This window comes from Mustela erminea, chromosome 4 (genome assembly GCF_009829155.1).
Source record: "Mustela erminea isolate mMusErm1 chromosome 4, mMusErm1.Pri, whole genome shotgun sequence".
Taxonomy (NCBI): Eukaryota; Metazoa; Chordata; class Mammalia; order Carnivora; family Mustelidae; genus Mustela; species Mustela erminea.
In genome coordinates, this window is record NC_045617.1 from 95756767 (window position 1) to 95828855 (window position 72089).

General features: G+C 38.2%; 2 pseudogenes; one reads left to right on the plus strand and one right to left on the minus strand.

The window, feature by feature from the left end:
• Positions 1-13494: 13494 nt before the first annotated feature.
• LOC116589360 lies at positions 13495-33150 on the minus strand (annotated as a pseudogene).
• A 9301-nt stretch (positions 33151-42451) lies between these two features.
• LOC116589361 lies at positions 42452-54822 on the plus strand (annotated as a pseudogene).
• The last annotated feature ends 17267 nt before the right edge of the window (positions 54823-72089 follow it).

Here is a 72089-nt window from a genome sequence, read left to right on the forward strand (position 1 = left end):
GAAGACATACAGATGGCCAACAGACACAGGAAAAGATGTTCAAGATCACTAATCATCAGGGAAGTGCAACTCAAAGCCACAATGAATACCACCTCATGCCTGTCAGAATAGCTAAAATCAACAACATAAGAAACAGTGTTGAAAAAGGAATACTTGTGCATCACTGGTTGGAATGAAAATTGGTCCAGCCACAGTGAAAGACAGTTTGGAGGTTCCTCAAAAAATGAAAAATAAAAATACCATATAATTCAGTAATTCTATTACTGGGTATTTACCCAAAGATAATAAAACGCTAATTGAAAAAGACATATTTACAATAGCCAAATGATGGAAGCAGCCCAAGTGTCCATCCATAAATGAGTGGATGAAGATGTGGTATATATAGATGATGGAATACTAATCAGTCACAAAAAAGAATGAGATCTTGCCATTTGCAACAACATGGATGGAGCTAGAGAGTATAATGCTAAGTGAAATAAGTCAGAGAAAAACAAATACTGCATGATCTCACTCATATGTGGAATTTAAGAAACAAAACAATAGAACAAAGAAAAAAGAGATAAACTAAGAAATAGACTCTTAGTTATAGAGAACAAACTGATGGTTACCAGAAGGGAGGTGGGTCAGGGATGGGTGAAATAGATGAGAGGGATTAAAGGGTATATTTATCTTGATGGACACGATGAATGTATAGAATTGTTGAGTCACTATACTGTATACTGGGAAATAATACACTCTATGTTAACTATACTGGAATTAAAATTTATAAATTTGTTTTTCAGGCTTCATAGCTTTCAAAATGTTACCAGAAAAAATCCTTTCATTTGATCTCCACAGCAGCCTTGGGAAGCAAGTGGGACAGACATTACTTATACCTTCAGATGAGAACTTAGGGTTGGAAACATTGGGAGACTCACCCAAATGAACATGACCTGCCAAAGTCTGCTGACTCAGTCCAGTATGGTCTTTGTACAGTCTAAGTTCTCCAGATCATGAAAACCCTAGCTTCATATGATTGACGTCTCTTTGAAAAGGCTTATAGTTTTCAAAATCCAAGCTGGAATTTATTTATATAGAATGACCTCACATTATTCTCAAGCCTATGCTTTGTGTTCATTTGAGCAGTATGATTGTTCCTTCTTTATTTTTTCACTCAGCTATATACAGTGATAGGCTAGGTAGATGATGAAGATCATTTATGCCATTCCTAAGAGTCTATTTTTGTAGGGATTGGAGAGGAAGAGACAGAAAGAAAAAAAAAGTGTCACCTTCAACATTTTGTTAAATATTATATATGCGGAGTTGGGGTTCCTTCTGAAAGAAAATGTAGGTAATAGAATCACTAGTCTTACTAATCTTTGAAATAAAGAACAGAGAGCAAGAGGGCAGATTTAAGAGACTAAGTGAGTAATTCAATTTTAGGTAATTGGGAACCATGGAACATTCAGAAGGTGTGTCGAATAGAAAAATGAAGAGAAACATACTTCACTAGATTAGACTGTGGTAAGAAACAGACCCCAACTCTGTTCTTTTTTTAAATAACAAAAGTCTGTGTCTTTCTTAGAATATGTATCAACTGCAGCTGTTTCATTTCTTATCTTCATTCTCTGATCACAGCTGAGATAGCAGCATTACCCAGAGTCAACCTTGCAAGGATTCTTCAAGTTTTTACCAGATGCATCTGATGACACACCAGTTTATATCCTATAAGCTGAAGCAACTCACACGGCCAACGTCAGCATCAGTGGGGTAGAGAAGTATACTCCCATAGAGGGAGCATTGTGAGTCTTATAGAAAACAAGCCAGGAAATATGGTCCTCTTTCAGGAAAATGAATTAAATAATTTAAGACAATAACACAATTTACCACAAGTACAGAAGTGTCATGGTCTGTAAAAGGGATAAATTTGTGAATCATTAGTGCACAGGTTTGCAGTTGACACCATGGGAATAAATCGGTGTTTTAGATTTGTGAGAAGAGAAATGTCAAGAATAAAACTGTTATCTATATACACCTCCATATATATCATTGCGCCATTGATCATAATGTTGCCTCATCCAGAATGCCCCATTTGTCACTCTCATATCCAATCCTGCTTATAATAGTGTGGTAGACATTTGTATGATTTTTTTTAACCTCCTCTTAGCAATGCCCTGACTTGTTTATTGGAGTGTTAGCTCTACCTACTGTACAGATTTGTTAGGTGGTCAGACCAGCTGTTTTCTTTTTTCTGCTGTAGAAGCTGAGGTAGCCCCCAAAGAGTCCTTTGACTCTATCTTTCCTTTTTACTGTCCTATATTGTCAAGGGGAAACTCAGTCAGTTGGGTACTTCTGAATGAGTATTTGACTCCTGAGTAAATGCCCCAAGGACAAGTGAGAGAGGTGTTCATTCAATCCAGCAATGGATAGGTCCTTACAGTGCCAACTTCCTAACCTTCTGCAACAGCTTGGATTGCTTCTCATTTTAAAGCTGGTACTTCTACTTTTCCAGCAGATCTATGAGCTCTTCTTCTTCTTTTTTCTTTTTTTTCCAGTTTTTTAAATTAAAAAAAAAATTTTTATAAGCATATAATGCATTTTTATCCCCAGGGGTACAGGTCTGTGAATCGCCAGGTTTACGTACTTCACAGCACTCACCATAGCACATTCCCTTCCCAATGTCCATAACCCCACCACCCTCTCTCGACACCCTCCCCCTAGCAACCCTCAGTTTGTTTTGTGAGAATAAGAATTCTTAATTCTTGTCTCCCTCCCCATCCCATCTTGTTTCATTTATTCTTTTCCTACCCCTCAAACCCCCCATGTTGCCTCTCAACTTCCTCATAGCAGGGAGATCATATGATAGTTGTCTTTCTCTGATTGACTTATTTTGCTAAGCATAATACCCTCTAGTTCCATCCACATCATCACAAATGTCAAGATTTCATTTCTTCTGATGGCTGCATAGTATTACATTGTATATATATACCACTTCTGCTTTATCCATTCATCTGGTGATGGACATCTAGGTTCTTTCCATAGTTTGGCTATTGTGAACATCGCTGCTAGAAACATCCGGGTGCATGTGCCCCTTCTGATCACTACGTTTGTATCTTTTAGGGTAAATTCCCAGTAGTACAATTGCTGGGTCATAGGGTAGTTCTATTTTCAACTTTTTGAGGAATCTCCATGCTGTTTCACCAGCTTGCATTCCCACCAACAGTGTAGGAGGGTTCCCCTTTCTCTGCATCCTCGCCAGCATCTGTCATTTCCTGACTTGTTAATTTTAGCCATTCTGACTGGTGTGAGGTGGTATCTCATTGTGGTTTTGATTTGTATTTCCCTGATGCCGAGTGATGTGGAGCACTTTTTCATGTGTCTATTGGCCATCTGGATGTCTTCTTTGCAGAAATGTCTGGCCATGTCCTCTGCCCATTTCATGATTGGATTATTTGTTTTTTGGGTGTTGAGTTTGCTAAGCTCTTTATAGATTTTAGACACTAGCCCTTTATCTGATATGTCGTTTGCAAATATCTTCTCCCATTCTGTCAGTTGCCTTTGGTTTTGTTAACTGTTTCCTTTGCTGTGCAAAAGCTTTTGATCTTGATGAAATCCCAATAGTTCATTTATGCCTTTGCTTCCCTTGCCTTTGCCAATGTTCCTAGAAGAAGTTGCTATGGCTGAGATCAAAGAGGTTGCTGCCCATGTTCTCCTCAAGGATTTTGATGGATGTCTTTCTCACATTGAGGTCCTTCATCCATTTTGAGTCTATTTTTGTGTGTAGTGTAAGGAAATGGTCCAGTTTTATTTTTCTGCATGTGGCTGTACAATTTTCCCAACACCATTTATTGAAGAGGCTGTCTTTTTTCCATTGGGCATTCTTTCCTGCTTTGTCGAAGATTAGTTGACCATAGAGTTGAGGGTCTATTTCTGGGCTTCTGTTCCATTGATATATGTGTCTGTTTTTGTGCCAGACCATACTGTCTTGATGATGACAGCTTTGTAATAGAGCCCGAAGTCTAGAATTGTGATGTCATCAACTTTGGCTTTCTTTTTCAATATTTCTCTGGCTATTCGAGGTCTTTTCTGGCTCCATATAAATTTTAGGATTATTTGTTCCATTTATTTGAAATAAAATAATGGCATTTTGATAGGGATTGCATTAAACATGTAGATTGCTTTAGTTAGCATAGACATTTTCACAATATTTGTTCTTCCAATCCATGAGCAAGGAACATTTTTCCATTTCTTTGTGTCTTCCTCAAATTTCCCTCATGAGTACTTTATAGTTTTCTGAGTATAGATTCTTTGCCTCTTTGGTTAGGTTTATCCCTAGTATCTTATGGTTTTGGGTGCAATTGTAAATGGGATTGACTTCTTAATTTCTCTTTCTTCTGTCTTGTTGTTATTGTATGCAACTGATTTCTGTGCATTTATTTTATATCCTAACACTTTACTGAATTCCTGTATAAGTTCTAGCAGTTTTGGAGTGGAGTCTTTTGGGTTTTCCCACATATAGTATCATATCATCTGCAAAGAGTGATAGTTTGACTTCTTTGCCAATTTGGATGCCTTTAATTTCCTTTTGTTGTCTGATTGCTGAGGCTAGGACTTTTAGTACTGGGTTGAATAGCAGTGGTGATAATGGACATCCCTGCCGTGTTCCTGACCTTAGCGGAAAAGCTTTCAGTTTTTCTCCATTGAGAATGATATTTGCGGTGGGTTTTTCATAAATGGCTTTGATACTATTGAGGTATGTGCCCTCTATCCCTACACTTTGAAGAGTTTTGATCAGGAAGGGATGCTGTACTTTACAAATGCTTTTTCAGCAGCTATTGAGAGTATCATATGGTTCTTGTTCTTTCTTTTATTAATGTATTGTATCACATTGATTGATTTGCAGATGTTGAACGTTGAACCAACCTTGCAGCCCAGGAATAAATCTCACTTGGTCGTGGTGAATAATCCTTTGAATGTACTGTTGGATCCTATTGGCTTAGATTTTGGTGAGAATTTTGGCATCTGTGTTCATCAAGGATATTGGTCTGTAATTCTCTTTTTTGATGGGATCCTTGTCTGGTTTTGGGATCAAGGTGATGCTGGCCTCATAAAATAAGTTTGGAAGTTTTTCTTCCATTTCTATTTTTTGGAACAGCTTCAGGAGAATAGGAATTAATTCTTCTTTAAATGTTTGGTAGAATTCCCCTGGGAAACCGTCGGGCATTGGGCTTTTGTTTGTTTGGGATTTTTGATGACTCTTTCATTCTCCTTACTGGTTATGGGTCTGTTCAGGTTTTCTATTACTTCCTGCTTCAGTTGTGGTAGTTTATATGTCCCTAGGTGCCACTTCCAGCCAGCGACAAGAGAAGAATTAGGCACAAACAAATCAGCTGCAAGAGATTGGGAGCTGGCGACAACAGTCGAAAAGGACTGCTGCCACAAGCAACTCCACAGTCTCACTTTTATTGGATAGAAACAATAGCCAACAGAAGGACTGATGAAGGTCAAATGTTAATCCTGTCTTGAAGACAAGCGAGGAGGATAGAGTTTATAGTTAAACAAGCACATTCAAAGGACTCATCTAACAACGGGCACTTCTGGGAAGAGAAAGGAGAGATAATGGAAAAGGGAAGCAGGTGGTTTTTGTTCCACCCTGAGCTGACCGGGTGTTTCCAGGTGCTCGGCTTCCCTGAAGCAGGCGGCTTTCCACCCTGGGAGGGACAGGTGTTCCCGGCTGCCTGGCTTCTGTGAAGGGGCGGCCTTCCACCCTGAGTGAGCCAGGCATCCCCAGCTACCCAGCTTCACGGTCGTATATCGTCCTTCTTCCCAAAGACCTGTTGCCAGTATATGTATTTCTTAAGGCCATATCTAAGTGTGCTTGGCAACTAGCAAAATCCCCCAGGGGTTACAGTTTAAGTAACAAATTGTTCTGAGGGGAAGCAGCACCTAGGAAAGCATCCATTTCTTCCAGATCGTCAGATTTGTTGGCATAGAGTTGCTCATAGTATGTTCTTATAATTGTTTGTATTCCATTGGTGTTGGTTGTGATCTCTCCTCTTTCATTCATGATTTTATTTATTTGGGTCTTTTTTCTGGTGTTTTTTATAAGTCTGGCCAAGGGTTTATCAATCTTGTTAATTCTTTCAAAGAACCAGCTCCTACTTTTGTTGATTTGTTCCATTGTTTTTTTGGTTTCTATTTCAATGATTTCTGCTCTGATCTTTATGATTTCTCCTCTCCTGCTGGGTTTAGGCTTTCTTTCTTGTTCTTTCTCTAGCTCCTTTAGGTGTAGGGTTAGGTTGTGTATTTGAGACCTTTCTGGTTTCTTGAGAAAACCTTGTACTACTATATATTTTCCTCTCAGGACTGTCTTTGCTGTGTCCCACAGATTTCGAACCATTGTGTTTTCATTATCATTTCTTTCCATGAATTTTTTTCAATTCTTCTTCAATTTCCTGGTTGACCCATTCATTCTTTAGAAGGATGCTGTTTAGTCTCCATTTATTTGGGTTCTTTCCAAATTTCCTCTTGTGATTGAGTACTAGCTTCAGAGCATTGTGGTCTGAAAATATGCAGGGAATGATCCCAATCTTTTGATGCCAGTTGAGACCTGATTTATGATCCAGGATGTGATCTATTTTGGAGAATGTTCCATGTGCACTAGAGAAAAATGTGTATTCTGTTGCTTTGGGATGGAATGTTCTGAATATAACTGTGATGTCCATCTAGTCCAGTGCATCATTTAAGGCCTTTATTTCCTTATTGATCTTTTGATTGGATGATCTGTCTATTTCAGTGAGGGGGGTGTTAAAGTCCCCTACTATTATCTCCTTTCTGCCAAAAATGTATTTTTTCAAGTCAGCTTAACTCTTTTTTTTTTTTTTTCCAGCTTAACTCTTTTAGTCCAAATATATTTAGGTTAATTTTATCTCAAGTAAAAATCATTTCTATTATTATCTATATAAGGTTTTACTTATTTATTTGTCAGAGCGAGTGTACACAAGCGGGGGAGCAGCAGGCAGAGGGAGAAGCAGCTTCCCCACTGAGCAAGGAGCAGGATGTGGGGATGTGGAACTCAGGCTCTGGAGCTTGGGATCATGGCCTGAGGCAGAGACAGACGCTTAAAGGACCAGGTCAACCAGGTGTCCCTAAAAGTTATTTTTAAAACACTCCCAACCTCCTCATTAACTGCCTGTAACACACTTAACAGATTTCCTTCAAATTGATGTCTCCCTGGTGGGAAGTAATAAGTTGAAGCCCTGTTGAATTTGCTTCACAGGTTTTCCTGATCCAAGGAGAACCTAGTTGTGTGAGGAGGCTGAGGATTCTTTTCCCCCTCACAGTGTCCTGAGAGTGAATCCAAAGTGATATCCAAGTGTTCACAATATGAATAAATCTCTGAGAATGTCTGGGTCTTTGCTCTTTGGTCTTACCTCTGCTTTGTGGAAAAAATGTGACCATCTAAAACTGCCTTATGTGAATGAATCATAGCAAGGACTTCCAGAAGCCATGTGGCCACTCAAGGGACCATAAGGTAAATATCACACAACTTGCCATTAGGTAAGTGTTGACCTCTCTGAAGACCTTTCTCCACAACCTTCAAGGTCTTTGAGATTCATTACATTTGACTTGCTGTTCTTATTCTTGTTAATACCTAATGTGCTTTTTTGCCTATGAAAAAGGAGAAGGACGAGTGTTTCTGTTGAAAAAAAGGTGGATTCACTGCAGAAAAGTTTGAGGAAATATTTTGCTAGCAAGAAAGACAATTGGGAGTAAAAGAAAAATTCACCCTTGCCCCCAAATACCTTAATATTTGGTATTTTCCAGTCTTGTTTTACATCTTTACTCTATTTTAATGTGTATCTTATTCTATTTTTTATGTGTATATATATATACATTTTCTTGGTATAAGCTATATATAAAATCTGAGTATTATAAAATAAGGTATACGGATACAATTCAGGTGGAACCAGGAGTATGAACAGCTCTAAAATTTTTTTTTTTTTTTTTTTAGAAATGCAGAATCTCAGACCCCAGTCCAGATCTACTGAATCAGAATTTGCATTCTGACAAGATCTCTGGGTGTTCTCATTAAAGTTTGAGAATCATTGATATATACATGCTATATTTAGTTCTGTATCCTACTATGTCACTTACAAAATCTAGAAAGTTTTCATTTCCTCTCTGTTCCCCATTCATTAACAATCTTTAACAAGGCCTACTATTCTAAAGTTTCCTAATGAAACACTGATTATTGGAATTCAAATTGTTTCTGAAATGTGGTTCTTTTACTGTCTCAGAATGGGAGACAATACTTATTTAAAAATGCCTTGAGGGAAGAAGGGCAGGAAGTCAGGAAAGAAAGCACAGTTGCCACACTTCTGCAGGCTGAGTCAGGACAGCCAGCCTTAAGCACTCTCTGCTAATGAGTAGAGAGAGGGTGGGGAGAAAGGCGGAGCTTGAATGTGAATAAACTGCTTCAGGGGAGAAAACAAAGGCTGCGAATCTTGGACACCCTGACAGGCTTATAGCTCTAGATAGTACTTAGCTCTTTAATTAGGGAGGGTAAATCTTTATAAACTTGCTAGATGAAGATAAGAGAAGACAACAGTACAGTCTACTATGCAAAGAGCAATGAAATCACAATCAGTTCTTATTCACTGTGCTGCCAATATTAGCCACAAAATGGTAGACTTGGTCACCTTCAAGGCGTGGAATTAACTTTAAATTCAAATTCAGATTCTAAGTGTAAAATAGGATGAATACTTTTTGGGGGAACTGCAACCTTCACAAACTTGGATGGACAGAAGTTCTGGTTTGGTATTGGAAGGGAGTCAGGCAACATCACTTGGCACTTGACAGGGAAGCAAGGCAGGCAGGGTGGTGAGAAAGCTTGACAGAGACCAAGATGACCTTAAGGCTATCCTCAGCTTGACTAAACTGGGCAAGTAAGTCTCTTTCTGACTGCTTCTCCCCCTCCCTTTTCTTGGAGGGGTTTATTTAAAAACATGCAATTGCAAATTCATTCTTTGCCTTATTGACATGTAAATCTTTCAACTTCTTGACTGTTCCTCATCAAAGGAATGTCTTTCTCCAGGATCTGGGAGCTGTCTCTTGGAAATGTAATCAAGAAAGACAGGATCCCTAACTTCCAGTCTCTGGGAGATGGTAAGAGCCTATCTTAGTAAGTATCAATTAACCAACACAATGGATTAATTAAATTGACCAGCCTCCTCCAAAATGTCCTCTAGTACTTTTCCACTATCCTGTCCTAGTGCTGAAAAAAACCTACATTTTATTTCAAGGGCACTAAGTTTAGTCTCCTATTCAAGTCTCCTATTCAGTCTCCTATTGCAATAATTGCTTAAATTTATTTATAAAAGTCTTGAATAAATTCTTCCTTGTCTGTTCAATTCTGTTGGGTATAATTTTTCTTTTACAGTAGTGAAAAAAGGAAGGGTTCATGTCTGTTCTGATGTGAAGCTGATAGCATGGGAAGCTGGTGGTGGGCTAGCAAGAAAAGCTTTTTATGTGATCTACCGAGGCATGGGTATTACCCAATGATCACTGAGGGTGTTGGGTGCATAAGCCTAATCTTAAGGCTGGTATGTTGGACATTGTGCCCCCGACCCCAAACCCTGAGTGTTAAAGCTGATTCTATAACCACTGGATTATCCTTAGTCATATGTCCATCTTCTAAATTAATTCTTGTGACTTTGAGGTTATTTTGGAGTTTTTTTTGGTTTTGTTTTTCAGATTTTTATTTTATTTATTATTTTAGAGAGAGAGGGAGAAATGAGCAGGGAGAGGGGCAGAGGGAGAGAATCTCCAGCAGATTCCCTGCAGAGTGCAGAGCTCAAGACCCTTAGATCATGACCTGAGCTGAAAGCAAGAGTCTGTTGCTCAGCCGACTAAGCCGCTCAAGAACCCCAATTTTGAGGTAATTTTGAAAGCTGACTAGGTCAGTGGATATATGGTATAATTAAATTCCCAAATTCAACTTACATGGGAGAAGGTTTGGAGGGTACAATGGGCACAAAATAATTTTTCCTAAACCAAGAGAATTTTCAGGGAGGACTACAGAGTCAACTTTGGTAAAGATTGATTGTCTCAGACAGCTGGTCTCCATGTCTCAGAGAAAAGCCTCAGCAATGCCTGTGGACTTCCCATGCCAGCCTCAATATTAATCCTGTTCCCTAGGTTTATTAGGTTCAGGCTACTCAGTTCTTCTTTTTTCTTTTCTTTCTTCTTCTTTTTTTTTTTTAATTAAAGTATAATTAGCTTACAATATGACATCAGGTTATATAGTCTTTCTATCCCCATATAACTGAGTGGGAAAATGTGCAAATGTTTAAGTGAAATAAGTCTATGATCAAAATGTTGGGGTGGAAGAAAGGAGATTCTGTGACCTGTATTAAATGGCATGTCAAGGACTAGGTAATGGTCAGGGTTTGTCCCAGGAGCAAAACATAAGCCATGTGTCATCTTTGGAAATCATAAAACGGTGATAAAGCTGGACTAAAAGTCTGCTTTTATCAACATCAAGTGCTTACTGATAAATTACTCCTTTCTGAAAAAAATCTCTTGTTGACCTAAATTTTTATTTTTTGGTTGATTTAAATTCTTAAAACTTCCTGATTACCGTTCGAATTTTAGTAATAGAGATGTAAGCTTGAAAGTAACACGTTAAAATTTTTATTTTCCTTTTTTTTTTAAATGAGGAAGATAATTTATTTTTATTTTTTGAATTTTGGGTTTGGGGGTGGTAGAGGTAGAGGGACAGTGAGAAAGAGAAACCCAAGCAGGCTTCAAACCCAGCGTGGAGTCCAAAAGGGGACTTGACAGACTTCACAACACTGAGATCATGACCTGAGCCCGAGCGAAGAGTTGGATGCTCAACCAGCTGAGCCAGCCAGGCGCCCCTCTGGGGAAGATCATTTAAAAATTTCTTCCCTGTTTTCCCTCTAATCTCTCTCTCACACACATGCGGTATCAACTGCATCTGTTCATTTTGAGAGTAAATTCCTAAGGGTTCAGAATCTCCTGAACTCACTCAGAGTGCACTTTGTGTTTCCAACCTGTGTATATTTTTGCATTTCAAGATTCAGTATAAACATTAATACAGCCATTATATAGGGCCTTATTAGTTACTTGACAGTTTTTTACATAAATGATTATTATATCATACTAACCAAAGGATTAGTTATTTGTTTTACTTTATGATTATTGCCGAACATTCTTGTCTCATACAGGTTTTAAAGATTATCTTCCTTTTAGGGCCAGATTCACAATGTATATAGGATTACATACAGCAATTGATTAGGAAAATGACATTCAGTTTCTTCAATTCTGACATTGTATGTGACATTATATGTAAAATTTAAAATAAGGAAACATTACATTGAATGTTAATTGAATGTAAATTAAATTTAAATAAAACTTAAAATAAGGAAACTATTTTCTGTTGGACAAGTACAGATTTAGTTCAGACATAAACTGGATTCAGATAACATAGTCAACATTAAATTAACTTTTTATTCATATTTTAAAACTAAAGAGTGAATCAAGAAAATAAAACTACATGGGTGGTATAATTTAGTAGTTGTTTCTGTTGCAGACACTTCAATTTTATTAAAATTTACTTATTAGTTACTTGACAGTTTTTTACATAAATGATTATTATATCAGACTAACCAAAGGATTAGTTATTTGTTTTACTTTATGATTATTGCCGAACATTCTTGTCTCATACAGGTTTTAAAGATTATCTTCCTTTTAGGGCCAGATTCACCATGTATGCCACTGCCAATATGTGGTCATGAAGTCTCAAACATGGGGGACTAAACGGGTGGGAATTAAAATTCAAGATTTCCTGCTCTCTAATCACAACTGTTTCTGTTTCCCTCATGAGAGAAAGCAGTCCACCAATTCATGTTGACTTTGGATAGCAAATTCACTGATATGTTACTGAACACCAGTTAGGTACTGAGGGCAACTCAGAAGGTGCAGCTACCTGCATTTGAATGTAATCAAACAATAAATTAAAATTAGCAGGTCCCATTTCTCTGTCACTGATGGTTTTGCCTATTAGATCAACAAAGTCAGGGAAGCTGAGTATCTTCCATCTGACTCATTGTAAAAAGGTTCTGTGGAAAATGCTGCTTTGGGAATGAGCAGGAAGGACTTTACATTCCTCTCAGGTTGACTAAACTTTACAGGAGCTTCTTCCTGTCTCCAGGCCCCGACTTCATTTTCTTAGGGCATTTAGTTGAGAAAACTTCACTTGTAAATTATTTCTCTGCCCCTCTGACTTGTAAATCTTAACCAACCAACCAACTAAACAAAAACAAAAACAAACAACAAACTCTGAGCAGTTTTATAACCCAAGAAGTTCTTTCTAAAGGACACCTGGACCCATCGCTTTGCAATGGGGTCATCAAAGAAGTCAGCTACCTTATCACCTTGTCTCTGTTGGAAGGGGAGGAGCCCAGCTTAGGTGGAGGCTAAATAGCAAACATCAGTGGCCTAATCCTAGAGAAAAAAATGTGCCAATTAAGGAGTAACTCAGTGTAGGGGTCACAGGCCTTTGAGTAGCCTCCCCACTAACATGTTTTCTAACTCACCACAACATTTAAAAACTCTTCCCATCACCCCGTGTTCCAGTGGATTTGAGTTCAGACGAAGTTCTGGTGTCTTTCCTCTATGACAATAACCTCAAAGTCTTGCTGGGTGGATTAACTTTATCTAGTGCCAGTTTTGCTTTGACAGGGATCAGATAAGAGCAGAAGAGAAACACTTACGTTGATGATGGGGAGATACTTCATAAAGGCTAAAGATGCTTTGTGTCTCAGGGGAACTGACAATGATTTTGTTACTCTGCAGCCCATGTGCCTTGCATAGGCCCTCGCTAGGACTTCAGGGCAGTGGGCACTGGCAAGTGGGGTCTGAAAATCCCAGTTAAGTCAGGAACAGGAGCACTCACTTGCCGACCTCAGCAAACTGGCAGGACTCATAAGCAATTCTCGTTGTTAACCACCCTTTTTGGTGAGTCATGGAATGAAAACAATGTCTTCTATATCTTATAAACGTTTAGTGGGATCCTCACTTAAAATCTGAATTGTCTTCTTTGCAGTTTTGAAGATGTTCATGGGCATATTGGGACAAAGCATTCTCTAGTCATCCTGCCTGAACCAACTAAAACTACAGACTGGTGATACTTAGATGCCTTGGAGGAAAAGGACAGTTTTGGTTGGAAAGAAAGACCTTAGAGAAGGAAGTGAAGGTTCTAGTTGTCACACGTTCTGTCTTAGAGAATGACTGCAAAGAGGCTCTACTGCGTTGATTAGTCCAGGAACCCAGTCTGACCTAACACGAGAACTCTTGGCAATGATGTGGCTGACTGTTTAAATAAAGCTGAAGTGCTTGGCAGAATATCATGTTTGGTGAAATGTAGCAAAGGGGAGTTGGTGTGAAGGAGCCCATTAAGAACAGGGGCTGCTGCTTGCAATGCAGAGCCTAGGCCCAGGGTAGGGCACGTAGCTTGTGAGGCATTGGTCGAGTGGTGAAGCCAATGTCTGGTGTTAGGTCCAGGACCAGGTGGGAGACCCGGGGGGTGGCTGGAAGGTGAACTTCTGCATGAGGTTGGTGAAGAACAGGAAAATCTCCATCTTGGCCAGTGACTCACCGGCACACATCCTGCACCCTGGAGAGAGACGCAGTGCAGGGTTATGAAACATAGGAACACAAAAAGCAAACACAATCTGGTCAGAGATAAAACTGTCCTGGTGTAATTTATCCTACTTTAAAATGTGTGGATTAGTGCTGTAGCCTCTTCTGGGCCTCATGGGCTCTGTCAAAGCCCTGGAAAAACAAAATCAAGTACATATGTACCCAAGTACATATGTCCCTCGTAACTGCCCCCCCCATGAGGGAATGAAGCAGCTAAACAAACATTAACATTTCAGCGTGAAAAATGTAAGGGTAAAGCCTAGTGTGTCATGAGAACAGATAGTGAAGGTACCCAGTGTAATTTGAAGGGTCAGGGAGGCCTCCTGTTTGTATGAGAGCTTTATATCTCAGCTCTTGTGCCCAGGGTGAGAAGAAGTCAGCCAGCAAGGATGTGGTGGGATATGGAAGGGTCATGATGTATATCAGGGCTAAAATTATTTGGCTCTGACATGAGCCTAGAACATGATTTATGGAGCCTAAGACCTGAGGCCAGAGTCTACGTAGACCCAAGTCTATGTAGACTTGGGTCTACGTAGCCTCTGAAGACACATGAAGCATTTTAAGACAAGAGACTTGGTTTGTATTACTTTCTTTTTTCTTTAAAGATCTTATTGATTTATTTGACTGACAGAGATCACATGTAGGCACAGAGAGAGGGGAAAGCAGGCTCCCCACAGAGCAGAGAGCCCGATGCGGGGCTCGATCCCAGGACCCTGAGATCATGACTTGAGCCTAAGGCAGAGGCTTTAACCCACTGAGACACCCAGGTGCCCCAGTTCATATTACTTTTGAAACATGACTTATTGGGGAAAATATCAAGATATCTGAAAAGTGGAGTCAATAAAATTAAGGAAGAAAGTTTTCTAGGTAAATTTTTATTGAAACAAGAGGGTCCAGTTAGATTTCCTTTGTTGTTGATTTATGTAATTTGGAAGATAACTCTTAAGGGTACTGAGTCTCAAAAGACTTCAACGTTCTGAAAAATATCGGAATGTAGATTTTTTACATCTCAAGGAAAGTAGCACTTTGGTTTAAATGGGACTTCCAGGAAATAGATGAACACGATAAAGGATAGTGGGGGGCAGTTTTTCACGATGTCTACTACCAAGGCAGGATTTTTAGAGTTTAAAGGCAATGTATACTACATCTCTCTGTTGGAAAATGTTTATTAAATAAAAGCTAACAATTCAGTCCATCAATGTATGTGCAATGTCAACGAGATACAGGTATTTAATTTAGCTTGGCTCTGAGACTATTGCTCAGAGAGGGTTCGCTGCCCAGTCAGTGAGCCCAACAAAGAACTAGGTGAATATTATACAGTGTCACAGGTTATGATAGGGTGTTGAGGGAGCCCATGGAAAGAACACTAATCTAGCTTTTGGGATCAGATCTTCCCACTTGCCAAGAACAACATGTATGATTGAATTGTGTCATCTAATGGATGATAAATAATGCAACTTAGGATGTGAATTATCTACTCTATATTTAGGTTTATTCAGTTAAGGTAAGAGTCTAGCGGCTCAACAAAACAAAGCATGCCTTATTTTAGTTAACTTTTTTTTTTAAAGAGATTTCTTTCTTTATTTTATTTTATTTTTTATTTTTTTTAGCATTTTTTTTTCATTTATTTATTTTCACCATAAAAGTATCATTATTTTTTCACCACACCCAGTGCTCCATGCAATCTGTGCCCTCTATAATACCCACCACCTGGTACCCCAACCTCCCACCCCCCCACCACTTCAAACCCCTCAGATTGTTTTTCAGAGTCCATAGTCTCTCATGATTCACCTCCCCTTCCAATTTACCCCAACCCCCTTCTCTCTAACTCCTCATGTCCTCCATGCTTTTTGTTATGCTCCACAAATAAGTGAAACCATATGAAAATTGACTCTCTCTGCTTGACTGATTTCACTCAGCATAATCTGAGTATAAGCATAATCAGTCCCGTCCATGTTGCTACAAAAATTGGGTATTCGTCCTTTCTGATGGAGGCATAATACTCCACAGTTTATATGGACCACATCTTCCTTATCCATTCGTCTGTTGAAGGACATCTTGGTTCTTTCCACAGTTTGGCAACTGTGGCCATTGCTGCTATAAACATTGGGGTACAGATGGCCTTCTTTTCACTACATCTGTATCTTTGGGGTAAATACCCAGGAATGCAATGGCAGGATCATAGGGAATTTCTATTTTTAATTTCTTGAGGAATCTCCACACTGTTCTCCACAGAGGCTGCACCAACCTGCATTCCCACCAACAGTGTAAGAGGGTTCCCCTTTCTCCACATCCTCTCCAACACTTTTAAGGATATATAGGTGAAAACATAGCAAATGATCTTGTTGATCTTAAAAAGAAATGTTGTGTGCAAAATTAGTTGAGTGATTGTGATCAAAGATCAAATAAGCCCACCAGAGAGCAAGATGTCTATCTTAATGCAGTAAGTAAGGATGAATGTGAGGACTTTGCACTCAACATTGCTTTTATGATATTTTCTTATTGTGATGGCTTTGTGGTTGTTACATTTTAAATATGTTCCCATTTGTTTGTCTATGATAAAACAGAGTATCGCTATTCCTAGATTTTCTAAATCAGGAAACACACACACACACACACACACACACACACACACACACACACATATACACACACAGTATATCTGGAGATATTTGGAATTCCTGAGGTATACTTTGCCAAACTTGTTTGAAGATAGGCCACTCTGAAAAAATCTGGACTATTTGCTGCTTGTCTCAGAGTCCAAAGAAGTCTCTAAGCCCAGGTATGTGAGAAACCAGGAAGGACCTGGAGGCACAGTTGGTCAGAAAAAAACAGTAATTGTTGTGCATGGAGACAAGGGGGTGTCAAGGGGAACATTGTTTCTTCTCTCTAAACATCAGTAAATCCAAGATTTGATAGATGAGTCTAGGGGGAAAAAAATGACATTATGTATAATAGATTAATTACCCCATCTCTTCATTTGTAAAATGAGGGTTTGGAATTAGATGTAGCTGAAGTGTCCTCCAGAGATCATTGTTTATGTTTCCATGGCTTTCTTTTTTCAAAATCTAATGCAAGGACACTTAAGAAAAATCGAATTCTTAACACTGTGAATTACATGTGGATTATTTTTCATTTCCTTTAACTCCAGTTCCAGATGTGATATTATGTTTTTATTTAAAGTAGAAGTCATTAATACATGTACTGTTTTCTCATATATAATCCTCTGTGTATTTGTGTGTAAAAATTAGAAGAATGCATTGTACTTTGTATCTCTCTGTATCCCTTAGTTATCAGTATGTAAGAAAGGTCTATCCTTTGGCTGACCTATCCCTGAATGAGTATACGGAGTGAATGCTAACCTATTGTTTGTGTAAGTGGAAAGGCACAAGGTGACAAACTGTTTATAGTGTAGTTTTGCTAAGATTCTTTTCTAGGAATGGAGTATTGATTTCAGGTTCTTCAGAAATCAGAAAATAGAGTAAATTCAATTAGTTCCCTGGATTCCAAAATATACTCTAGTGGAAAGCTCTTCTCTCTTCCCTAATCCTAAGCCCCCTCCCTCCCTCCTCTACCCAAGAAGCCTAAGAGTAACACTGGCATTTATACATATTAAAGCAAAGCTTTTCAGGAGTGCCTGGTTGGCTCAGTCAGGCCACCAACTCTTGGTCCTCAGGGTCCTGAGTTCAAGCCCCGCAGTGGGCTTCACAGTTGGCATGGAGTCAAATAAATCAATCAATAAATAAATCAAGCAAAGCTTCTCTGTTTGGAGTGAAGTGGGCTATCCACTGTCCCCATGCTTAACTTTCTCCTCAAATTCTCAAGGCTCTACCTTAGCCTCAGCTACAAGGAATCTTCAGGGACTCCCTAAGAAAATGCCATTCTAATGCCTAATGCCTTAGGTCCTACACCCAATTTAAAGCCTGGGGAGGAAAGGCCCGTTCTACTCTCCCATATTTCTGATGTTTAGTGCCACATGGAAAAAAAAAATTACAAAACCCAAGTACAGTCATCAGACAAGGCCAAATCTCTCCAGATTTCTTGAGCCACCTGTCTCAAAGGTGAGACCTTACCTGCTGAAAAAGGCATGAAAGCGTCTTTCTTAACAAACTTTCCAGTGGAAGTCAGGAAATGCTCGGGATGAATGTGTCTGGCTTTTCCCATTGTGTTTGGTCCCAAAGTACAGAGGTCAGCAAAGCGATGACCTCGGTGCCCTAGAAACAGAAGTGCTATTAATGACAAAGATTATATTCCTTCTTTAACAAGTGACTCTTGAAAAATGTGTGAAGGTCCCGTTGGTAATTTTTCAGAAGCGGTGTGTTCTGGAAGAATCTGGAAGGAGGGGAAGACGAGGGGCTTGGGATTGGTGTAGAACATTCACTTACTCAACCACTTTTTTATTCGGTACCTCCTAAAAAACACAAGCTTTGGACTCAGAACCGGAAACATTCTTTACTTAGTCCTGTGTTTGCTATGAGATAATGGCACATGATTTAACTCTTGATATAATCCCAGTTTCTACATTTATATGAAGGGAATTAAATAACCCTCATGGGGTGACTTGTGAGCCTCAGACGCAGCAGTATGTAGGACAGACCCTGGTGCAGGCTCAGTGAGGTTTTGCTCTTTTACCTCCAGGGACTGTGACAGGGGATAAGCTAGACTGAACAAGCCCATCAAAACAAATTCTCAAAAATCAGTTGCCCCGGCCCTTCCACAGCTCACCATGTACTCTGAGACAACCAAGATGATCAAGGAAAGGAATTGTAACTGTGATACAGGAAAGAGCACTCTGAAAACTCAAACTAGAATAGTGGGAAGAAAAGCCTGCCCCTGCATTAAGGACAGTGTTCACACTTCACCGTAGTTAATCACAGCTTCCTCTAGAAAGCTTCACAGTACTGTCATTGCGGTTAGCTGTTTCAGTGCATGAATCTGTATAGCTGTTGATTTTATTCTACAACTTCCTTTGTTACTCTCTTTCTTTGTTTCTTTTTTTTAAGATTTTATTTATTTATTGGATAGAGACAGCAAGAGAGAGAACACAAGCAGGGGGAGAGAGAGAGGGAGAAGGAGAAGCAGGCTTCCCTCTGAGCAGGGAGCCCGATTCAGGGCTCTATACTAGGACCCTGGGATCATGACCTGAGGGGAAGGCAGACTCTTAAGGACTAACACCCTGACCCAGACACCTTGTTTCTTTCTTTTTTATTTATATTTACCTGGGCATTGTGGATTTTTCCTCCTCAGAACAACTGTGCTAGATTATTTCCACTGGAGTTCGGTGAAAGCGGGGGAGCTAGCCGCCAGTAGCATGGTGGGCATGTGAGACCCCCTGTACTTGCAAAACTCTGGTAACAGTGCTCTCCCTAGCTTGCAGCGAGATAGAGAACTAGAACCCAAATCCTGCCATTATTATAGATTCCTTGGGTGGGGGGGGGTCTCCTTTTCTTCTTTTTGATATTGGTTATATTTGTTTTCATCAGCTACTAATCTGATTAATTCAATCCAACAGTGTGTTTAATGCATGCTAGGAAGAGAATCTCCAAAGATGAATGTTGCCCCCTGTTTGTAGGGTACGCACAGGGTAGCAAGTGATGGTGTGGGGAGTGCGGCCACGTAACCAGTGGTCCCTGCGGATTCACGCAGAGATGGGCCCAGAAGCAGTGACCCAGCAAAGCTTTAAGGAAAAGAATCAGCGCTATGGGCATGCTCTGATCCTAGGCCAATTTCTGCCTTCGGTGTACTTTTAGCAAAGATCTACGCATACTTCAGTTTGCCAGGGGAAGCACAGGAATGCCTTTAGAGGTCTCAAGATTGAGAAGCAGAGGGCCTGAGTGTATTTCTGTGTGAGGAGGGACACGGGGCTGGGGGTGATGCTGTTGGGGGCCCTGCGTGGGGAAAACCAGCTTGAAGAGGCAGCGAGTCTTCTCCGCGATCTGGGCCCCTTACCCACCCACCTTGCTTGAACTCTCTGAACCTCAATTTCCTCAGATACTGCATGGAAATAATAATCCCTTGTAATACGTTGTGCAGAGTAATTACCACCTATTCTGTGCACATACACTCTGACACACTCAGTTACCTTTTTTTGCACGGTAGGGAGGGAGAAAAGGAGGAAAAAGGGAAGGGGGGAGAGAGAAGCAGGGGAGGCTGGGAAGCAAGGCAGGCTGAGATCGCCTGCAGCGGCTTATTTCAGTGCTTCTGTGATTTTGAGCAGCTGACATCCTTTCCCTCTCCCCTCATTTCCCCTTTTAAACCCTTACCTTAGGAATATAGTAATTTTTAAACATCACATCTGTGGTTGTTGCATGAGGTAAGCTTGTGGGCAGGATATTAGCAAATCTCTGTACTTCGTGAATGACGGCATCTGTGTATGGCATTTGAGTTCGATGTGCAATTCGAGGCTGGGCTGACCCCACAACTTTGGTGCTCTCATCACAGACCTTTTCTGGACAAAATGCACTGATTAGAGGTGGGGGGAGAGATATTGGAACAATCTTCTCAGTTGTCCTTCCATGTGAAAACCAAACCTTAATGCTCTCTGATTTTCTGACCCATTTCTTTCTGCACTGTTTGCACTCCTGGATCTCTATTCTTGAGGCCCCGTTGGGGACCTGCATGGAGTGACACCTGCAAAGAGCTGACACCTGTTGACCGTCTCAGGAACCTTGGAGAGCAAAATCTACTTTCTTATGTCCAAAGGAAACTAAAGGCACACTGTCCTAAGGGTATAAATTAAAGGTATCCAGGGTGGCAGAATTCTGCTTTTTCCATCCCAAGAGATTTCTGAGTCTTTCCTTCAGGCAATGGCCTGAATCTTAAGAGACTTACTCTGGACTTCAGGATATCACAACATGAGCAGTAGTGCCCAGCGTAGCGTGGAGACTGTGGTCTCTGTACCAGCCGCAAACAGGTTACTAACGAGTGCCACCAAATTTTCATCACTGAAATAGGCAGTAGATGTATCTTTCTCCTGAAAGGGGAAAAGGAATCATGAGTGATGAAAAAATTTTATACTTGACAATCATAGCAGATAACCTAACATGAATTGAAAAAGCAAAAATCTTGCCATTCTTTCCTCAATAGAGTGAATTTTTTTTTTTTTTTTAAATTATGAGGATGTTGTGCAGAGTTTTCAAATAGAGCACAGCCTGGATGCTAATGATGATAAATAATTCTAACAATGGGAAAGGCTATTTGCCATTTTGGAAATTAGTTTTTGACTGAGTGATTCGAATGTGCCCAACATTGTTTCTTTAAAAAAATGGCATTAAATAATCTTTCTTGCGTTTCAAGATTTTTCAAGATTTCAATAAAAGGAATGCTGTACGAATTCTAAAAGCTAACATTCAAGGTCTTCTATATATCTTGGTTTTTTTGTTTGTTTGTTTGTTGTTTGTTTTTTAGAGAGTGATGTGAAAAGCAGTGAAAAATATTCAAGAACAGAAAATGTACTAAATAGCATTCTTGGTAAGGCACAAATCTACCATTATTAACTTAATTGAATCTAATGATTTTTCTTCTTTGCAAGAACTATCTTTCCTCCAGATGCTATTAATTAAACTAAATAATAAACAATATGATAAGGTATCACCATTACCTCCTGCTGGCTGACCAAAAGGCATCAGTGAAACTTCTTGGATCATTTTTGTCAATGTCATGCTGATGATCTAGGAAGGTCATCCTTATAAAAGCAAATAATTCATCTCTCTTCCTGAGTACTGTCTTAGGACTTTTTAGGAGGAACCCCCAAACTGGAAACATATTGAAAAGCTGAAAGAATAAAAAATTAACAAAGTAAGTTAAATACACACATGTTATGCACGCAGTAGTGGGAATGACACCATTATTTCTGGAAGGATTATAGAATAGCACCCCATTTAGACTTCAGTTTTATCTTGACTAGCTGTCAGACTGACCTGGGCAGCATGATTTCCTCACTTAGTGGAGTTAGGTAACTTACAATGAATATTGGTATGGTTTATAGTAAGTTCTATGTACCCAGAGTATTTTGCATATTATGCCGGTAGTAACACATCTACTCAAAGGTTAGGGCAGCCGTGAAAACAATATTGGCTTTTTGGTTAAGGCTATAAATGTAAGTGTTTTTCCTGCAAACTCCTAGGTGATTCCAGATCAAATCATTTTAGTGCCATGTAGCACTGTCACCTTACCACTGATGTTTCTTTGTAGGATTGGAATAATCATTTTTGTTATTTAGATCTAGCTTACTGTGTCGAGGGTCCCTAGAGAAGCACTATATAATCTAATAATCCCTAACCCTTAGAAAGTTCAGGAAGAACTTCACTGTTGGCTAAATTTGGTGTGTTTCTTGGTATATTCATGTATGTGAGAGATAAGCTCTTTATATATTTCATCAGATTCTCAAAGTGGCCCCTAACCACCCAAGTGACCTAATAAATACCGAAGAAAAAAGGCCACACCTAAAGTTAGACATAGTTGGGTGCCTGGATGGCTCAGTCAGTTAAGCGTCAGACTCTTGGTTTTAGCTCAGGTTATGATCTCTGGGTCCTGGGTTCAAGCCCTGCTTCAGGCTCCCTGCTCAGCAAGGAGTCGGCTTGAGATTCTCTCCCCCTCCCACCCCCCGCCCCGACTTGCATACTTGCTCGCACTGTCTATATTTCAAATGAGTAAATAAATAAAATTGTTTTAAAAATTCTGTTTAAGGATTGAGCTATTTATGTACTTATTTTTAATTTACTTAAATTCAATTAATTAACACATAACGTATTGTATGTTTTAAAGGTAGAGGTCAGTGATCCATCATCAGTCTTAAATAACACCCAGTGCTCACATACCCTCCTTAATGCCCATCACCCGTTACCCTAACCCTTAACCCCTGTCTCCTCAAGCAACCCTCTATACCCTAAGATTAAAAATCTCTTATGGGGGGCGCCTGGGTGGCTCAGTGGGTTAAGCCGCTGCCTTCGGCTCAGGTCATGATCTCGGGGTCCTGGGATCGAGTCCCACATCGGGCTCTCTGCTCAGCAGGAGCCTGCTTCCTCATCTCTCTCTCTCTCTCTCTCTCTGCCTGCCTCTCTGCCTACTCGTGATCTCTCTCTGTCAAATAAATAAATAAAATCTTTAAAAAAAAAAAATCTCTTATGGTTTGTTTCCCTCTCTGGTTTCATCTTATTTTTCTCTCCCTTCCCCTATGCTCCTCTGTTTTGTTTCTTAAATTCCACATGAGTGAAATCATATGATAATTATCTTTCTCTAATTAACTTAAAAAAATAGACATAGTTGCCTGTGCCAGGGTTCCCCCACACCTATATTTAGAGTACACCTGTACTTGTAGTAACAGAACCTAAATTATTCCAAAGTGAAATAATATTGTCTGTTGTCAGTTGTGCTATTGAAAATGGGAACTGGGGCCCCTGGGTGGCTCAGTTCGTTAAGAATCTGCCTTCAGCTCAGGTTGTGATCCCAGAATCCTGGGATTGAACCCTGCAGTGGGGAGGGAGCCTGTTTCTCTCTCTTCCTCTGCTGCTCCCCCTGGTTGTGCTCTCTCGCTTTCTCTGTCAAATAAATAATATAATCTTAAAAAGGAAAGAAGGAAAGAAAGAAAGAGAGAGAATGGGAACTATTTGACAAGGCACTTAGTCCTTACATTCTAGAAGACAGCCACTTTATTGCTAGTTTTCCTTTGTTTAAATACCCTCTTCTAAGTGAATTCTACTGAGTGTTCCTTATTCATTCATGGCTTATCCCACAGGTGATGCATAACCAGTGGTATGGGTAAAAGATGAATGGCCAAAATTGTGAAAATTTGCTGAAGTCACAAACTGAACTATTTATTGGTGTGACACAATATTTATTGGTGACACAATAACATTAGCAACAGAAGCATTCACTACTGTTTTGACCTCAAAGGGCTTTCCTACAAAAGAATTCATTAATCAGATTAGGAATACTCACATAAACAGTATTAAACCAGTTCTGGAATGATGGGGAAAAACTGTCAACTAAAGGTTTCATAAAGGAGCAAGATTATTGGTGACCATGCCTTTTAAGGAAAGGTGAGACTAGATGAACCTTGAAAAGTGTCCAGAATTTGGTTTAAAGTTTGCCAGAAGGCAAACTAAAAGTATTGATGTCGAGGAAAATCTACATTTGGCTCAGTTAAAGAAATTAAAATGTGACAGGTGAGGGCCATTTCAGTGTGTGTAGCAAGTGTTAATGCATAACATCTGAGAAAATATCAACCTAGAAGTCTACCATCAAGTTCATAAATTTAAAAGAAGATATCTAGATGATTAAAATGATTCTACTTGAAATAATCTCATCTAGAGTCTCTTGTTTTAGCCTCTTCTGTTACTGGGACTTGTCTTCTTCAGCATCATTGAAAATTATTTAGATCATTAAACATACATTAGTGGATGTACATTTATTTTTGGCAACCAGAATGCTAAGATTTACTTTCAACATGAGCACCTACCTTAATGTGGAGGCTGAAAGCTTGGGGGAATTTCTGTAGGGAATATGGTTCCTTTTTAGCTTATAAACATATGCTAAAAGCATATAAATATATACTTTTTAGCATATAAATTGAGGATGTTTTAGATACTATGTACACAAAGACTTGAGAAATTAATGTTTGTTAGAAGCTTAACACTGCAGAGAGAAAAGATATTTTCCTGTAAGTACTTTCTCCAAACTGCTGATGGGCTCTCTCTCTGTGTACAGAGACTGCTAACTTAGCACATGGGTCCCCAAGCTTTCTGTTTCTTGTCTGTATTCATTTCAAGTTTGCCTGCCTTTGACCTTTTCTCTTCCTGTTGCTACCTGCATCCATGAAGATAATATTCAGATGGACATTTTTTAGTAAGGAATGAGCTCAATTTATTAAGAAAAAGAGAAATTAAAATATTAGATAGATAAAATATTAAAATAATATGGAATTAACTGTATATCATTTAAAGAGATCAGAAATACACCTGTTCCTGAAGAACAGTTAGAGATGGAAGGAAGCAAAAGAGACCTGACAAGTGGACATGATGCGTGTGTCAGGATTTTCTTTTGCTATTCAGGGCATTAATGGGACAATTGCAAAATCCAGCCAAATAAGTTTAGGGGATTACTGAGTCAATACTAATTTCCTGAGTTTTGAAAATCGTACTTTGGGAATGTGAGAGAATGTGTTTATTTCAAGGGATCTCATTGATGTGTTTAGGAATAAAGAGAGAGCATGTCTCCAAAGCACTTTCAAACAGCTTAGAAAAAGACAGCAAGAAAGAAGGCAAACGTAAAATGCTGACATTTGGGAAATCTTACAGAAGAGCATGATTTGGGGAATTATTTGTAAAATCTTAGAATTTTCCTACAAGACTGAAATTATGTCTATGTAATAAAATGTAGCATTTGGCGGGACACCTGGGTGGCTCAGTGGGTTAAGCCTCTGCCTTCGGCTCGGGGCATGATCTCAGGGTCCTGGGATCGAGCCCTGCGTGGGCTTCTCTGCTCAGCAGGGAGCCTGCTTCCCCCCTCTCTCTCTGCCTGCCTCTCTGCCTACTTGTGATCTCTCTCTCTCTGTGTCAAATAAATAAATAAAATATTAAAAAAAATATATAGCATTTGGCTTCTTCCTCAGGAAAATAAGACATGTTTTCGTTCATTCTACGCACCTCTCTGAGACTCGAAGCTGCGTATGAGATGCTGGCATTCCTCTAAGATCCTGTCTTCTATGAGCCGCTTGCCCATTCCAAAGTTCCGTAGGGTGGTTAGGCTGAACCTTCTCATAGTTTTCCAAGTTTCACCATGAGAGAAGACAATTCCTTATAATGAGTAAAGTGTTTGAAAGTTATGTCCACAAGGTTTTTAATATTTAATTTGCAAGGACAAGTAAAAATTTGAGAGGCTTTCTTCTCCCTGTTGGAAGTAAGAGGCTTCTCTTTCACTCAGAGCATTTACTTTAGAAGACTTATATTTTTCCCATTTTTAAATCGTATATAGATAATCATATCATACACATATGACATATATCACATATAAGTCCTTCTGAAAATATGAATAGGTCTTTTGTCAACGTTGTGACCTAGCAATGGCTTTCTTGGCGGCCTGGGGGCCACCTATTCAGAATATAAACATCGAGGAAGAGAGTGCCCCTTTCTCCCAGTTTCTGTGTAAGGGTAGAGCCTCACTTTGGTGGGTGCCTTGCCCCAAATTGCAAAACTACCTCCTATCATAAAGATATGAGGACTTTATTATTCTTTTGTATACAGACAATTAACACAGATGGTCACCCCGATTACTGGGTGTATCTAGGATGAACTATGGGTGACAAATGGTGCTGCCAAGCCCTTTTAGTTATTGAGGACTAGTTATTGTTTTTCCTGAGAACATTTTTGTAATGGGTTGAGTCTGCTTGATTGTATAACAGAGTGAAATTTGTTTTTGTCTTTGCAAGTTCTTAGTGGATTATCTGTGATACACATCCCATCTTGGTTTGATGCTTATTCAACAATAAAATTGTCTTCTTTTTCTATTACATTTGTGGAGAGGAGGATTTCTGGGTTGGGAGAAGATTTCGGTTTTAGTTCTATTTCTCTGACAAATTTGTTAAACAAATCCTGAGTCTCTACTATAAGCTTGCATCATGCTAGGTGTGGTTAAGGGACTGATGAACATTAGAAAACAAAGTCTTTTTTGCTAGGGAAAGATTTGGACTACAGACACAAGACTCACCCAAGAAAAAAGTTAGGAGTAAATTATTACCAAGAGGTGTAGCCAAGCTCCCACACTGGTGCTCTACATACTAATTTTAGGCACATGTGTTGCTGTAGCACAGAGTAGGTGTGTGATAAATATTTATTAACTATAATAGCTATGTGAATTTGTGCATAGCTAAAGGAAATAATAAACAAATTCTTAGAAGAGTTGGGGTATACGCTAACTTATAGAAAAATAAGGAAAGAAAGGATTGCCAAAGTTGCCCATATTTTTCCACAGTCAGTTTGTGGTGATGGTGGCATTATTCCTTGTGTTTCAGTCCCTAACCCTGGCCCTTCCTCCACTGGCATTTTTCTCATTTTTCTATGGAGGTTCCAGACACAGAAGAGGTCTTTCTGAGTTGGAAATAGGAATAGTTTCTTAAAATAGAAATCAGAATAAACTAAGGCAACCTAGGTGTTGGAAATGGGATAGCGCCATCCCTGCCAGTCCCAGCATGAACTTCAAAACACTGAGAGAGATCTCTCCAGTGCAGCTGCTGCCACTTCATGGGAGATTAAGACTTCCTTTGAAAGGACCCTGGCGAAGATTAGATTCTGCTCTCATTCAGTTCTTAAATTAATAGAATGTCATTCTCTCTGTGGATCCTGTGGTGAATAAAACTCTTTTGTAATAAATATGTGACTCTTCAAACTATCTCATGTTAATATTTAAAGATTTACATTTGAGAAACCAGTAGTAGAACATGAAAGGCCTGCAGACATCTCTATATCTTTAAGGGCATAGTGATAGCTCAGCCATGTCATTGTGGAGATCATCAATTTAGCATTATAAGAAATGGAAGTTTATTTATTTATTTATTTACTTTCTTACTTATTTATTTGTTATTTTTTGAAGATTTTATTTATTTATTTGACAGAGATGAGAGAGCACAAGCAAGGGGAGCAGCAAAGGGAGCAGCAGGCTCCCCACTGAACAGGGAGCCTGATGCAGGAATCAATCCCTGGACCCTGGTATCAGGATCTGAGCCAAAGGCAAATGCTTAACCAACTGAGCCACTTAGGTGTTCCTAGAACTTCTAAAAACTGGCACCCAGGGCACCTGGGTGGTTCAGTTGGTTAAGTGTCTCTGGCTTCATCTCAGGTCATGATCTCAGGGTCCTGGGATTGGGCCCTGCATTGGGATCTCTGCTCGCTCAGCAAGAAATCTGTTTCTCCTTATCCCTCTGCCACTAGCCCCTTTCCCTACTTGTGCTTGCTCTCCCTCTCTCTCAAATAAGTAAAATCTTAAAAACAACAACAACAACTTGGCACCAAAGTTTAAAATATCTGTAAGTTACATGGCAAAATATTAAGATGAAGTAATATTCCAAAATGGTCTAATGCTAAAGAAAATACTAAATTTTTCCTCTATTTATACAAAATGGTTTAAAGAATGCTTTTACCCATTTGGGTAGATTACTAGACAGGGTGTGGGGTGGAGAACGAATCATTTTCTCTTTGAACAAAAAGTAATTTCCCTATGACCAGTTAAGTCACTTAAAAAGAAAGACTGCTTGATTCTTAAAATGATTTGCTGAGGAAAAAACTGTTGGATTTGATATTGATATAAATTAAAATGATTTTGTGTATAATCATAGCATCAGTGAGTAATATTTGAAGTATTATGGAAAAAAGCAGAGATGCCAGAGGGAAGAGACAAAACGTGTCCCCATTTCTAGAAGGAACAGAAGAAGATAGATCCCAGGGGCTAAAGACCAGGGACTGAATGATCTGTTGTTCTTCAATGTTGATTTTATGAGATGTTAGTATGAATTCTAAGTAAAGGAAATGTAGGTAGGGGCGCCTGGATGGCTCAGTGGGTTAAAGCCTCTGCCTTCGGCTCAGGTCATGATCCCCGGGTCTTGGAATTGAGCCTCACATCAGGCTCTCTCCTCGACAGGGAGCCTGCTTCCTCCTCTCTCTCTCTCTGCCTGCTTCTCTGCCTACTTGTGATCTCTGTCAAATAAATAAATAAAATCTTAAAAAAAAAAAAAATGTCTCAAGGACTGTTGTGGTAAGTGTGTGTGTGTGTGTGTGTGTGTGTGTGTGTGTGTAGTTCAATAGAATATTACTCAGGCATATAAAAGAATGATATCTTGCCCTTTGAACAATATGAATGGAACTAGAGGGTATTATGCTAAGTGAAATTAGCCAGAGAAAGACAACTACCACATGATTTCACTCATAAGTGGAATTTAAGAAACAAAACAGAGGAACATATGGGGATGGGGAAGAGAGAGGGAAAAAAGTCATAAGAGACTCTTAACAGTAGAGGACAAACTGAGGGTTGATGAAAGGAGGTTGGGGGGGACCTAACTGGGAGATGGATACCAAGGAGATGCTTGTAATCAGCCCTCATGTCGTAGGTAAGTGAGGAATCCCTGATTTCTACTCCTGAAACCAATATTACACTGGATGTTAACTAATTAGATTTCATGTAAAAAGAAAAAAAAAAAAAAGAAATGTTGCAAGGACTTATAAGTGTGAAGACTGAATTAAATAAAAGTATGTAGACTTTTGGTGTTTTTCTCAGAGGTTTTAACATCCCATTAGGCACTCCAGAGTTCAGAGAGGCCTTTATTATGTAGTTTTCTCAAATTCACTTCAGTGACACTGGTTTTTGCATAGAACATCTACTAGTATCTCAAAGAACAAGATGCTGGAGAAGGATAGTGTGAGAAATGCTTTTTCAAAAAGTTGCTGAAGCATTAAAATGGCTTAGTAGTATTTACTAGATACCAATATTAGTTCACTAAAAATAATGTCAAGATGAAACCATTCCCATTTTTAGAGTTATTAAATGAGCATTAAATGGTTATTGTAATAAAGAGTTATTATATTAGTGGACTGACATAACAGTATAACATCCGGATTTCCTCAAGGCATTTATCTAAGACACACAAAAGCAAGATACAACAACTTTATCCAGCTGAAAATATGGTTCAATATTATTTTAACACTACTGCTATTGTATTTTTTGATGGATCAGTGGCAATCATTAGACTGTGACCTCTTAAGCTGATGGCCTCTGTTCTCTTTGTATTTCCGTAGTGCTGACTATACTTTCCACATAGTTTCTGGCTAATAATTATTTGTTTAATAGAATTATCATGTACAATGAGAATAAAACCATAAACATAAATTTTCCCCTCAGTAAATTCTATTTGTGTGATGTATATTGATGAAGGGAAAATTAAATCATGAAAGGAATTATTAAAGATAATATGGTGCAATTGATTTAATAATTTTAACTATAAGGATATATCTTAAGCTTAGAGTTTATTATATTTTCCTTCAAAAAGTCTTTCAAATATAGGCACTTGAGATCGTTCCCCAAACTGTTCACAGTAATTGACCAGAGCATCTTTCACTGTCTCATATCCAGAGAGAACCACCACCTTCTTTGGACCCATTTGGATGCTGTAAATGGAGCCATATTTCTGGGAGAGTTTAAGTGTATAAAAAAAAGAGAAGCAGCTAAAACATGGTATCGTAATAAAAAATGAACTAGATCTTGATCTTTGAAAATTTAATTCTGACCAATTAATCAGTTTTATATTCTTGTGAAATGACAATACTTGACTAGTTCACTAAAGATACTCTTTGGTTGCTATACCTGTTTAAGCCATAATTATTATGATCATCCACTGATCGTCCTTTGCTCCATTTTGTTTTGGGATTTCCAGTAGCAGGGCTCTGACATCATGGAATTGACTCCTAGTTTCTCTCTATTATATTTTTGTCTGGTCTCAGAGAATGCCCAACCCGGGCTATAGGAAGACAAAGCACTTCCTAACCAACACACTTGACTATCTGACCACCATATTCATGCCCTATTCTTTGTGGGATGCTGTAACCACAGTAGGTCCAAGTTAGTTCTGCACTACTACGAGACATTTTGTACTATAAAGAAAGCATTCAATTTTCTTTGATAATGAAAAATAACAAGAGTGATCATATATTGCTTCCTAACTATATTGACAGTATCTCTTTTAATGCACATTGTAAACCAAAATAGTAGATGTTATCATCATTTCCATCACATAGGCAAGGTACAGTGGCCTCAAGAAATAGTAGATTACAATGCTTAAAAAGCATACACATGGAGCCTTGTCATCTGCAGAGCTTGTGGTTTTTACCCAACTAAGGTTTAGGTAAAAATGAGAAATGGACTTCTAACATTTCTTCCTTTAGGAAACTTGACTTTGGAAAATAACATTATAATGCAACACTCATGCACTGTTGGTGGGAATGTAAATTGGTGCAGTCACTATGGAAAACAGTATGGAAGTTACTTAAACAATTAAAAATAGAAATACCATATGATTCAGTAATTTCACTGTTGGGTATTTGCCCCAAGGCAATGAAACATTAGTTTGAAGGTATATGCACTGTTCTGTTTATTGCATGATTATACAACAGCCAAGATATAGAAGCAACCCAGGCATCCATCAATGGACAAATGACAATGGACAAATAAATACAGAAGATATAACACACACACACACACACACACACACACACACACACAGGCATGCACATGCACACAGAAGACTATTAGCCATCAAAAAGAATGAATTATTGCTATTTGCAATTACATGGATGGACCTAGAAGATATTATGTTAGGTGAAACAAATTAGAGAAAGACAAATACCAAACGATTTTACTTATAAGTGGCATTTAGAAAAACAAAACAAATGATCAAAAGGGGGAAAAAAGAGAGAGAGACAAACCAAGAAACAGATTCTTAATTATGGAGAACAAACTGATGGTTAACAGAAGGAAAGTAGCTGAGGGATGTGTGGACAGAAAAAGGGGATTAAGAGATATAAACTTCCAGTTATAAACAATCAAAGAGATGAAAAGTATAGCATAGGGAATATAGTCTATGATATTTTAATAATGTTATTTGGTGACAGGTGATGATTACAAAAACCTTGAATTTAAAGAATCACATTAAGATTGTAAAAGGGTTCAATAACTTAGGAAGATAATAGAATTTAAATTAATGTTACAGGTAAGTAAAAATTAAAATAGGAATTTGAGTCTGTGAAGACAGTTTCTCAGGTGTGAACCACAACATATACATTGGGTAAAATGTCAGGTTTCAGAAAAGGAACAAAAATTACCAAGGTATATTTTGAGAAAAAAATGTATACATAGGCTCAGAAGAAGTGATGAAAAGACATTTCATAGGTGAAATTAACACAGAACAGTAGGACAGAAGTAGAAATGATAAAAATTGAAGATCTAAATAGTAAAGGGATTAGGCTGGTTAATATGTAAGCAAAAAAACAGGAATGTTAGGAAACAAATAGGATTGGGCACATGGAATTAGATGAAAACTTTGTTGAGAGATCTTATACTCCTGAGGAGTCAACCTATCATGTGACCTTTGAGTATAGATGAAAGCCGTCAAGTAGCATTAAAAGATCAGAAAATGAAAGTCACTAGTAAAATTTAATTTCTCTGAGTCACATATCTGTGGAATGGAGATAAAAATATCATCCCTATTTCCCTTGGAGGGTGGTTGTAAGGAATAAGTGAAATCCTTGCAGTCCTTTGTAAACTAAGAAGTACAATATGAATATTAGATGACGGTGATGATGATGATTGTGTTATCCACAGAGGCAAAGTAATGGTTTTCTCTTCAGTAGATCTCCTGTTATGGTTTTCAAGCTTAGAATTTATAGAACATAGCAGAACTCAATATTAATTATCTGCCCTTTGCTCTTAAAAATAGGAATTTATGGCCAAAAGCAAATTTTAAATATTATATTTTTGTTCTTCCCTCCCTTCCTCCCTCCCTCCCTCCTTCCTTTCTCTCTCTTTCTTTCTTTCCTTGTTTCTTTCCCATCTTGCTTCCTTTCCTTTCTCTTCCTTCTTTTCTTTCCTTTCTTTACTCCCTTTCATTTCCTTTCCTCTCCTCTCCTCTTGCCTTCTTTCCCTTCCCCTCTCTTCCCCTCCCCTCCCTTCCATTCCTTTTCTTTCCTTTCTTCCTTCCATCCCTCTATCTTATTCCACAATCAAGAATTGTAAAATCTTTGAAGTGGAAATTAGAGAAATTTGTCCAATATTTGGTCTAGTCCTGTAACTGTACAGACAAAGAAATAGAGATTAAATTTTTATATAAATTTACACAGCTAATTAATGACAGTCAATTTTGAGTCTCAGTTGCTGGGATCATACTGTTGATTGTGCCTTCCATAGACCCTCTTTTTAATAACAATTAAAAGTTTCTAGAGTAAGACTATAATCATAATCAGTTCCTTTATAGAGAAATATGTAGGACATAGAATATGGATAAAGAATATGGAATATGTAGATCAAAGTGTCTGAAATAAGGGATACAGATCATAAATATTTCAGGGTAAAATACCACATTAAATAATAGAAATATATTTATTAATATTTTTCTATATCCAAATTTAAAAGAAACTGAACATTAAATAAAACAGCTCAATTAACTTTGAATCCTATTTAATTACTTCATTATACATATACAAACCAGTCATAAGTGTATGTGCATGCTAATAAACTCATGAGGGTAAGAATGAGGGTAGAAAATTATGAATAAGTAAGAAATGAACAATCATTTTTTACCTCCAGCATAGTTTGATATGGCCTCTTCAGATTGAGAATATGCAGATTTCCAATAATTGGCAAAGGTCTGGGTCCTGGAGGAAAATGTTGCTTGGAAGCTTTAGTCATGAAGATTTTAATATTGAAAAGAAAAATGAGAAGCAGTCTCAGAATTGGAACTATGACAGAAGAGTCAAACCCACTCATTATCTTTAAGTAGAAGTAATTGTCAAGATAATAGAAATGTTTGCAATTGCAACCAGGCAGAATTAGCAGCTTCCAGTGCAAATCAAAAACATGAAGGCATTGCTCATCATATTTGCCCTATCTTCTATTCAACCATCTATTTTCTTTTTTTTTAATTTATTTTTTATTTATTTTCGGCATAACAGTATTCATTATTTTTTCACCACACCCAGTGCTCCATGCAATCTGTGCCCTCTATAATACCCACCACCTGGCACCCCAACCTCCCACCTCCCCCCACCACTTCAAACCACTCAGATTGTTTTTTCAGAGTCCATAGTCTCTCATGGTTCACCTCCCCTTCCAATTTCCCCCAACTCCCTTCTCCTTTCTAACTCTCCATGTCCTCCATGGAATTGACTCTCTCTGCTTGACTTATTTCACTGAGCATAATCTCTTCCTGTCCCATCCATGTTGCTGCAAAAGTTGGATATTCATCCTTTCCAACACGTTGTTTCCTGTCTTGTTAATTTTGGCCATTCTAACTGTTGTAAGGTGATATCTCAATGTGGTTTTAATTTGACTCTCCCTGATGGCTAGTGATGATGAACATTTTTTCATGTGTCTGATAGCCATTTGTATGTCTTCATTGGAGAAGTGTCTGTTCATATCTTCTGCCCATATTTTGATATGATTGTCTGTTTTGTGTGTGTTGAGTTTGAGGAGTTCATTATAGATCCTGGATATCAACATTTTACACTAACAATGAAAATAAAGAAAGGGAAATTAGAGAATCGATTCCATTTACTATAGCACCAAGAACCATAAGATACCTGGGAATAAACCTAACCAAAGAAGTAAAGGATCTGTACTCGAGGAACTACAGAACACTCATGAAAGAAATTGAAGAAGACACAAAAAGATGGCAGACCATTCCATGCTCTTGGATTGGAAGAATAAACATTGTTAAAATGCCTATACTGCCTAGAGCAATCTATACTTTTAATGCTATTCCAATCAAAATTCCACCGGTATTCTTCAAAGAACTGGAGCAAATAGTCAAAAAATTTGTATGGAATCAGAAGAGACCCCGAATTGCTAAGGAAATGTTGAAAAACAAAAATAAAATGGGGGGCATCACATTACCTGATTTCAAGCTTTACTACAAAGCTGTGATCACCAAGACAGCATGGTACCAGCATAAAAACAGACACATAGACCAGTGGAACAGAGTAGAGAGCCCAGATATGGACCCTCAACTCTATGGTCAAATAATCTTCGCCAAAACGAAAAAATATACAGAGGAAAAAAGACAGTCTCTTCAATAAATGGTGCTGGGAAAACTGGGCAGCTATATGTAGAAGAATGAAACTCGACCATTCTCTTACACCGTACACAAAGATAAACTCAAAATGGATAAAAGACCTCAATGTGAGACAGGAATCCATCAGAATCCTAGAGGAGAGCATAGGCAGTAATCTCTTTGATATCAACCACTGCAACTTCTTTTAAGATATGTCTCCAAAGCCAAAGGAAACAAAAGCGAAGATGAACTTTTGGGACTTCATCAAAATCAAAAGCTTCTGCACAGCAAAGGAAACAGTCAAGAAAATAAAGAGGCAACCCACGCAATGGGAGAAGATATTTACAAATGACAGTACAGACAAAAGGTAGATATCCAGGATCTATAATGAACTCCTCAAAACCATCTATTTTATAATTAAAATGAATTCAGCCCTACACGGTATGCTTGCCTTATTCAGCTCCTTCCCCCTTCTCTCTTTTCACTTCTCAGTGCAACCTGCTTTCTCCAGTTGAGCCTGGAGAAGGGATTTTCTCTTCATGTAAAACAAGGATTTGTCTTGAAATTTCAGAGAAATACAAGATGTTCAACCTTCAGTGTGAAATCTACACTTTCACAATAAAAAGAATTGTATTGTTTGCTAGGATACCCCGTGATCCATGTGTGTTTGGTCAAGTATCAGTGTCACACCAAGAATGTCAAGGCTCTTATACAATAAGTTCTCACCCTTCCACTCTCCTAAGAGTTTCATAGGAGTCTCAGTGCCAGGGAAAGAGCGTCGGTTTTTAAGTTGAGGGCCTGTGCAGATCCTAGCAGGTGACACATCCTCTTTGAGCCTTAGTTTCATTTTAAGCTGAGAGAAATAAATTGTTAAATTGTTGCAATGAGTCAGAAATGAACAGATAAAAAGCTCCTAACAGAGACTTAAAATTCACTGCCTGGCATTCCTCATTTTTTCCCTTTTTCTCTCCTGGTAAGCTTTCTCACTTGTTTATGTCTGTATTTGTTTACGTCTGTATTCTTTTCTATAATTTTGTTTTTTAAATCTTGCTGTCATCAAATTATCCACCTTTTTGTACTAATGACTCCCTCTTTTTAAAAAAAAAAAAAGATTTTATTTATTTATTTGTTAGAGAACACAAGCAGGGGGAGTAGCAGGCAGAGAAGCAGGTTCCCAACTGAGCAAAAAATCCCCCATGTAGGCCTTGATCCCGGGACCCTGGGATCCTGACCTGAGCTGAAGGTAGACACTTAATCGAGGTGTCCCTGTGCTACTGACTTTACCATGGGACTATAACCCATTCTACTTGATTTGCTCAAGAAAGAAATATTTATTTCTCCTTTTTGTGTTAGAATGACTCTGAATAACAGCACTCATTTAATAGATTAAATTGAATTTTTTTTATATATCACCTTGTTGATAACAATATTTCCTCAAGTTTTCTAGAAGTTGCCATCATGTTCTATATTTACTTTTTAGTTTATCATTTGGTGTCTTCAAGGAATTTAAAATTATTGAAAATAAAGACTCCATTTTCACCCTCTCTCCCCAGTTGTGGGATCTCCAATGTTTAGAAAGAACAGTGCCTGGCACTAAAGGAGCTTAAATTAGTGAATAAATGAAGGTGCAAATAAGTGATTGAAGTCTTCTGAATATTTTATTTCTCGAGAGTCATTCCTAGTAACTTAGAATTTGGGGAATCCAATGACTGTGTCTAACAAAATTCTGTGATTCCATGATTTTGTAGGTAAGTAAACTGGGACCAAGAGAGTTCAGGTTTGTATTTAATTCCGATTCAGTAGAGCTGCAATTAGGACTTAAGTCTGGTCCTTCACAACACTCATTATACCACATGGCTTAATGCCATGATATTAAATGTTCTGTACACAGCTGTTTGACTTCTCTGCCTGGCATGGCTGTGGGGTGCAGGAACACAATCCTAATTAGCCCTGTCTGGCAGGCAACAATGAAAACCTTCTTGAACCAAGTCTTGAACTTGGGAATAATATAAAAGAGGCAGCCATAGGCACAAAAGAATGAGCAGTATTTCTTTGTGTGGAAAGTAACTGTTAGTTTCAGAGCCATCTTTTCAATGGCATCCACATTTAACTGTGCTACTGTCAAATAGGGTCCTTTCCTAAAACAAAGAGCAGAGGGAGAGACAAAGAGTCCAATCAGACCCAACAGGGTATGTCAGGAATTAAAATCACTTGTAGAGGATCATTTCAAATTGCTGTATAATAACAGGCAATACAGTATATAATCATAGATCCTAGTGATGTTATTATTATCCCCATATTTCAAATGAGGAAATTGAAGCTTTAAGAAATGACCAGGGGGACCAGGGTGGCTCAGTTGGTTGAGTGTCCAACTCTTGGTTCCAGCTCAGGTCCGGCTATCAGGGTTGTGAGATCCAGCCCTGCCTCAGGTTCCATGTCAGAGGAGAACCTGCTTGAAATTCTCTCTCTCCCTCTCCCTCTACTCCTCCTCCTGTTCGTGCTCTCTCTCTCTCTCTCAAATAAATACATACATCTTAAAAAAAAAAAAAATGTGACGCAATCTGTCCATGGTCCTACAGTTGATAAGTGAGAGAATTCAAGTTTTCCTGATTCCAAAGCTCTTATTTCAGGAGAAAGTGTACAGGTTATTAACACGCTTTTATATTGATGGGGAATGGAGAATCATCCCTCAAGGAAGATAATTTTGATAACCTACAATATGATTGTTTATTATTATTATTACTGAGAGTTCACTATGTATTCCAATATAATCTATGGTATTTAACTTCTGGGCCTAAGGAGGGTCTAAAGCATGTTACACAGCTCTTGATGTGTAATGTATGGCATAATGAAAAAAAAAGTGACCTTTGACACCCACCAGATATAAATTTGAATTCCGATTCTGCTTTTTATTTTGTTGCTTGTGGCAAGCTACTTAAAGTCCGTGATTCAAAAGGAAGGGTTATTCATCTAGAGGACTTATCGAAGTTAAAATAAATATACGAAAGCAATCTGACTTATTGACCATTTATCTGCCTTTGTTGATGATTGGGCATATTTTCTATATTTAGAGGGCACTGGATTACAGGGTACCCAAATTCCTACTTAAAAGATGAGGGCAATCTCACCCCCAAAATTTGTTCCATTCTGGTGGGTTGTTAATGAAAATTATGTAAATAGTTGATTCTTTATAAAATGTACTATTATTATTAATCTGCACACTTACCTCTCTCACTGCAACCAAGGTGATAGCCATGATTCTCTTAGTATTTCACTTAGGAAGTCAATTCTGCGAACCATCTATAGGACAGAATGTCAAACTTTTCCAAGATTATTTCTTGGGAATCAAATAAAATGAGAGTATGGGCTATCCAGTAATCTGTAAGTATAGAAAAATGTAATAGTTTATTCATAAAGATGGCCACCTGGTCAATGAATTAGGACCCTTGAATATATTTCTTTAGTTCTGATAAAATCCCTAGATGAACAATGTATAGTCTCATATCCTCTCCTGCCTGAGGGGAGGCATCTCAAAATGTATAGTCAACAGCCTAAAGATTGTTGACGGAAACAAATACTGGTAAAGCCTGAAAACTGGTAAATTTTCAACAAACTATCTGTAATTACAGTCAGTAATTATCAACTAATCTCTCAGCTTAAAATGTGAACCCAAGATGCAAAAACTTCCAGAAAGAGGCCATCAGAGTAGAACTTAAGGTTTTTAATCAAATTGATCAATCTAAATATTATTATTTTTCACTTTAAGTGATTTTGGAATGGACAAGGCATAAAGATAACAAAAACATTGTTTTAGTGCCTCAGAGTTGAACTAGGCGGAAGGGCTTTCCTCAGGAAGAGAGTCTCCCTGAGATCCCAGAGTGTGAAGGGGTGAAATGGGTCAGGGAGGGGCAACATTTTTCTGACAACTGCATAATGACTTGAAAGAAATGCCTCCTAAGGCAATGAAAGAGAAAAAGAAAGAAAAAAACAAGGAAGAAAATGAGAAAGAACTAAAGGAAAGAAAGAAAAATATTTTAAGTGCGATGATAGCAGGGCATGATGTGATAGTAGCTCAGAGAATATTCTGCCTGAGGTGAGTCCATTCTCAGGAGGACTTGTGTGCTGGCTCAAGCTGGAGGCAGACCAATGTTCAGGGGCCTAGAGGTAGGAGAGAAGCTTAACGAAGTTTGGCTAACAAACATTTTGTGCTGATTGATCAGTGGGATGAGTAGGTCAGACTATAATTTAATGAGGCTAAAGGGGAATTTGGAAGGTCTGTGTCTAATTTTGTCATAGGTAAACAAGGGGATTTTTGTGAGTCTTTTCTAGTCTAATAGGGAAGGAATTTTTTTTTCCCCCCGTAAGCTCTTTTGCTTTCTGGATCATAATGGTGAGGATCTTTAACATTGGCTATTTCCAGAGTACAGGGCTTGAATAAAATTCCACATTATCAGTTCCTTGTTATCTAATGTTTGGCATGTTATTGAAAAACTTAAAAAACAGAAAAAAGAATTAGTCAGTGAAGATCCACATGTATGCCTCTATTTCCCAAACTTTTGTTGTAAGGCCAAGATCTTTTTTTGGGGGGGTGGGGGGGAGCAGTGTCTTCAGATTGAAATTTCCTATCTATTTCCTGGCATAAACGACACAAAAAGTTCATTGTCTAAGATATTCAACTTCAGGTTCATTAAATAAGATAAATAATCTTGATAAGCAATCTAAATAAGAGTCTTTCTAGATTTAGTCCTATTGTCTTATTTATACTTAATGCAAAGTCAGTCTGTTTTTGTTGTCATTGTTTTAGCAACTTGTCTTTATAGTCTTTCTGATATGTCCAACACAAAAATGAAGACTTTCGCTAATTGCGCTTATAAAAACATCAATGAGCATTGAATTTTAGAAAGGTTCCATAGAGACAAGTTACTAAAATTGCATCATTCAAAGAAGTGTTAGGTAAACTGAAAACCTACAATTGTTTGAGGTCTGAACTTTGCTCTCAGCTTCCGGGAAGTAATCTCTAAGCCCTTGGAATTTCCTGCCTGATAGAAGTGTATTTGTTTACTTGGGGGTGTTGGGTCACCTAGATAGTCTATGCTAATAATGACCTACTGTGTGGTCTTGGGCCATGTGGTAAAGCTCAACCTCTGGAAGGGTACAGACTAAGATAAACCATGTGGGTGGTCAGTCATGTCTATGTGACCAAGCTCAAATAAAAACTCTGGAAACCAAGGCTTGGTGATCTTCCTGGTTGGCATTAGTCCAGTTCACTTGACTCCCCTGGGAGAGGTCAGCTAGAAGCTTATGTCTGGAATTTTCCTGGACCTGTCCTATGGGATTTTTTTTTTTTAAACAAAGTAGTTTTTTTTGTTTGTTTGTTTCTTTTGTTTTTTAGAGATTTTATTTATTTATTTGACAGAGAAAGATCACAAGCAGGCAGAGAGGCAGGCAGAGAGAGAGAGAGAGAGAGAGAAGCAGACTCCCTGCTGAGCAAAGAGCCCGATGCAGGGCTGGATCCCAGGACCTGAGATTGTGACAGGAGCCAAAGGCAGCTGCTTAACTCACTGAGACACCCAGGCGCCCTGTCCTATGGGATTTTTTTTTCTAGCATTTGAATATTCTGCTTTGAATCTCTATTCTTTTGCTATAGTAAGCAGCAACCATGAGGATAAGTGCTTTTTCTGGAATTCTAATTCTTTTTAATAAATTATTGAACCTGAGGGTATTCTTGAGGACACCCAGACTTTGTATTTTTTAATAAATTCAATGTAGAAATTATCACTCCCATTTAGTCCACGTAAACATGAATGAATCTCTAACTGGTTGTTTTAGAAAGGCTTCATGTTGGCAAATTGCTAAAATTGGATCATTCAAACAATTATTAAGTAGGCTGGTAACATATAATTGTTTGGAAAATATGATTACAGTAATAGACTAGACAGCTTGTTTAATTCCATGAGTTGAGTAAAATAGATGTCAGTAAAAGAGAACTTCTACTACATATTAAGAAAATGATGAGAAAGCTGTTGTACCTGATTTCACTCGCTTCAGAGACATGAATTTTTAGCCAGTTATTTTGTGTGATATAATGATATCTGAAAGGGATCTTTTACTGGGAAAATTTTGAAGATATCAAAAGGATTTGCTAAGAATGATGGACTATACAAACCATAATGTGAAATACTTACAATTTACCCAACATACTTATGGCCAATAAACTCAAAATGGTGTATTGTGAGATATGATGTAAATTCTCATTTCTAGCTCATTGAAGAATTGGTGCTAATTATTAGAAAGTGCTTCTAAGAGAATAGTATTGAACTGAACTAGCTTCTACTTTGATGAGATCTGAGAGATACTTCTGTAGCTCCTAATTGTCTCAACTTACCCAATTCATGTTTTGTTTTAAGTACCTGACCTTGAGATTTTTAATCTTCCACCATGAATTTATTCAAAGAATAAGTGGAGAAGTGTTCATCAATAGGCATATATATATTTTTGCCTGCCTTTGTAATGAACTGAGTGCTGGCTACCTGTTTCGTTGGTGAAGATTGGGAGTGAAAACATCATAGTGCGGCTCACAACTGCACTATGGTCTGGACTTTGTTCCCCTATATTCCCTCCCCAAACAGCATTTGCTCTGTAAGAGGAGTGTGTTCCATGTCATCAATGTGGGCTAGTAAAATCCATTTTGGACTAAAAAGTCACTTTATGTTTGAAATCAAGGATAAAACAAAATGTCCTTAATGTATCACAGGGTAAATATCTACCACACATTGAAACAGCAACTTATAAAGTGATATTTTCAATCACTTCATGCTCTATTTTGCTTTCATTTTAGAAATTTTGGAGAAGAATGACTGGCAATTTCACCTAACTCAATATAGATGTAATCCCTGGCTCCTTCTATAAGATTAAAAGGCTTTACTGAAATGGAATTGAGTTGGGGTGCTTGGGTGACTCAGTCTCTTAAGCGTTTGCCTTTGGCTCAGGTCATGGTCCCAGGGTCCTGGGATCAAACATCGGATTGGGTTCCCTGCTCAGCAGGGCGCCTGCTTCTCCCTCTTTTCTACTCTTCCCCCTCTGCTCGTGCACTCTTACTATCTCTCAAGTAAATAAATAAAATCTTTTTTTAAAATGGGATAAAGCTAATCCCGTAATGCAAGTTCAGAAGATTGTAGGGTGATATTGTAGGGTGATAGATTGTAGGGTGATAGATCACTGTTTTTTATTCCTTAGACCAAAAAAAAAAAAAAAAAATTGACTCTTCTTCTTCCTCTTCCCCTTTCCATTTCTTCTTCTAATGAAAAACTCAGTTCTGCCACTAAAGGTAGGACTGAAAACAAGGTAGTCCTTCCCACGTGTGCTGGTGGCTTAGACCAGCACACGTTGTTGGAGCTGGAACAATGTAAGTGGATTGCTCATGGTGGAGAATCAGAGCCAGGAAGAGTGAAGACAGTGACCACATGGAAAAAGTTTGTCATAAGGGAAGGAGCGGTAAGCTAGCATCTATGTGATAAAGTATAGTGGTGAAGAGATCACCTGTCTCAAGAATGAGGCAGTGGTAGTGATGAAAGATGGGTTATATACTGGGACTTGATGAATTAAGTGCCCATATCAAGGATAAGAAGAGATAGGTTTATCCCTGGGGCTCCCAAAATAGAAGATAAGAAAATTAGAATGAATACTGGAGTGTTGGACTGGAATTAGAGACGTTTGTGTGAATTTACAGTTTTGAATAGAGTCAGTGCTGCTAGAATATGACATCATGTTCCTAAAAACTATTATATCATACAAAATCAGACAATAAAAAGGACAGGGCTTATGAAAGAAATGAGGTTGGGGCAAATACTTCATCAGTGACACATTAAAAACAAAGTTTGGAACACAGTAAAAATGCTAGCACAGTTAACATGTTAAATGGATAAGAAATACATAAATACTATGGTACTTTACATGGAAAAGGACCAGAAATTTGCTTGTAGAAGTAGGCATCAAAAAGACCGCAGCTTCGATGTCATTGAGAAGCAGTGGAAAGGAGAGTTACTTGAAATCAGAAAGTAAGTTGTACCACCAGATGAGATGGTTATGGAGAATGGCACATAAAATTAGTTGAAGTAGATGGTAGATGTTGAGTGTGTGTGTGTGTGTGTGTGTGTGTGTGTGTGTGTGTGTGTCTTCCATAAGGCAAGGCTTGGAACAACTGAATGTAGTTTTCTGTGTTCATCTGTTTCTCTCAGAGGAAATCGTGCCTAAGCAAACATGAAATTGCACTATGCTCAAATTCTGTCTTCATTATTCAGTTGTATTGGAAAAAGTCATATTATCAAACAAATGGTAAAGTAGAACTCATTGTATATACATATACATAGATAGGTATTGAAATATTTATAAATGCAAATGCACACATTGATTACACACACTTCTAACTTATATGATATTCTCTATCTCCAACCGCTGAGAGAGCCTTGGAAAGGCAGCATCCCAACAGCAATGAGCACACTTAGATCTCAGAATCTAAATACACATCTTCCTCGACTTACACTGGATTGCATCCCATATATCTATTGTAAATTGAAAATGTTATAAGTAAAAAAATGCACGCAATACACCCAACCTACTTAGTCTAGCTTACCTTACATGTGCTCAAAACACATTCATCTACAGTAGGGGACAACCATCTAACACAAAACCTATTTATAATAAAGGGTTGAATATCTCATGTAATTTGTTGAATTCTGTATTGAAAGTGAAAAACAGAATGTCTGTGTGGGGACAGAATGGTTGTAGGTGTCCTGGCTGTTCCCTCTCGTGATCACATGCCTGACCAGGAGCTGTGCTGCCACTACCCAGCATCAGGAGAGTTGATTGTACTGCCCATCACTAGCCCCTGAAAGATCATAGTTCCGAATTCAAAGTATGGTTTCTACTGAATGTGTAGGACTTTTGTGCCATTGTAAAACTGAAGAATTGTCAGTCAAGCTATCATACTTTGGGGACTGTTTGTACCAATCAAAGGAACCAGGACTTGGAGAAAAGAGTGATTCCAAAGCTGGAACAAAGCAAGTACAAGATAAGCATATGTCAGAAAAGACATCAGAACCAGTCTGAATAGTGTCCAACTGGCTAAATCTGGGACAATTTTATCGTTACAATGAATAATGACTATTATGTAAGGAGTTGAATAAAATTAGAATCCATGAGTTTCTACTGATGTAAATTAGTAATTAAAAAATTAGAAGATGGAGGAAGAGTGAAACATTTATATAGGGACATGGGACATTTCACATTGCTTTCCCATAAAACAATATTAATTACAAAAGTAAGAAGAAGGAATTTTATTTTTTTAGAGATTTTATTTATTTACTTGTCAGAAAGAAAGAAAGAGCTCAAGCACACAAACAGGGGGAGCAGCTGGAAGAGGGAGGAGCAGGCTCCCTGCTGAGCAAGGAGCCCAATGTGAGACTGGATCCCAGGATCCTGGATCCTGGAATCATGACCTGAGCCAAAGGCAGATGCTTAACCAACTGAGCTACCCAGGTGTCCCAGAACAAAGAACTTTAAAGTGGAGAAACAGGCACCTCCTTCATCAATGATCAAAATGATCATTAGTAATGGAGAAAGTTCAAAAATAAATTCTACTTGGTAGGATCCAAGGAGAAGCACGTAGTTTCACTTTTGTGATATTGCTTTGAGTTTTAGAACTTGAATCTAAGCATTAGGAAACATTGGGCAGACCCAAATGGGGGACGTTCTACAAAAAAAAAAAAAAAAAAAAACTTGGCCTATAATTTTCAAAAATGTCAAAGACATAAAAGTCAATGAGGCTGAGGCACTGTCACAGATGAAGAGCTGGAGAGAATAACAAGTAAATTCAAAATGTGATTCTGAACTGGATTTTTTATAGCAAAGCTCATCATTAGGACATTTGGTGAAATTTGAATGAGGGTCTCAGGATTTGATAGTTGCTATGGACTGCATTATGCCTCCCCAACAAACCAAATTTAAATGTTGGAAGCCCTAACCCCCAATGTGATTGCATCTGGAGATAGAGCGTTGAGCAGGTGATTCAAGTTACATGAGGTCATAAGGACAGGATCCTAATCTGATTGGACTATTGGCTTTAAAGGACAGAAAGAGATCTCCTTCTCCCTCTCCCTGTACTTCTCTCCTCTCTCCCTCTACTCACACCCAGGAAAGACCCAGTGAGGACACAGAGAGAAGGCAGCCATCTACAAGCCAGGAAGAGCTTGCTCCCCAGGAACCAAACAGAATGACATTTTGATCTTGGAATTTCCTGCCTCTGGAACTGTGAGAAAAATGAACTTCTGCTGTTTTAGCTACCCAGCGTGTTTTGGTATAGCATGGTATAGCAGCTTAAGCTGACCACTGGTTTTGATGGTTATGTTTTGGTTGAGAGAGTATTTGTTTATTGGAACTATATACTGAAATATTCAGGGATAATGAAGCCAGAAAATTATATGGCTCCAGAAAAGACAGTTTTGTGGGCTGTACTGCTTTTTCTGAAAGCTTGAGATTGTTTCAAAATAAAATTATTTCAAAGAGGTGTTGAGCAAAATATTCAGTATTTTGTGAGGACTTCTGGCCCCACTTTAATAGGAAAATAGCATAAAATATTCAGGAAGCTGACAGTTGGATTTATGTTGATGAAAAAATGGACAAAAATATCAGCCAAACTTTTTAGAATAAATCTTGTCTTTTTTTTTTTTTTAATGTATTGACCTTCATATCCAACAAACTTTGGAGTAGATCAGAACTTTAATTACTGACAGAAATAGGACAGGACAGGACCTGAGACTTTTCCCTCCAGAATTAACTCTGTGAGTGCTGGGTATTGTGCCAGCCAGCCATTCCCATACATTAAGCAAGATGCAGCTGTTTGCCTAATTCATTGCTTTGGAGCAGGAATGTGGAAACTTGACCATGGGAACAAATCAGGCGCTTGTTTGGTTTTGTTTGTTTTTATAGAGCAATATTGTTCTATTAATCATGTGTAGAAAAGGGAACTTCGCAAGAATGGATGCTTTCAATGTAAGTACCTGATATTCCTTGCAACCAGAAAAGTTACTTCCACTTCATTCATCATTTTATCTAATTCATCTATAAAAATCTGGAAGTGGAAAAAAATTGAAGGATTATAAATTCTGATATTTTTAATTGATAGTTTTTTTGTTTTGTTTTGTTTTTTAAAGAAAGCTCCATGCCCAGTGTGGAGCCCAATATGGGACTTTAGCTCACAACCCTGAGATCAAGACCTGAAATAAAGTCAGGAGGCAGGGGCACCTCTGGTAGAAATGGGTTCTTAGGAGAAATATATATGAATTCCAAATGCTGGGGGTTAAAATATCCCCACAGGAATCATGATTCAGGCAGCAGTGGCAGAATGCTCACATCTAAGACCTTCTTCCCTAGGTCTGATGGGATAAAGCTGCTGGTTATGTGGTGCCAAGATCACTCTCCCTCACTCTTTTCACTAATACTTGAAATTCCACCAAGAGACATCCATTTCTCTGTGCTTTTATAACTTAATCTTTAGAAGAAGCATTTGGGGTTGGTTGTAAAAAAATCAATATTTGAAGTTACAAGATCTAAGCTTGAACCCCAGATCCTTTAGTCAGAATCTCAGCTTCTTCAGTGATAATATCTAAATCAGAGGGCCACTGCAAGGGTGAATTTGGACAATTTATGGAAAACTCCTGGTTGATATAAATACTTAAAAAAATTAAAGAATATTAAGATGATTTAACTTTCTTCTAATTTTTCTTAAGGGTTAAAATGTTATCCTTCATCCTCAAAAATAACTTCACAAAGTAGATATTATCGCTTTTTATAGGTGAATAAAGAGATTAAGAGAGATAAAGTACTTTTTCTAAAAACACATAAATAGTAAAAGACTAAGCAGGAATTAAATTCAAGGCCTGGCATATTAATGCGTGACCCCCCCCCCCTGCAAAAAGAAGGACTTTAAAAGTGGACCTGTGTGGAGAGCCATGCAGCAGGAGCAAGGAGTCACGTACTAAGCGAGGCCTGAGGAGTGGGAGGAGTGAGAGATTAACCCAAGGACTGTGAGTGCATTCGCGGGTGACGTTTGATAGATACCAGGAGTCAAGGGAAAGGCGCATGATCTGTAGAACAAAGAAAACCTATGGAGTCACGTACGTGCTCACGAGCACGATGCGTGCACATAGATAGTCCTTCTGATTGGTAGTTTGTTAGTCGTGGTATACTCTGATTGGATATAGTTCGCACTTGGTGGATATATACTTGGGGGTCTTAGACTGGGTGGGGGTCCCCGGCTGAAGATTGTGAATAAAGAAGTTTGCCACTCACCTCGCCTACGGGTCGTTCTTGCGGGTCGAGAGCGACAGACCTGGCATATCTATACTTATTATCAGATGAGGTCTAGGAAGTGACTATGTCTGATTGACAAGGACAAGATGTGCTTGTTGGAGCTGCTGTCATTTAGGTTGGATAAAATTGGGGTAGGTATTTTTTGGAGAGATTATTGATGAATACCAACTGAAATAAGACCAGGATAAAAGCTAAGGTTATTAGTTAGAAAAGACCGGATTTTGTTCCCCCCAAATGGACAGAACATAGATCTAGAGCTAGACAGGACAGAAGTGGGTGATTTAGGAACTAAAGTACAGATCTGACGTTCATGAATTTTGTTGACTCCTCTCACTTGCTATTCACCTTAGCTGACCTATCCAACCAATCTACATCCACATAAATATACACGCACAGCAACAACATGCATCTTCAAAAAGAAGAAGGGAAAGTGGATGGAGGAGTCATCTAATCTTTCATTTCATGAGCAAGTGGTTTCTAGGTGAAAGACTGTTAGCTTATTTTCAATAGAGTTGTCTTGTTTTTGCTATTATTTTTTAAAGATTTGTTGATTTTTTGAGAGAGAGAGCTGGGGGAGGGGCAGAGGGAGAGAAACTCAAGTAGATTTCATGATGAGTGTGGAGCCCAACTTGAGGCTCCATTGCATGACCCTGAGATCATGAACTGAGCTGAAACCAAGAGCCAGATGCTTAACCAACTGAGCCACCCAGGCATCCCTATAGTTGAGTTTTAAATCACTCTTTGCGTAAATATATATATAATTTTTTAATGGCAAATTTTCCTTTAATTTTATTTAGGTTCTCCTTTCTTCTTATCTGTGACACTGTGTATGCTACCATTCTAGCACCCTCCCCCCTTTTTTTTAAAGTAAGCTTAACAACTAATGTGGATCTTGAACTCATGACCTTGGGGTAAAGTGTCACATGTTATACTCACTGAGCTAGACAGGCACCATTCATCCTATATTTCTAATCAAACTACAAGGCATGTCCTGAGCTGAGCAGTAACTGAGCCTGCTGTTTAACTGGAGGATGGAAGACCGTGGATTCAAAGAAGGAAAGAAAAGCTTATAGAGAAGTTCCCTCCTCTGTGTTTGATGAGAATTTGGAACCAGGTGGCAGAGACCCAACGAGGAGAGGTTTGAGAACTATTGCTTTGCAGAGGTTTGTGAATCCCCAGGGAATGGTAATTTATCTTCTCAGCTGAGCATTCCTGAGGTGACGTGGGTCTCCCTTGTCCCCCATGAGCTGCAGGCATATTAGCAGACACATTGAGTTCTTTCTGGTCCTGGCTCTAGAAGAACACCAAGCACGGCTTGCTGAAAAGACTGAGGAACAGAGAGGCTTTGTTCAAGCTCTCATTAGGGGAATTATATTTTCACACTCTGGCAAATCTCTGACATACTTTGCCAGATTGCTGTGCCTGCCTTCATTATCCAGATTACTGGCACTCAAGGTACCTCAGCAACTGGAATATAACACCCACGGAAAAGACATACTAAGTCAACAACCAACTGAAAGGGTGCCAGAACCCGGAAGGAAGAGACTCAAAACACCCAAAATAAGTGGCTTCTAACAACATAAAGCTATTGCAGAAGCCCTGCCCTAGATCAGCAGAGCTCTCCTACCTTATACAATGTGTCATGGCTTTTTATGGCTAAGTCACTGCTAATGTTAGCTACTGTTAATAAAAGAATATAATAGCCCTTGAGAATATGAGGACAGAAAAAAGATGGTAGCAAACACAGTTCAAAACACAACAAAACAAAGCAAAATAAAAATGGTTATAAAAAATCAAACATATTTTTTAATTATTATAATATTTTCATTATATTATAATTATATATATTAATTACTATTAATTATTACATTATATTGTTATTATAATTATATTTTTATTATTCCTAAGATTGCTATAACTATGTAAAATGCTTAAAGTCCCTTCCAAAAAGCTGAAAGATTTAACTAACATGTCAAATATACTGAAAATGGAAAGAGCACAGCACAGAGCTAATGAAGAAGGTCTGGCATTATTGCAGGTATGAAATTTGAACAGGGAGTTCATAATTAGAGAGTTAGGAGAAAGAGGAAGAGAATAATAAATTTTTTTAACTATCATGATATTCTCTGAATAACAAATACAAGATCTTAGAACAGGGTTTTAATTAAATTCTTCTTTTATACTAATTGTTATTATCGTATGGCTAACGTGTAACGAGGGCTTTCTGTGTTCTAGGCACTGCTCTAGGCACTTGTAGTTATATCCCTTAATTCTCAAAACAACTTCGAGATGTGTGTGCTATATGATCTCATTATACAAATGTGAAAAAGAGACCTATTTTTAGCTGAACCTTAGACAAACTGCTTAAAGTTATGATGCACACCTTAGTCCAAATGCCAATTCTGATTCTCAATCATTATCTTGCAGAAGAGAATGGGAGATAACATTAGGTATTATGACTAACTTCAGGCTTTTAGTTAGTGGATACTTGAACAGTTAAGAGAACTCTAGGACTTATTAAGTAGTTATTAAGACTAAAGTTGATTAGACCATATATCCCTTAGCCATTTCAAAGTAGTGTGTAGATAATGGTCCTTGGGTCTTTGTTAGCAATTTAGAAAATCCAGGATTGGTAGTAGTTTATGAAAGGAATGCATCCCCAAGGATTTCTAATAATTCAAAAATCACAATTTACTCCAGTTTTTCCATATGATTGAGAATAACATTGGGTGCATTAGACTCTGAGCAACAAATTTACATATATTATAAATTAATTACATATATTATAACTTTTGTATATTATGAAATAATAAATTGCATATTTTATAAATAGAAACTTACTTTCTTCCTAGTGTGAGGTTATATTGAATTTTTATTCCTGTTACTACTTTTCAAGAATATATTTTCAGTACTGACACTAGTTACACCATGTAATGAACAGTTGGATATCACTGACATAGGTATTTTTTAAATTTCAGCTTTATTGGCTATAATTATAAGATATTCAAAGTATACATTGTAGTGATTTGATATATGTACACATTGTGAAGGACTCCCTCATCTGGTAAATTAACACATCCTTCACCTCACATTATTTATTTTTTATTTTGTGTGTGTTAAGAACATTTAAGTTCTCTCTCAGCAAATTTTAATTATACAGTACAGTAGTACCAGTTACAATCACCTTGTTTTTCACATTAGATCATCACACCTCCTTCATCTTATAGCTGAACATTTATACCTTTTGCTAACCTCTCCCTATTTTCTCCCCTCCCAGTCCCTGGTAACCATGTTCTTACTCTTTTTTTGTGAATTTTATTTTTTTTAAAGGTGATTTTAAAGGTTTTAAAATGTGATCATGGCAGTTATCTTAATATTTAATACCTGAGTAAGTCACTTGAAAGTGGTCAGAGATAGCAAATGATAGTGTCATCTTCTGTAATACTGAGGGGCATTTGTTTTCTAGCAAAAACCATAAATATAGTTAAATGAAAAGAAAACCAAATACATATTTCTTATATCACAGCATTACAACAGTCTATGGTTTGCTTGCTTGATGGCCAGTTACTCAGTGGAAGCACTGTTTGCATTTTGGGCACAAGAGTTCTTCACTGGCCTAACAGAACCGTTGAACTAGGAGTTTTTAGGTCTTGTCTGTATCTATCAGTTTTCTGTTATGTTCCTTACTTACAACCACTACCTTTTCCCACAGTAGCCTGGAGCTGTTTTTGGGGTGACTTCAAAAACCTGTATCAGCTAATAACGGAAGTTGTATTCATTGAGCTCTCTCATTCGCTGATGGTGCTACAGAAAAGGCAGTGGTGAGCACTGTCTCTGAGACTGAGAAGATGGTATGGGAACTGCAAGGGCTTAGGTTTTTGATCTATATGGACCTCCGCTTAAGAACAGAGCCATAGGATTTCACAACCAGAGTTAGCATAAGAATATATAAAAATAAGGACAAAACAATAGCAATCCACAAATAACAAAAGCATGCTAAAAGTGTGTGTTCACAAAACAGATGAACACTAACCTAATTCTTAAGCAAACTGAAAGAAATTCAGAAAAACAGTAGAGGGTATGGAAAAAATCATAAATCGGCATTAGACATACTAAAAACTGAAGCCACAGAATTTAGGAAAAAATTATAAAAGAAAAAGCTTTTCAGATATGCAGACTACATTAGAAGAATTAAAGCAAATGTAACAAATAAATGCTTAAAATAAATAGTAAAGGAGAAAATTTTAAGAATCAAAAAGAAACATTTTTTTTTGAAGTTGAGAAAAACTGACAAAGTAAAAGCTCAGCATAGAAGATATGGCATAGGTATAGTAGGACTACCCAAAGAAGATAACCAAAGCAGTGGACCAAAATATTTTTTTTAACTACAATGGAAATTTTTAGTCCTTATTATATTAACTTTTCTTTATTCATCATTGTTATTCATTCCCTCTATAGTGGATTGATTGGTGTCCCCAAAAATGATATGCCCAACTCCTAGCTCTGGAACCTGCAAATGTGCCCTTATTGGAAAAGAGAGTCTTCCCAGATATAATTAAAGATCTCAAGATGAGATCATCCTGGATTATCCTGGCTGGGTCCTAAATACAAAGACTCATGTCCTTAAAAAGACAAAAATGTCCTTAATAAGAGAAGGAGACATGGAAGAAAAGGCTGTGTGAAAAATGCAGAGATTGGAGCAAGCAGCCACAAGGAAGTCTGGGAGAGGCTGGAAGAGGCAAGAGAGGATTCTCCCTCAGAGATTTCAGGGGGAGCACTATCCTGCCCACACCTTGCTTTGGACAACTGCTCTCCAGAGCTGTGAGAGAATAAATTTCTGATTTCAGACACCAAGGGCGTGGCAGTTTTTTGGGCAGGCACAGTAAACTAATACGTGTGGTAACACACATTGGTACTGGACAGGACTCTCTAAAATTAAAAAACCAAGTTACAGGAAATTCAGGACCGAGGAACAAGTTAAACCTGACCCACAAATTCTGTAAAGCAAACTATCTAGTTTTCTGTGCAAATCAATTGGAAAGATCCAAAAAAATTGGACTGGAAAACTGTAGATGAAAGGAGACTTAATATGCACTTCCTAGAATTAGAATGGCCAAAATCTAGAACGTGGACAACAACAAAGGCAGATGAGGATGTGGAGCAATAGGAATTCTCATAGCTGGTGGGAAATGCTAAATGACACAACCAGTTTAGAATACAGTTTGGCAGTCTCTTACAAAATGAAACCTCTTCTTACCACATGATACAGCCATCATGCGCCTTCGTATGTTGTACATGGATGTTTGAATATTGCACATGGATGTTTGTGGCGGCTGTATTTATAATTGCCAAAAGTTGGAATACCAAGATATCCTTCATTAGGTGAATGGATAAATAAATGTGGGATATCAGACAATGGACTATTATTCACCACTAAAAAGAAATAAGCTATTGGGCCCTAAAGAGACATGGAGGAACCTTAAGTGCATATTATAAATCACAAGTGAAAGAAGCAAAACTAAAAAGGCTCCATACTGTATGACTGCCACTATGTGATGAGTTAGAAAAGGCAGAACCGGAGAATAAAAAGATGAGTGGTTGTCAGGGGTGCGTAGTGGCTTAGAGATGGATAGGCACAGCACAGCAGATTTTTAGGCCATCAGTCCTTGGGCTCTGCTGTATTCAAAACTGCTGCAGCAGTTTTGCTGAGTTATGGAGGAAATATTCTTGTACATGTGTTGTATTTCCTTCTTCCATGGAAATTAAATCTCCATGTAATGAATTAGTAAGTTGGTAAATTAGTTTCTCGGAAGTTTGTTTTGCAAAAGGAAAAAAAAATTACCAGCTTCTTCTAAAAATTTTTCAATATATGTGGTATTTATGAAATATGTCTATTAACATATTTGGGCTTTATTCAATACTGTATTTAATTTAAAGCATTAACTTTCTGATCTCTTACACAGGAAGAAATAGATAAAATAGCAGAAACCATAGAGTCAATGCCTGGGAATATTCAGAGCCTAAAGAACAAAATTGAGGTTCTGACAAGTGAGGTGGAAGAAGAGGAGGAGAAAGTAAAACAGGTAATTGTTTAATGATGCATATCTTGAGTCTGGATAAGTTTTTTAATGCTTATCTCTCAGCAAGACAACTTTTGAATGTAAGAAGAGAGAAATCAGCCTTTTGAAATAATCTGTAGCTTTCTATTTTTACTTTAGATGTTTCAAATAGATAGTGGGATACTCTGTCTTCCAGATCTTTCTCAGAAGAATCTCAAAGCACCCACACTTCAGGTAAATGCTCATTTACCATATCAGCTGTATCATCAGTTATGACTTGCATATATAAAACCATAATATCCTTTTCCTTTTTCTAAAGACAAATAAAATCTATGATATGCTTGTAGGCAACATTATTTTTCTGACTTGACAGAATAGTTTGAACATCTTATTTTGTGACATTTTTCATGTGGATCTCTCATTTTTGTCAATAACTGTATAACATTGCATTCTACCATACTATAATTTGTGAATTACTGGTGGAAATAAATGATTTTTGCAGTTACAAATAATGCTCAGTATTGCTTGTATATGTATCTTTAGATATTTGTGTGGTTGTAACTGCAAGGTAGATTTCTGGAAGTAAATTCCAATAGTTGAGTTTGTTTATGCTTCTAATAATGGCCTATAACTCATCATGAAATAATGTTGTGTTATTTGTAGCAGACTATATACTGGGCTCTGTTTTCACAGGTTCCCAGTAGCTATTATGGTATAAATGTTTATAGTGGTAGAAACTCTTTAAGTTTCTCAAAAATAACTTAAAATAGTCCTATCTGTAATCCATTTAGAGTGAAAGAAAAGGGAATAGCCAGAGGAAAAACAGAATAATACAAATTTGAAAGAATAGGAATGAGTTGATGATTACTGAGTTTAGCTGATGAGTATATAAGGTTTAGTGTACCATTCTCTCTAAACATACATTTGACATTTCTCATAATAAAAGGTTAAAAACTATTTATATGGGTCAACATGGTCAAAAGGTACAAACTTGCAGTTATAAAATCAGTCATGGGGTTGTAATGTAGATAACAGTGACTGTAGTCAATAACATTGTCTTGTATATTTCAAAGTTGTTAAGAGAGTAAATCTTAACAGTTCATATCACAAGAAGAATTTGTAACTATGTATGGTGCTAGATGTTAACTAGACTTACCGTGGTGGTCATTTTGCAGTATACACAAATATTACATCATTGTGTGGTATACCTGAAGCTAATATGGTGTTTTATGTCAATTATATCTCAGTTTTTTAAAAAATTTTAAACTAATTGTGCTATTATACCCACAGAAAGAAATGTTGACATCAATTCCAAACCATAAAGCTCTTCTGAGAGACAGATATTCTCCATAACTCATCCCAGATAAAGAATATGTTAACTTTTGGGACGCCTGGGTGGCTCAATTGGTTGGGCAGCTGCCTTCGGCTCAGGTCATGATCCCAGCGTCCTGGGATTGAGTCCCACATCGGGCTCCTTGCTCGGCAGGGAGCCTGCTTCTCCCTCTGCCTCTGCCTGCCACTCTGTCTGCCTGTGCTCTCTTTCTCCCTCTCTCTCCCTGATAAATAAATAAAATCTTTAAAAAAAAAAAAAAGAATATGTTAACTTTCATCAAAGAAGCCTATAAGAGACTGGATGCCCTTTAAGAGTTTTTTAGTCTGTTCTGTATTAATTTAAAGTTTATGAGTTTGTAAAATTTAGCCTATGATAATACCACTGAAGCTGAGGCTTCTTTGGGATTTATTTTCACCATACACTTAAAATTAGCCTCTGTAGATCTAGTAGCATCTAATGTAGTTCTAAAAACTATTTTTAATTGTTGTCAAATCTAGAAACTCACATTTCTGTTGCTGTTTATCCAGTGGTTTTCCTGAGCTGCTCTCTAATGATTTACAATGGCTGAATGGAGTTGTTTTATTGATTAGTGCAGAGGAACTGTGATACTGTAATGCAATATATGGAAAGTGCGTAGAGTGCCTAGCACATAAAAACACAATTGTTTGCAGTCATTATTATTTAGTTCATGACTTGCATTTTCTGTCTGGTCATCTGGAACTTAAGAAATCCCCAAATGCTTTTATTCTTTTACATAACCCTTTAGACCTTTTGTGACATAATTAAGATTTGCTAGGTGTGTTTACCTGTGGGAGTAGCATGAACATTTTATTTCTTTGGTTGGATTATTGACTAGATGATGAATATTTTCCACTGATGAATATTTTCCTTTTAATTTCATTTAAAAGGAACCTAAGCACATTTATTCCCTTAAAAGAAAAATCAAACAAAAACCCCCTTTCTGTAAACCTTTTCTCATTGTAACAATGTTAGGAATTAGTTAGACAGTTAGGTGGTCTGGAGCAGGGTCCCCAACAAGAAAACATGGAAACAGGACAGCTAAGACAAAACAGTACAAACATCCTATTTTGCACTAGCATTTTGTTTTGCAGCCTTTGTAGAAATGACTTTTGCAAGATGTTCTAAAATGAAACAAAGCATCTGTCACTATCATGAACTGGGGCATTAAGACATAAGTCCCCATATGTTATCCCAAAAAGGCCATCAGCACATAAACATTAACCTAATAGGTAGACATATGTGTGATCAAAGCCCTGATCAGCATGCCTTAGAACACTATGGTTGCTTAAAATAGTTCTCCAAAAGTGCTCATAAAACCCCCTAGACTTAGAAACTCCAATGCAACCCTCTCAGGTTCCCTCCCTCTTTGGGAGTTTTGTACTATCACTCAATAAACTCTGCTTGCTGGTTACCACTTTTCGTCTGGTCTACCTCTTCATTCTTCATAGTGGCATGACCAAGAAACTTGGGCATTAAAGAAACGAAATCCAGAAATACTTTCTTGGGATTTCATCCAGGATCTCCACCAACATAAAGGACATCTAACTCTGAGTAGCAGGAAGCGTCTCTCTCCATTTTGTTAAAACAGTGGACACCATCAGTCACGTAAGAGCGGATTAGCATGCCTGCCATTCTCATATCTCTGGTGACAGGCTCTCTGGGCTTCTTTCTGATTGATCCCCCAACATAAGTTGGGAATATCAGTTCAATGAGGACTCAGAACTCGTTTCAGGCTGGACCACTGGATGTGAGGGACCTAGAGAAAACTGAGCAGCAATTGAGGGTCCTGACCAAGACTAACCTTTGGAGGACACCTGAAGGCTCTCCGAGGGACTTAGCTCCTTACATGCCCATCCAGGCATCGAGCGAAAAACCCTCTACTGCTCTTTTCTCAGACATCCTCTTGCAGATGGTTCAGGCGGCCTCCAAGGGATCATACACACAGTTCCCTGTCATGATGAGGAACAGCCTTACTCCTCTGCCATGTGCCCTGTGGTGGCATCTCTGACTCATACTCCTTACCACAGCTACTGGGTCAGATGGAAGAGTGTATTACTATACTGACCAGAAGGGCTGGCAACCAAGGCTTCCTTGGGGGCCTGGCCCATGCTGTGCATCAGGAAGCATCCCCCACCGGCACCACTTTAATCCCTATATTAGATCACTGGAATCATCTCTTTTGTGCATAGACAGAGAAGAAATGTGGGTTCTCTTTCTGCATAAATGATGGATAGGATCCAATCCCCACAAGCCTAGGTCTGTATTACCTGCCTGAAGGAGTACTCACACATGGTGGCAGGTACCACTTCACTACACCTGACAAATTGTTATTCCCATATCTATACTTTAAGGTAGACCCTTCCCCCACTGCCCGAAATTGGCTTCACCACCTATAGGTAGGAATGGCAAAACAGAGCTGGTAAACTAATGTCTACCCAGGCACCTTCCGTCTTCCCAAGTTCCCCATCATATCCCTCCAAAAGGTGGCCTTTACTAACCTCTTTTTGTGGCTATGCCTGACAGGACAATTCTGTTATGCAATTATGCCAACTTTCAACAAGCCAAAAGAAGTCTAGCATTTTCATTAACTACTCAGGGAGATTTAATAGGTCATAATTAGTACCCTCAAGTACCATGGGTAGGAAACAAGGGGACAAAAAAGAAAAATATTAGGGAGCCAAGGGTCACTCTCTAGAGTTAGGGCCAAGCCTGGGTAAGCACAACTACTCCCAGCACCTCACAGAATTGACACGGGCCTTGGTTGTCAGTCACATCAACAACCCAGGCCATCAGATCAGGAAAGGTCTTCCTGATCTATTATAAGGAACTGACTTAAGGGATGCCTTTTCCTCTCTTCCTATAGATGGGCAACTGCAATTCCCTGACCAACACCAGTACTCCTTTAAGATGCATCCTGAATATCTGGAAACATTTTGACCCACAAACCTTGAAGAAAAGGCAACTTACTTTCTTTTGTAACAAGACATGGCCACAATATAAATTGGAGGAGGAGACATGGTCACCCGAGGGAAGCATCAATTATAATACTATTTTACAATTAGACTTGTTTTGCAAACATGAGGGAAAATGGAGAGAAGTACCCTATGTACAATGTTTCTGGGCCTTAAAGGAAAATAAGGGCCTGTGCCAGCAGTGTATGATTGATTCCAGCCTCCTGGCTGCTCTCTCCTATGGCCGGCCACTTGGGAAAGGGCAGGGAGGGGGACAAAGGACTACTACACTCACAACAAAGGTAGATAGGCAAATGGCACTCTCGCAGAGAATCATCCACCCCTAGTCTCTCCTTCCCTATGGCCTCAAGGTGTTTTTTGGGGTCTTAGGTCAGCTCCCTCTACATGGAACCTGGACTGGTACTTGGAGGCTCTATCCCTTCCAAGAACATGTACCTGGAGAAGGACCAAGGGAAAGGACTGCTGCTGTGGCTAGGGTATAGGAGCCCTTTTCATCGAAAGACTTGAGACAAAGGGGAACCTTGGAAAATTTTCCAACAACCCAGACAAATATATCGAAGCCTTCTAAAATCTCACGTGTTTGAATTAACATGGAATGATGCATTGCTCTCGTTAAATCAAACCCTGTCCAAGGCAGAGAAATGTGGGATCCTGTCCACCACTGAAAAATATGGGGACAAACAGCAACTTCATTACCAGGGCATGGGTTAGCCCTTTGGTGACTTCCAGTTCCCAAATGGAGCCCACATTTTCCTTGTCCAGTATCCCAATTGGAACCTAATGATCCCCTCAAAAATTGGTACTGAGCTCACTTCCAGGCTTGCATCCTTGAGGGATTAAGAAGGTCAAAGACTAATTAAGCCTCTGAATTGTGCCAAGTTGCCTACCATCACCCAAATTCAAGAGGAAAACCAAATAGCCTTCTTAGGTTGAGAGAGGCTCTCATTAAATACGGCTATCTCCCCCAGTTCTCCCAAGGCAGAGATTATTCTCAAAGACAAATCTCTGAACTAGTTAGCCCCAGATACTCGATAAAAGTTGGTTGTTGGACCAGAGGGTCCCTAGAACGGCACTCACGGGCTGCTAACCAGATCTTTTACAATAAGGCCCAAAAGGAGAGTAAGGAACAAGAAAAGGGACTAAGAAAGAAGTCCAAGACCCTATTTCCAACTTATATATGCTTACCAACTTGGCCCCTCAAGGCTCTGCTACTAAATGCCACTGAAGTGGGCCACCCACAGCACTGGAAGTGAGAATGTCCTCAAAAGCAAAAATCAAAGCCCTGCAACCCTGTACTACACGTGGAGGGGGAAACTGGGAATCTGAATGCCCTTGGGAATCTCAGTCTGCAAGGGCTCAGACAACCAGCACCCCCAACAGGGACTGGTGGGGCCTGGGGTTCTTCACAGTTACTCCCCAAGAACAGCTTACCAATGAAAACCCAGAGCCTCAGGTACTCCTGGAGATAGAAAGCCAGGCAATTTCCTTCTTGAAACTACATTCCACTCCAGGCCAACTGTCTAACCACAGCATTGTTGTTAAGGGTGTCACTGGTCCAGTTTCATTTTTCTGCATGTGGCTGTCCAATTTTCCCAATACCATTTGTTGAAGAGGCTGTCTTTTTTCCATTGGACATTCTTTCCTGCTTTATCAAAGATTAGTTGACCATAGAGTGGAGGGTCTATTTCTGGGCTTCTGTTCCATTGATCTATGTGTCTGTTTTTGTGCCAGACCATACTGTCTTGATGATGACAGCTTTGTAATAGAGCTTGAAGTCTGGAATTGTGATGTCACCAACTTTGGCTTTCTTTTTCAATATTTCTCTGGCTATTCGAGGTCTTTTCTGGTTCCATATAAATTTTAGGATTATTTGTTCCATTTCTTTGAAATAATGGATGGGATTTTGATAGGGATTGCATTAAACCTGTAGATTGCTCTAGGAAGCAGAGACATTTTCACAACATTTGTTCTTCCAAACCATAAGCATGGAACATTTTTCCATTTCTTTGTGTCTTCCTCAATTTCTTTCATGAGTACTTTATAGTTACCCGAGTACAGATTCTTTGCCCCTTTGGTTAGGTTTATTCCGAGGTACCTTATGGTTTTGAGTGCAATTGTATATGGGATTGACTTCTAAATTTCTCTTTCTTCTGTCTTGTTGTTGGTGTATAGAAATGCAACTGATTTCTGTGCATTGATTTTATATCCTGACACTTTACTGAATTCCTGTACAAGTTCTAGCAGATTTGGAGTGGAATCTTTTGGGTTTCCCACATAAAGCATCATATCATCTGCAAAGAGTGATAGTTTGACTTCTTTGCCAATTTGGATGCCCTTAATTTCTTTTCATTGTCTGATTGCTGAGGCTAGGACTTCTAATACTCTGTTAAAAAGGAGTGGTGATAATGGACATCCCTGCCATGTTCCTGACCTCAGCAGAAAAGCTCTCAGTTTTTCTTTATTAAGAATGATATTTACTGTGGGTTTTTTATAGATGGCTTTGATGATATTGAGGTATGTGCCCTCTATCCCTCACTTTGAAGAGTTTTGATCAAGAAAGGATGCTGTACTTTGTCAAATGCTTTTTCAACATCTGAGAGTATCATATGGTTCTTATTCTTTCTTTTATTAATGTATAACACTGATTAATTTGCAGATGTTGAACCAATCTTGCAGCCCTGGAATAAATACCTCTTGGTTGTAGTGAATAATCCTTCTAATGTACCATTGTATCCACTGGGAGGTACTTTGGTGAGAATTTTCATTTGTGTTCCTCAATAATATTGGTCTATTACTTTCTTTTTTGATGGGGTCTTTGTCTGGTTTTGGGATCAAGGTAATGCTGGCCTCATTAAATGAGTTTGGAAGTTTTCCTTCCATTTTTATTTTTTGGAATAACTTCAGGAGAATAGGAATTAATTCTTTTTTAAATGCTTGGTAGAATTCCCCTGGGAAAATGTCTGGCCCTGGACTCTTTAGCCTCCGTGTATTTGGGTTCTTTCCAAATCTCCTCTTGTGATTGAGTTCTAGCTTCGAGCATTGTGGTCTGAAAATACGCAGGAAATGATCCCAATCTTTTGGTACCAGTAGAGACCTGTTTTGTGACTCCAGATGAGATCTATCCCAGAGAATGTTCCATGTGCACTAGAGAAGAATGTATATTCTGTTGTTTTGGGATGGAATGTTCTGAATATATCTGTGATGTCCATCTGGTCCAGTGCATCATTTAAGGCCTTTATTTCCTTTTTGATCTTTTGCTTGGATGATCTGTCTGTTTCAGTGGGGGGGAGTGTTAAGTCCCCTACTATTATTGTATTATTGTCAATGTGTTTCTTTGATTTTGTTATTAATTGGTTTATATAGTTGGCTGCTCCCATGTTAGGGGCATAGATATTTAAAATTGTTAGATCTTCTTGTTGGACAGACCTTTTGAGTATGATAGACTGTCCTTCCTCAACTTTTATTATACTCTTTGGCTTAAAATCTAATTGATCTGATCTAAGGATTGTCACCTCAGCTTTCTTTTGATGTCCATTAGCATGGTAAATTGTTTTCCACTCCCTTACTTTAAATCTGTAGGTGTCTTTGGGTCTAAAATGAGTTTCTTATAGACAGCATATTGATGGATTTTGTTTTTTTTAATCCATTGTGATACCTTGTGTCTTTTGATTGGGGCATTTAGCCCATTTACATTCAGGGTAATTATTGAGACATGAATTTATTGCCATCATTTTGCCTGTAAGGTGATTGTTAGTGTATATTGTCTCTGTTCCTTTCTGGTCTACTACTTTTAGGCTCACTCTTTGCTCAGAGGACCCTTTCAGTATTTTCTGTAGGGCTAGTTTGGTGTTTGCAAATTCTTATCATTTTTGTTTGTCTTGGAAGCATTTTATCTCCTATTTTCAATGATAGCCTAGCTAGATATAATATTCTTGGCTGCATGTTTTTCTCGTTTAGTGCTCTGAATATATCCTGCCAGTTCTTTCTAGCCTGCCAGATCCTTGTGGATAAGTCTGCTGCCAATCTAATATTTTTACCATTATAATTTTTTTTTTTTTTTTTTTTTTTTTACCATTTTTACCATTCTAACATTGTATATTACAGACTTCTTGTCCTGGGCTACTTTCAGGATTTTCTCTTTGTCACTAGGACTTTTAAGTTTTTCTATTAGATGACAATGTGTGGACCTATTATTATTGATTTTGAGGGGGGTTTTCTGTGCCTCATGGATTTTGATGCTTGTTATTTTTGCCATATTAGGGAAATTCTCTACAATAATTCGCTCCAATATACCCTCTGCCTCCCTCTCTCTTTCTTCTTCTTCTTCTGGAATCCCAATTATTCTAATGTGTTTTATTTTATGGTATCACTTATCTCTTGAAGTCCTCTTAGTGGTCCAGTAATTGTTTCTCTCTCTTTTGCTCAGCTGCTTTATTCTCCATCATTTGGTCTTCTATATCACTAATGCTCTCTTCTACCTCATTTATCCTATCAGTAAGAGCCTCCATTTTTTATTGCACCTCATTAATAGCTTTTTTTATTTCAGCTTGGTAAGATTTTAGTTCTTTTATTTCTCCAGAGAGGGCTTTTTTTTTTTCTCCAAGCAGTATTTCTCTAATATCTTCCATGCCTTTTTAAAGCCCAGCTAGAACCTTGAGAATAACAATTCTTTTTTTATTAATTTTTTAATATTTAATTTTTTATAAACATATAATAAATTTTTATCCTCAGGGGTACAGGCCTGTGAATCACCCTGTTTACACACTTCAAAGCACTCACCAAAGCACATACCCTCCCCAATGTCCATAACCCCACCACCCTTCTCCAAACCCCCCTCTCCCCAGCAACCCTCAGTTTGTTTGTGAGATTAAGAGTCACTTATGGTTTGTCTCCCTCCTAATCCATCTTGTTTCATTTATTCTTCTCCGACCCCCTTAAGCCCCCATGTTGCATCACCACTTCCTCATATCAGGGAGATCATATATATGATAGTTGTCTTTCTCCACTTGACTTATTTCGCTAAGCATGATACGCTCTAGTTCCATCCATGTTGTCACAAATGGCAAGATTTCATTTCTTTTGATGGCTGCATAGTATTCCATTGTGTATATATACCACATCTTCGTGATCCATTCATCTGTTGATGGACATCTAGGTTCTTTCCATGGTTTGGCTATTGTGGACATTGCTGCTATAAACATTCGGGTGCACGTGCCCCTTCAGATCACTACGCTTGTATCTTTAGGGTAAATACCCAGTAGTGCTATTGTTGGGTTATAGGGTAGTTCTATTTTCAACATTTTGAGGAACCTCCATGTTGTTTTCCAGAGAAGTTGCACCAGCTTGCATTCCCACCAACAGTGTAGGAGGGTTCCCCTTTCTCCACATCCTTGCCAGCATCTGTCATTTCCTGACTTGTTAATTTTAGCTATTCTGACTGGTGTGAGGTGATATCTCATTGTGGTTTTGATTTGTATTCCCTGATGCCGAGTGATACAGAGCACTTTTTCATGTGTCTGTTGGCTATCTGGATGTCTTCTCTGCAGAAATGTCTGTTCATGTCCTCTGCCCATTTCTTGATTGGATTATTTGTTCTTTGGGTGTCAAGTTTGCTAAGTTCTTTATAGATTTTGGACACTAGCCCTTTATCTGATATGTCGTTTGCAAATATCTTCTCCCATTCTGTCAGTTGTCTTTTGGTTTTGTTAACTGTTTCCTTGGCTGTGTAAAAGCTTTGATCTTGATAAAATTCCAATAGTTCATTTTTGCCCTTGCTTCCCTTGCCTTTGGCGATGTTCCTAGGATGATGTTGCTGCGGTTGAGGTCGAAGAGGTTGCTGCCTGTGTTCTCCTCAAGGATTTTGATGGATTCCTTTCGCACATTGAGGTCCTTCATCCATTTTGATTCTATTTTCATGTGTGGTGTAAGGAAATGGTCCAATTTCATTTTTCTGCATGTGGCTGTCCAATTTTCCCAGCACCATTTATTGAAGAGGCTGTCTTTTTTCCATTAGACATTCTTTCCTGCTTTGTCGAAGATTAGTTGACTGTAGAGTTGAGGGTCTATTAATGGGCTTTCTATTCTGTTCCATTGATCTATGTGTCTGTTTTTGTGGCAGTACCATGCTGTCTTGATGACGACAGCTTCGTAGTAGATCTCGAAGTCCGGAATTGTGATGCCACCAACTTTGGCTTTCTTTTTCAATATTCCTTTGGCTATTCGAGGTCTTCCCTGGTTCCATATAAATTTTAGGATTATATGCTCCATTTCTTTGAAAAAGATGGATGGTACTTTGATAGGAATTGCATTTAATGTGTATATTGCTTTAGGTAGCATAGACATTTTCACAATATTTATTCTTCCAATCCAGGAGCATGGAACATTTTTCCATTTCTTTGTGTCTTCCTCAATTTCTTTCATGAGTACTTTATAGTTTTCTGAGTATAGATTCTGTGCCTCTTTGGTTAGGTTTATTCCTAGGTATCTTATGGTTTTGGGTGCAATTGTAAATGGGATTGACTTCTTAATTTCTCTTTCTTCTGTCTTGTTGTTGGTGTAGAGAAATGCAACTGATTTCTGTGCATTGATTTTATATCCTGACACTGTACTGAATTCCTGTACAAGTTCTAGCAGTTTTGGAGTAGAGTCTTTTGGGTTTTGCACATAAAGCATCATATCATCTGCAAAGCGTGATAGTTTGACTTCTTCTTTGCCAATTTGGATGCCTTTAATTTCCTTTTGTTGTCTGATTGCTGAGGCTAGGACTTTTAGTACTGGGTTGAATAGCAGTGGTGATAATGGACATCCCTGCCGTGTTCCTGACCTTAGCGGAAAAGCTTTCAGTTTTTCTCCATTGAGAATGATATTTGAGGTGGGTTTTTCATAGATGGCTTTGATGATATTGAGGTATGTGCCCTCTATCCCTACACTTTGAAGAGTTTTGATCAGGAAGGGATGCTGTACTTTGTCAAATGCTTTTTCAGCATCTATTGAGAGTATCATATGGTTCTTGTTCTTTCTTTTATGGATGTGTTGTATCACATTGATTGATTTGCGGATGTTGAACCAACCTTGCAGCCCTGGAGTAAATTCCACTTGGTCATGGTGAATAATCCTTTTAATGTACTGCTGAATCCTATTGGATAGTATTTTGGTGAGAATTTTGGCATCTGTGTTCATCAAGGATATTGGTCTATAGCTCCCTTTTTTAATGGGATCCTTGTCTGGTTTTGGGATCAAGGTGATGCTGGCCTCATAAAATGAGTTTGGAAGTTTTCCTTCCCTTTCTATTTTTTGGAACAGTTTCTATAGAATAGGAATTAGTTCTTCTTTAAATATTTGGTAGAATTCCCCCGGGAAGCCATCTGGCCCTGGGCTTTTGTTTGTTTGGAGATTTTTAATGACTGTTTCAATCTCCTTACTGGTTATGGGTCTGTTCAGGCTTTCTATTTCTTCCTGGTTCAGTTGTGGTAGTTTATATGTTTCTAGGAATGCATCCATTTCTTCCAGATTGTCAAATTTGTTGCCGTAGAGCTACTCATAGTATGTTCTTATAATTCTTTGTATTTCTTTGGTGTTAGTTGTGATCTCTCCTCTATCATTCATGATTTTATTTATTTGGGTCCTTTCTCTTTTCTGATAAGTCTGGCCAGGGGTTTATCAATTTTATTAATTCTTTCAAAGAACCAGCTCCTAGTTTCGTTGATTTGTTGTATTGTTTTTTTGGTTTCTATTTCATTGATTTCTGCTCTGATCTTTATGATTTCTCTTCTCCTGCTGGGTTTAGGGTTTCTTTCTTGTTCTTTCTCCAGCTCCTTTAGGTGTAGGGTTAGGTTGTGTACCTGAGATCTTTCTTGTTTCTTGAGAAAGGCTTGTACTGCTATATATTTTCCTCTTAGAACTGCCTTTGTTGTGTCCCACAGATTTGGAATAGTGTTTTCATTATCATTTGTTTCCATGATTTTTTTCAATTCTTCTTTAATTTCCTGGTTGACCCATTCATTCTTTAGAAGAATGCTGTTTAGTCTCCATGAATTTGGGTTCTTTCCAAACTTCCTCTTGTGATTGAGTTCTAGCTTCAGAGCATTGTGGTCTGAAAATATACAGGGAATGACCCCAATCTTTTGATACCAGTTGAGTCCTGATTTAGGACTGAGGATATGATCTATTCTGGACAATGTTCCATGTGCACTAGAGAAGAATGTGTATTCTGTTGCTTTGGGATGAAATATTCTGAAATTATCTGTGATGTCCATCTGGTCCAGTGTGTCATTTAAGGTCTTTATTTCCTTGTTTATCTTTTGCTTGTATTATCTGTCCATTTCAGTGAGCGGAGTGTTAAAGTCCACTAGAATTACTGTATTGTTGTCGAGGTGTTTCTTTGATTCTGTTATTAATTGGTTTATATAGTTGGCTGCTCCCACGCTGGGGGCATAGACATTTAAAATTGTTAGATCTTCTTGTTGGACAGACCCTTTGAGTATGATAGACTGTCCTTCCTCATCTCTTATTATAGTCTTTGGCTTAAAATCTAATTGATCTGATATAAGAATTGCCACTCCTGCTTTCGTCTGATATCCATTAGCATGGTAAATTCTTTTCCACCCCCTCACTTTAAATCTGGAGGTGTCTTCGGGCTTAAAATGTGTTTCTTGTAGGCAACATATAGATGGGTTTTGTTTTTTTTATCCATTCTGATACCCTGTGACTTTTGACAGGGCATTTAGCCCATTAACATTCAGGGTAACTATTGAGAGATATGAATTTAGTGCCATTGTATTGCCTGTAAGGTGACTGTTACTGTATGTGGTCTCTGTTCCTTTCTGATCTACCACTTGTAGGCTCTCTCTTTGCTTAGAGGACCCCTTTCAATATTTCCTGTAGAGCTGGTTTGGTGTTTGCAAATTCTTTCAGTTTTTGTTTGTCCTGGAAGCTTTTAATCTCTCCTTCTATTTTCAATGATAGCCTAGCTGGATATAGTATTCTTGGCTGCATGTTTTCTCATTAATGCTCTGAATATATCATTCCAGCTCTTTCTGGCCTGCCAGGTCTCTGTGGATAAGTCTGCTGCCAATCTAAAATTTTTACCATTGTATGTTATAGACTTCTTTTCCCGGGCTGCTTTCAGGCTTTTCTCTTTGTCACTAAGGCTTGTAAATTTTACTATTAGGTGACGGGGTGTGGGCCTATTCTTATTGATTTTGAGGGGCGTTCTCTGAACCTCCTGAATTTTGATGCTTGTTCCCTTTGCCATATTGGGGAAATTCTCCCCAATAATTCTTTCCAGTATACCTTCTGCTCCCCCTCTCTTTCTTCTTCTTCTGGAATCCCAATTATACTAATGTTGTTTTGTCTTATGGTATCACTTATCTCTCGAATTCTCCCCTCGTGGTCCAGTAGCTGTTTGTCCCTCTTTTGCTCAGCTTCTTTATTCTCTGTCATTTGGTCTTCTATATCACTAATTCTTTCTTCTGCCTCATTTATCCTAGCAGTGAGAGCCTCCATTTTTGATTGCACCTCATTAATAGCTTTTTTGGTTTCCACTAGGTTAGATTTTAGTCTTCTATTTCTCCAGAAAGGGCTTTTATATCTCCCAAGAGGGTTTCTCTAATATCTTCCATGCCTTTTTCGAGCCTGGCTAGATCCTTGAGAATTGTCATTCTGAACTCTAGATCTGACATATTACCAATGTCTATATTGATGAGATCCCTAGCCTTTGGTACTGCCTCTTGTTGTTTTTTTTTGTGGTGAATTTTTCTGCCTTGTCATTTTGTCCAGATAAGAGTATATGAAGGAGCAAGTAAAATACTAAAAGGGTGGCAACAACCCCAGGAAAATATGCTTTAACCAAATCAGAAGAGATCCCAAATCGTGAATAATCATTCTGAACTCTAGATCTGACACATTACCAATGTCCATATTGATTAGATCCCTAGCCTTCGGTACTGCTTCTTGTTTTTTTTGTGTGTGATGAGTTTTTCCGCCTTTCTATTATATCTATATAAGAGTATATGAACAAGAGAATAAAATACTAAAAGGGTGGCCAAGACCCCAGAAAAATGTGCATTAACCAAATCAGAAGAGACCCCAAAATGTGGGAGAAGAAGGATCTAAAAAAAAGTTAAAAAAAATTTTTTTTTAAATACATACATATATTAGACTGGTGAATAGAACAGAGCCGCCCTCTTGATTTTGGATGTATTTTGGTCTCTTAAAAGAAACTACCTCCAAAATTTTACAAAAAGAAATATATATGTGTATATATACTATATATACACACACAAATAAAAAATGGTAAATATGATGAAGGAATGGAATATAACTATAAAGATGGAAATTGTAATAAAATTATAAAAAGAGAGTTGATAAGATTAGTTAGTTGAGAAAAGAAAGAAAAAAAAAGGAGAGAATTTGCTCAGGCTGGAGACTAGAACAAAGCCCTGTGCTAGATTTAGGGTATATTTTGATTTATTAGAAGTTGTATCCCAAAAATTTTTAGAAGAAAAAACCCTATATGTATACAAAATATAAAGTTAGATACAATGAAGGATAAATATGACTATAATAATGAAGATTCAAAAAGATTTTTTTTTAATTTTTTATTTTTTATAAACATATATTTTTATCCCCAGGGGTACAGGTCTGTGAATCACCAGGTTTACACACTTCACAGCACTCACCAAAGCACATGCCTTCCCCAATGTCCATAATCCCACCCCCTTCTCCCAAATCCCCTCCCCCCAGCAACCCTCAGTTTGTTTTGTGAGATTAAGAGTCACTTATGGTTTGTCTCCCTCCCAATCCCATCTTGTTTCATTGATTCTTCTCCTACCCACTTAAGCCCCCATGTTGCATCACCACTTCCTCATATCAGGGAAATCATATGATAGTTGTCTTTCTCTGCTTGACTTATTTCGCTAAGCATGATACGCTCTAGTTCCATCCATGTTGTCGCAAATGGCAAGATTTCATTTCTTTTGATGGCTGCATAGTATTCCATTGTGTATATATACCACATCTTCGTGATCCATTCATCTGTTGATGGACATCTAGGTTCTTTCCATAGTTTGGCTATTGTGGACATTGCTGCTATAAACATTCGGGTGCACGTGCCCCTTTGGATAAGTACGTTTGTATCTTTAGGGTAAATACCCAATAGTGCCATTGCTGGGTCCTAGGGTAGTTCTATTTTCAACATTTTGAGGAACCTCCATGTTGTTTTCCAGAGAAGTTGCACCAGCTTGCATTCCCACCAACAGTGTAGGAGGGTTCCCCTTTCTCCACATCCTTGCCAGCATCTGTCATTTCCTGACTTGTTAATTTTAGCTATTCTGACTGGTGTGAGGTGATATCTCATTGTGGTTTTGATTTGTATTCCCTGATGCCGAGTGATACAGAGCACTTTTTCATGTGTCTGTTGGCTATCTGGATGTCTTCTCTGCAGAAATGTCTGTTCATGTCCTCTGCCCATTTCTTGATTGGATTATTTGTTCTTTGGGTGTCAAGTTTGCTAAGTTCTTTATAGATTTTGGACACTAGCCCTTTATCTGATATGTCGTTTGCAAATATCTTCTCCCATTCTGTCAGTTGTCTTTTGGTTATGTTAACTGTTTCCTTGGCTGTGCAAAAGCTTTTGATCTTGATAAAATTCCAATAGTTCATTTTTGCCCTTGCTTCCCTTGCCTTTGGCGATGTTCCTAGGATGATGTTGCTGCAGTTGAGGTCGAAGAGGTTGCTGCCTGTGTTCTCCTCAAGGATTTTGATGGATTCCTTTCGCACATTGAGGTCCTTCATCCATTTTGATTCTATTTTCATGTGTGGTGTAAGGAAATGGTCCAATTTCATTTTTCTGCATGTGGCTGTCCAATTTTCCCAGCACCATTTATTGAAGAGGCTGTCTTTTTTCCATTGGACATTCTTTCCTGCTTTGTCGAAGATTAGTTGACTGTAGAGTTGAGGGTCTATTAATGGGCTTTCTATTCTGTTCCATTGATCTATGTGTCTGTTTTTGTGGCAGTACCATGCTGTCTTGATGACGACAGCTTCGTAGTAGATCTCGAAGTCCGGAATTGTGATGCCACCAACTTTGGCTTTCTTTTTCAATATTCCTTTGGCTATTCGAGGTCTTCCCTGGTTCCATATAAATTTTAGGATTATATGCTCCATTTCTTTGAAAAAGATGGATGGTACTTTGATAGGAATTGCATTTAATGTGTATATTGCTTTAGGTAGCATAGACATTTTCACAATATTTATTCTTCCAATCCAGGAGCATGGAACATTTTTCCATTTCTTTGTGTCTTCCTCAATTTCTTTCATGAGTACTTTATAGTTTTCTGAGTATAGATTCTGTGCCTCTTTGGTTAGGTTTATTCCTAGGTATCTTATGGTTTTGGGTGCAATTGTAAATGGGATTGACTCCTTAATTTCTCTTTCTTCTGTCTTGTTGTTGGTGTAGAGAAATGCAACTGATTTCTGTGCATTGATTTTATATCCTGACACTTTACTGAATTCCTGTACAAGTTCTAGCAGTTTTGGAGTGGAGTCTTTTGGGTTTTGCACATAAAGCATCATATCATCTGCAAAGCGTGATAGTTTGACTTCTTCTTTGCCAATTTGGATGCCTTTAATTTCCTTTTGTTGTCTGATTGCTGAGGCTAGGACTTTTAGTACTGGGTTGAATAGCAGTGGTGATAATGGACATCCCTGCCGTGTTCCTGACCTTAGCGGAAAAGCTTTCAGTTTTTCTCCATTGAGAATGATATTTAAGGTGGGTTTTTCATAGATGGCTTTGATGATATTGAGGTATGTGCCCTCTATCCCTACACTTTGAAGAGTTTTGATCAGGAAGGGATGCTGTACTTTGTCAAATGCTTTTTCAGCATCTATTGAGAGTATCATATGGTTCTTGTTCTTTCTTTTATGGATGTGTTGTATCACATTGATTGATTTGCGGATGTTGAACCAACCTTGCAGCCCTGGAGTAAATTCCACTTGGTCATGGTGAATAATCCTTTTAATGTACTGCTGAATCCTATTGGATAGTATTTTGGTGAGAATTTTGGCATCTGTGTTCATCAAGGATATTGGTCTATAGCTCCCTTTTTTAATGGGATCCTTGTCTGGTTTTGGGATCAAGGTGATGCTGGCCTCATAAAATGAGTTTGGAAGTTTTCCTTCCCTTTCTATTTTTTGGAACAGTTTCTATAGAATAGGAATTAGTTCTTCTTTAAATATTTGGTAGAATTCCCCCGGGAAGCCATCTGGCCCTGGGCTTTTGTTTGTTTGGAGATTTTTAATGACTGTTTCAATCTCCTTACTGGTTATGGGTCTGTTCAGGCTTTCTATTTCTTCCTGGTTCAGTTGTGGTAGTTTATATGTTTCTAGGAATGCATCCATTTCTTCCAGATTGTCAAATTTGTTGCCGTAGAGCTACTCATAGTATGTTCTTATAATTCTTTGTATTTCTTTGGTGTTAGTTGTGATCTCTCCTCTATCATTCATGATTTTATTTATTTGGGTCCTTTCTCTTTTCTGATAAGTCTGGCCAGGGGTTTATCAATTTTATTAATTCTTTCAAAGAACCAGCTCCTAGTTTCGTTGATTTGTTGTATTGTTTTTTTGGTTTCTATTTCATTGATTTCTGCTCTGATCTTTATGATTTCTCTTCTCCTGCTGGGTTTAGGGTTTCTTTCTTGTTCTTTCTCCAGCTCCTTTAGGTGTAGGGTTAGGTTGTGTACCTGAGATCTTTCTTGTTTCTTGAGAAAGGCTTGTACTGCTATATATTTTCCTCTTAGAACTGCCTTTGTTGTGTCCCACAGATTTGGAATAGTGTTTTCATTATCATTTGTTTCCATGATTTTTTTCAATTCTTCTTTAATTTCCTGGTTGACCCATTCATTCTTTAGAAGAATGCTGTTTAGTCTCCATGAATTTGGGTTCTTTCCAAACTTCCTCTTGTGATTGAGTTCTAGCTTCAGAGCATTGTGGTCTGAAAATATACAGGGAATGATCCCAATCTTTTGATACCAGTTGAGTCCTGATTTAGGACTGAGGATATGATCTATTCTGGACAATGTTCCATGTGCACTAGAGAAGAATGTGTATTCTGTTGCTTTGGGATGAAATATTCTGAAATTATCTGTGATGTCCATCTGGTCCAGTGTGTCATTTAAGGTCTTTATTTCCTTGTTTATCTTTTGCTTGTATTATCTGTCCATTTCAGTGAGCGGAGTGTTAAAGTCCACTAGAATTACTGTATTGTTGTCGAGGTGTTTCTTTGATTCTGTTATTAATTGGTTTATATAGTTGGCTGCTCCCACGCTGGGGGCATAGACATTTAAAATTGTTAGATCTTCTTGTTGGACAGACCCTTTGAGTATGATAGACTGTCCTTCCTCATCTCTTATTATAGTCTTTGGCTTAAAATCTAATTGATCTGATATAAGAATTGCCACTCCTGCTTTCGTCTGATATCCATTAGCATGGTAAATTCTTTTCCACCCCCTCACTTTAAATCTGGAGGTGTCTTCGGGCTTAAAATGTGTTTCTTGTAGGCAACATATAGATGGGTTTTGTTTTTTTTATCCATTCTGATACCCTGTGACTTTTGACAGGGCATTTAGCCCATTAACATTCAGGGTAACTATTGAGAGATATGAATTTAGTGCCATTGTATTGCCTGTAAGGTGACTGTTACTGTATGTGGTCTCTGTTCCTTTCTGATCTACCACTTGTAGGCTCTCTCTTTGCTTAGAGGACCCCTTTCAATATTTCCTGTAGAGCTGGTTTGGTGTTTGCAAATTCTTTCAGTTTTTGTTTGTCCT